Here is a 72089-nt window from a genome sequence, read left to right as displayed (position 1 = left end):
GATCCTGATCTCATTTACACCAATATACATCCAGAGTAGCTCTATAAAATTCAGTGGATCTCTTCTTGATTTACATCCTTGTATCTGAGAACAGGCTCTGGCCCAATGTCTCCCTGACCTTGAAGAGCTTAGAATCTAATGGCCCAATCCTGCAAAATGTTGAGCATCTCCTGAGAGGTGCTCAGAACCCTCAGGAATTTGCTGGGATCTGAGGGTATGGACAGAGTTTGGGAAATGGGATGTGACCAAAAGTAGTGTGAATGAACAGTGTAGTGTGGGCTACATCATAGTAGTTCCATGATCATCTTCTATTATGTTGGGAGTGTTTTAGTCATTAAAGGCTTGATCAAACATTCACTGAAGTCAATGAGTGTAGGATTGAATTCTAATTAGTTAACACTCTTAAGGGGGGAGGACTGGTGTTTGTATGCCATTTGGAAGAAGTATGCTTTTAGAGAAGGATGGAAGCTGGAGAAGGCTGGGGAACAATGTACTGGGTCAGAGAAGAGGATCCAGGATAGGAAGGCCCGTAGGCCCTAGGGATTCATATGTGAAAAGTCAAGACGAGAGTGAGCAAGAGAGACAAAAAAAGGCTTAGTCATGTGGTTTGGGCAGAGCCCAGGGGTTGAATTATGTTGCACAGCACTGAGCAGTCTGTGGATTCTCATGAAATAATAAGCCATTGTTTGGATGAGATCTGGCTGTATATATTTATATATGTATCTTCACTATTCTCTAGTTTTTATCTTGTGCTTAAAGCTGTCATTAGAATGGGAGGAACTCTGCTGTGTGAATAAGAAATGTGATTGTGGTTTCAGGCTGCCTCTGCAGCAGAAAAAAGGAAAAAATAGCTTGAATTTTGATAACTATTTGAAGGCTCTCTTTAAGTGGACAGAGTCCCCTGCTAAGCAAATCACATTGTGATTGCATTCCCAGAAACCTGAAAGATGATCATGGAGCCAAAGAAAACCTAACGGGGAAAAAAATAATCACTGGTATTATCGGAACTCCAGCTGCCAGGATCAATTAAGGAGACTTACCTCGAGAAGCAGAGAAAGCTGCAGGAGGGAAGGATCAGATTTGTAAAATGTGAAGGTTCTAAGGAACAAATACAAAGTATGCATACTATAGCAGAGTTACTCGCCAATATAGGGCCAATTTATGTTTAATCCTGAACAGATGCACAGGGGATTCCAAGAAGCCTTCCCCCTCTCAAACCCCTGCACAGGAACCAAGCACAGCATGACTGCGGAATGCAGGTACCATGCTGTGTTAGTGCCGCCAAAGGCAGTGGCCTGCCTGAAGGAGATGGAGAGAGCTGAGTTGTGGGGGGTCCATGCTCCCCTGGTCCTGAATCTATCAGCTGGTTGGGGGCAAAGTTATGGTGAGGGAGCTCAGCTATTTAAAGTGTGGTTGAGCTACTGCTGCAGCCTATGCTCTCCTGGAGCCCCGGGAGGTAGGGTTGCCACTTGCCAGGTGTCCAGTTTTCAACCGAACACCTGGTCGAAAAGGGAACCGCCACAGCCAGGTGAAAATGAGCAAGTGAGTGAGGGTGGGGAGAGCGAGCAACAGAGGGAGGGGGGAAGATGGAGTGAGCGGGGGGGGCGGCTCAGAAAAGGGGCGGGGCAAGGGTGTTTGGTTTTGTTCAGTCAGAAAGTTGGAAACCCTACCAGGAGGAGTTGTGAGTAGCTCTCACTGCAGGAACTCCCCTCCTGCAATGAAGAGCTGTGCCTTGAAAGCTCAGTCTAGCCCAGGTTGTTCTCGTAAAGGCACAGCTCTGCGCTGTGTGGGTCTGATGGGCAAGATGGGACAGGAGAGGCCAGGAAGTGAGTTGACTTAGCCAGAATTCCATCTGAGGCTCTCAGGGAGCGGCACATTGGATTCCATGCAGTTTTTGCAGGAAAGAGGATGTGGGAAGAAATGGGCCTTGTTACACTTTACAAAGTCATAACAATAATAGAGATAGTAATGAAACCATTCTAGGTCAGGGCTTAATGTGCATATATATTTCAGATGCATGCTAGGGATCTTATTAGAGCTTTAAAACCCTGTAAAAGACTTTACCTCAGCAAGTTCCATGCTCATTTAAACCCCTGGTTTATCATTATAAAGTGTATTAACTTTCCCATGTTTAATGCTTATTTCTGTCCTGAGAGAGAGCAACAAACAGTACATCACAAATGGGTTCCCTGGGAAATATGGATAAGTGGCAGCAGGGCACCATTTATACTTGCAGCTGATTGTTTTAAAAAAATTGTTCTGAAGTTCAAAAGGTGAAAGGCCAGACTTGGTAATCTTCTGCCTTTTATCATAGGGCTTCTTTTTCTTTATTCTGAACAAAATGGAATTACTGAAATCTTTTGACCGTCATTAGGCAGTTTCACCCTCTAGACGAGTCAAGCAGGAAAGTAAAAGGCAGCAATACTTACCCAGAGTCATATTTGTTTACTAGCTCCTTGGAATAGCTTCAAGAATGCTAGCCCAGTGCAGGCATCCAATGAATGCTGCCTACTACCATATAGGTGATTCACCCATCCATGACACTGAATCATATTGCTGTAACAAAATGCTTCTTCCTGCTTTTTAAAGAAATGGGTTAATGGCAGTAGTTAGTGGCAAGACACAGGCAGTTGCTGTGCACTGTTCTTTCCCCACAGATACTTTTTCCATAAAACACACGGTATTCCAGGCTCGGGCATCTTCTGATCATATGCTGCTAACCACATTCCATTTTGGAATAATAAATATTGATTTTTCTGATGTTGACAAATGCCTATTGAGGACTGGAATTAATGTTAATTTCTGTGATCTAATCCAGATGTGAATCCAAGAGAAAAGCTAGTGTATTAATGTTCAGTGCTACAGTACCGAGCCTTTTTTATTAAATTATTCTCAGATAAACTTTTTCAATTAGCTTTGACTTAATTCAATACTTAACTATTCATATTTGGGTGCCTAGAGTACAGGTCTCATATAAAAGTGGTGTGGTTTTTCAGAATGTTGAGTAGTTGCATCTCCCTTTGGCCTAATGAGCACACCTTCTATGACAATAACACAGCACAGTTCTCTATAAATCTAGCCCCAGCATCCATGGAATTTGCTTGTTACAGAAATGTGTCATGGCAGGGGGCAGAGGAAAGGTTGTAATGAAATGTAGTATATCTAGGACTCTGAGCCAGGCTGGTGTGTGCTATAGTAAAATTGCCTTTCAGGAGGTACAGCAATTCTGTGCAGAGAAATGGAGCAATTTCTGAGTTAAAAGTTTTACTTTACAGCACTTTCTCCATGTGAAATTAAGCTCTTAAAAAAAAGCAGGCATGCTGTAAAGTTAACACTTATGACTGATGCATGATTAATGATCCCCTAAAGGCACCGAGAGAGAAAATTACCTCCTTCCCTCATTTAAGGACATTATTAGAAGACTCAGTGAGTTCAAAGCTCATGAAAGAATGTTAAGAAACTGAATCAGGCTTTAAAAAAAAATCAAGATAAATTATTTGCTCAGCATTTCAAGGGCAAGTTTCCTTTAATGCACTGGCAGAAGAAAACTTCTCAACACACTGTTACACACTATTCATTTTTTTTTACTCTATCTTATCAATTATGATTTACTTGCCTATGTAACATTCTCACTGTGTACCAAATGGGCCGTAATTTTGAATAGATGGAAACTAAATCTGCATTTTAGTATTATATCTTGGGACCTTAAGTGTGAGAGCCACTATGTCCTGCTGACACTTGCAAAGATAACACAACATGCTGGAAAAATATTGTGTAAGGTAAGCACTATTTGCAATATCAATATCTTCCCCCTCCCCAGCAGTTCACAGAATAATAGAATCCATATCAGAGAGTGACTTAAATGTTTTGCAGAGAGAGGGAGAAAAGGAAAATAACTTTAAAATTGGGCTAATTATACTTCCTTTGTCTTTCCTTTGTAGGGCTTAACAGTGGATTTGCCATGAGCCCTCGGTATGGGATAGGGTCGTGTTTCACTGCTTCAGAAGCAGATCAGGAAACCAAAGAGTCTAGTCTTAATCTGCCTCTGGATCCGTATGCTCTGTGGGGTACATTGCCTATGCCGACACTATCCCTGGCACTGCATACATCCCTTGATGAGTTGTGTGGAGTGGGGTAGAGGGTCTGTTCAGTCCCCACCCCTTCCTGCCCACATGTGTGCAGTAGATGTAGCAGCCCCATCCCCCTGCCCACAAAACTATCCAAGATATAGGGTAGACAGGTTTGGTTTTAATTTTACAGTATAATCGTCAGCATGGCTTGATTTTTGCAAAACCAGCTGGTTCAGAACAGTGTCATATTTTATCAGAACCTTTAAAGTTTGGGGCATTAAGACAAATGATCCCAACTATTCTCCATCTCTGCCTCAGATCAAAAGCTCAGAACCTTTAGAATGAAACATTGTAAAGTCCCAAGAGATCTATTCTCATCTCAGTGTGCAGTAATTTACATCTTTAACTTCCATCAGCATTAACAGGAGCTGGGCACACAAAACTCCACATGCTGAGATGACAAACAATATACCCTTTTGTCTGCGGTGGACCACAATGGACTTCCAGCATGTCTCTGCCACACCATAGTGACTTGACTTTTGTAAAGATAAATCTGTGAGCTACTTTGAAGAGCTAGAATAACACATTTGCACTCACTGCAGAGTTTTCCATTTAATTATGGGTTTTTAAAAAAAATTCCTACCAGCAAAATAGCATTAGTAATTTATGTTCCATTAAATCCCTCCAAAACAACTCTTAGGCTCTGTCTTCACGGCTTTAAAAAAAAAAAAAGTATTTTTTACCATGGGATAACTAACAAGCATTAGCTATTCTGCTGAAAAACCTCAAAGTAAGTTAGGCGAGATCAATCATGGGCAGGAGAGAGAGTGCTAACCTTGCCTAGCTACCTCATGGTAGAAACTGCTAGCGCTATTTAACATGTGAAAGTTATCTATGTACAACCCCCTGCCCCTTTGTGACAATGAAGACAAAATCTTAAGTGATTCATTCATGCTCCCAGGTAGGGTGACCAGATGTCCTCCTTTTATAGGGACAGTCCCGATTTTCGGGGCTTTGTCTTATGTAGGCACCTATTATCCCCCACCTGATTTTTCACACTTACTATCTGGTCACCTACTCACAGGTTACATTTAAAGCCATTTTAAGAAAGCAGTGTCATACTTCACAAGGAACACTGTCACATGGTAACTTGTGACCCACCTCTCAAGGTACAGTGTAAACTATGATGGTATGAATCATGCATCTGAGGCTGACACTGAAGTAAGATTAAAAAAAACAACGTGTATTAGAAGTTAATTGAGGGAAATGGCTGGTTCAGGGGATTGACAGTGCAATAGTGAGATATAGAACCGTACACCTTTCACTTTTCAGTCTCTGGTTAAAACAGCTCCATAGCTGCTGCAGAGGGATGCTTCCCATTTGAGGCCTTGTCTACACCAAGGGTTTGTCTACATTTACCAATTTACCAAAAGAGCTATTCTGGAATCATTTTTCAACTTGCTCTACTTTGGAGCCAGACAACTACTTATTTGTGGGCGTGCATTTTGAGAAGTTGATAGAGAATACTTGACCTTGAAGGGAAAGGGTGAGCAGAGGAGCGAGATTTTTCTTGACTTCAGATTATAATAATATTTTCAATACCTCGTAACCCCCTGATTGCCTTTTGTGACTCCTCTGGAAGTGGCCACCCATCAGTCGAGAAACACTGAGCTAAATTGCTCCTATTTTAAAAATAACCGGGGCTTGCAGACACGGGTTTTAACTGGGATTTTGAGCCCTAATGCACTCTGATAATTCCCTATACCACCTGTCCTTAAGGCTTCAGATAAGGATACCTTTTCCAATGAGTTTTTGAAACACACACACACAGTTTTTGAGGGCCTCCATTTTGTGTGCAGAAATGTAGGCTTTGGCACCTGGGAACTGTTAATGTTTTCCATACACTTTCAGTCTGACTTATTTTAGATTTAGGGACATAGCAAATCAAGAGAGAACAAAAGTAAAGTGCATGAGAGAGCACAGTAGAGGTCTCCTCTGTAACCATGCTGCAGCAACTCTCCTTCACAAAATAGCAGCTGCCTCAAAGTTACCTCTGCAGTAGGCAGGAAGACTCCTCTCTGTCTAAAAGTGTAGCACGCAGCAGAATGACTGTATTTACTTTCAGTCACATAGCTGCGTACACCATGCAGAAGGGACGCACTTGTATATGGAGGGGCCCACTGATAATTTAGCTCAAAGTGTTTAATGTGTATCGCTAGAGTGATTGCCTTATCACCACTAAAAGCTAATCAGATCCCATCTTTGTTTCATTACAAACAGGGCCTCTTGTAGGATGACCAGATGTCCCAATTTTATAGGGACAGTCCCGATATTCTGGGCTTTGTCTTATATAGGCGCCTATTACCTCCCACCGCCTGTCACCCTAGCCTCTTATTTATATAAAAAGTAATCATTAGTTCATTTAAATGTTGTCAGTGATGGACTTCATGAGGGTTATTTTTTAGTGGCTTGCACATACTCCATGCAGCATTTGTGAAAGGGCTAACATCTCTCTCTCCTCTGTGGGTATTAAGGCTGAGAATAGCCATGTCTTTGGCCATGTCCCTAGTGAAAGGTGTGAGGGTAGACTGGCATAGAGCCATTCTGGCAGCTCCCCTTATGGCAGGAGTATTCACTAGAGGCCTTTACTGCTGCCTTTGTGCTACAACAATGATGTAAAAAGGCTGGGGCAGAATGGAGAATCAGAGCCAGAGTGTGTGTGTGGGGCGGGGAGGGGAGAGAGGCAGGTGCACATCGAAGATGAGAATGTGTTCTTTTTTTCACAAGGAGACCATATGAATAATACATTCAGTTCAGCAAGTGTTACCCACCCTCTTCCCTAGTATATGTGTGGTCCGATGTTGATTCGTATAAAAGAACTATTTGACATAATTCTCTGGGTTAAATTATAGCAGGGGTGGCCAACCTGTTGCTCTGGAGCCACATGCGGCTCTTCAAAAGTAATGATGCGGCTGCTTGTATAGGCACCGGCTCCGGGGCTGGAGCTACAGGCACCAACTTTCCAATGTGCCGAGGGGTGCTCACTGCTCAACCCCTGGCTCTGCCACAGGCCCTGCCCCCACTCCACCCCATCCTACCCCCTTCCCTGAGCCTGCTGTGGCCTCACTCCTCCCTCTCCCCCCCGAGCCTCCTGCACGCCACGAAACAGCTGATTGGGAGGTGCGGGGAGGGAGGAAGGGGAAGGCACTGATCGGCGGAGCTGCAGGTGGGCGGGAGGCACTGGGAGACGGGGGGGGGAAGCTGATGGGGGAGTGCGGGGGCTGGGGAGCTGCTGACATATTACTGTGGCTCTTTGGCAACATACATTGGTAAATTCTGGCTCCTTCTCAGGCTCAGGTTGGCCACCCCTGAATTATAGGAAAGATGCACAGAGGCAGATTAGGGGTTTGTGGATCCCTGGGCCAGAGCAAGTGGGGGCCCCTCTCCACCCCTTCCACCTGCAGTCTCCCCCTCGCGCCCCCTCCAGTGTTCCTGACGGGGAAATGCGGTCGGGGCACGGCGGCTTGCCCCACTCCACCCACCCAGTGCTCCTGCCAGGGAGGGGGGCAAGCCTCTGTGCCCCGACCCCACTCCCCAGCAGGAGTGCCAGGCAGGTGGAGCGGGTCAGGTTGCAGGAGCGCCCCTTTTTCTGGGATCCCCCAATTGGCCAGGGCCTCTGGGCACGGGGCCCATTGGCCCAGTGGCCAATCCGCCACTGAAGATGCAGAGTGTATGACTAGCATACAGTATCAGATTCTTAGTTCCCAGTGTTGTTTAATGTATTACCATTAGCTATGTATAATAGGGAATGCTTGGCACAAAAAGTTAATGCATTAGCCTTTCACCCCAGAGACCTGCTATATTCAAGACCTGAGCCACTCGTAAGTGAGAAGAGTTTGGTGTCTTCATCTTATTCTCCTCTTGACATTTATCCACCTTAGAAAATAGCGACACAATTTTACCTGCCTGACTGGTAAAGAGGGTCAGAGGACTGATCATGGGGTATTGGCAGCGCAGAGTGGACAGCAACTGTGCATGGTATGCCTGGCTCTAGTCAGTTCTGTTAGTTCCTCAATTTCCTGAGTGCTAAATTCAGATCCTTAGCTGGCATAAATCAGTGTAGCTCAATTGAAGTTAATGGTGCCAATTTGCACCAGCTGACAATTTGGCCCTACAATTTTAAGATGTAATAACATTAACATCATCATCTATTAATTAGATTTTCATTTAATTGTGCCAAAAGAACAATATTCCTCCAAGGGCTAACCATTTTGAAAGCATGTTCTCAGCAATGGAGAGGCACCTGTTTGCTGTGGCTTTTCCCATCTACTAGGAAGAAAATAAGCTAAATTGTGTAAATTTGCATCCCTTATTAGAGGTACTATTTTTCATAATCGTGCTCTAACTATTATATTATATTATATAAAGAACAAATTACATTAGGCCGGCCGGGCACTGTACTGCATTGACTCTCATTCAGGGCTTTACACAGACTGCACACACTTAATTATGTGTGTTGTGGGTGGCACTTAAATATTAACAGTCTACAAAATCCATTTGGAAGCATTTTAAAGATGAGCCTTTGAGATGTTCTTTTTCAAGCTTTTGACAGCAAAAGGAAGCCAAGATGTGGAGATGTGGAGGCGGGACTATAGGCACAAGTAGGGCCCAATACCTCCGCAGCATCGAGAATGGGAAAGTCTATAGAAATTCAGTGCAAGGAGCTCCTGCAGGAGCAGGCCTTCAGAACTAGATTAAAAATTTAAAATCACAAACATGAGCATTGTAATTTGCAGGATAGCAGTAAGTATTCAGACATCCCTAAACCAGGGATGTGCAGTATCTCTGCTTTTCGTTTATAACCTGTCAATGGTGTTTATGCACATGTAGGATTGTTACAGGGAAAAGGAAGGTTGTGGGTTGTTTTTTCTCCCAGCTTTGATATTTGCATGATTGTCAGAGCTGAGTGGATCCTAGATCTCCTCTAAAGCAGAACTCGGAGCATGTTTTTTTACAATAATGCTCCCTTGTTTTTTTGTTTTGCTTTTCACTTCTGAGGTTCTGATTCACTGACTCCACAAAGAAAACATTATTTGAAACAATTCTGCTGCTGAGCTAGCCCGAGCCATAGCTATTCATTATACACCGGTATGCCTGTAGATTTGTTTTGGAAGGAAAGAGGGAGAAGCACATACTATCTCTTCCATGTAGTGCATAATCATAAACTAACCTAGGGGAAATATCATCCAAGGTCTAACATTAACATAGAATCGTAGAATATCAGGGTTGGAAGGGACCTCAGGAGGTCATCTAGTCCAACCCCCTGCTCAAAGCGGGACCCATCCCCAGACAGATTTTTACCCCAGTTCCCTAAATGGCCCCCTCAAGGATTGAACTCACAATCCTGGGTTTAGTAGACCAATGCTCAAACTACTGAGCTATCAGTGCTATCATATTTCAGTGCCTACAATTAAAACAACTAACCTGAGAAGAAATTAAAATGATCAACTTGAAATGAGAAATACCATTACCTAAAGCTAAAAGAGATGGGGGGGGGGAAGGTGTCATTCTCCTCTTGTGTACCAATGTAAATCACGAATAACTTTATGGGAGTTACTGGTATAAATTGTAATGGAGGGGAGAATCAGGCCCATAGTATTCAATACTGCTCTGAGTCAAATCAATGAGAATTTTGTCAAAGACATCGTGGGAGCAGGATTAGGCCCACGCTGTGGGTTAAATTTTCCAAGGTTGTGTGCCACTAAATTGGGGGAGGCCCTACACCCCAGTCCATGGAGGAGCTGCAAAGCTTCTCTGCATAGCCCACACCAGCCCAGTGGCTGAAGTTACCTCTGAGCTATTACCCACCTCCTGCACCGTAAGGGAAAATATGTATAACTGTGGATTCTCCAGCTCACCCCTGTATCCTCTTTGGCCTGTCCTTGCCAGACACCCCTTCCATCCTCTCCCACTGCTATGCAGGGAGATTGTGTGCAGCAGGGCTCCATGCCAGACAGATAGTAAGTGTTCCTTGTGTGCGCCTCTCCACCAGTCATCCCTCTTTTGCAAAGTCCTGTTGCCCTTTGGGCCTTCTGAGGGGAAGTGGGTGGATTGCCCCTTACAATTAGACCACAGCCTTGGTCTGCACAGCAGTGTACAGGGCCTGCCAGTCTAGTTCTGGACACATTCTACTTCATCTATGAGGAAATCAGTCTGTTTCAGTATCCTTTGTTTATTCTAAAATGCCCAAACATCTGTGATTAGGTGAAACATCCTCCCATGAAACATCTTCCTCTGAACCATGGCATTTGGCTACTTCACACTTTAATTATTCTAGACTGACAAACACAACAGGAGGATTCCGGAGGCTACTCAGTGGAATTAACAATGAGCTCTATGAATTCATAAAAGAAACAACCAGGCTGATAAGAGCTGGGGCATTAGTCAGTTTAAATGGCATTCAGCACATGATCCTTTAACTGAGATGATGCATTGTGGCACAACGTATTCCGTTCCTGGCTTTTCGTTAACTTTCATATGACCTATTTCTTTACCTCCTGACAGGTTCATCTCTCTGAGAACCTCACAGGACAAAATAATATTTTCTTTATCTCTCTGCAAAACTGATATTTGAATCAGGCGACTCACATTCTGTGTTAAAAGCAATATGCTAAAGGAGTTAATACTGCTTCATCCCCCACCCCCCATTTCTCTTAAATTTTCTTCTATTTTTCTGTCTTCCTTTCTTAACCCTCCTTCTTTTGAAGCCTTGCGTCTCTCACAAGGGAGGAAAAGCTATGCAGTTGTCATTCTTCACAGTGCTTCCCTGTTTGGCTGATTAGAATAAGAGAGTTAACTTGCATTTGCTAATTTGGAGAAACAATAGAAAGCAAACAACACATATAACAAAGTTTTTGTAGGTCTTAAAAAGGATACAGTACCTTAAACAAATGTTTAGCACACTCCAGGCATTATAACCAACAGCTTTCAGGACCATGAAAATAAAAATATCTTGCCCTTGTCCTTGATTCCTATTTTAAATCCAGTGGGATTACGATTTGCTGTCTTTGGTAAGTAAATATTATTTTTAGATTAATTTCACAATGCTCATGCTGGTCTAATCATCCTTAAGTGAATGGGAACTCTGCCTGAGAAACCCTACGGGAAGTTCCTGTTGAAACATCTCACCTGGTTCCTATAGTTTCCAGTTAACAATGAGTGGCCACCATGTGCCTTCAGTTTTAAAGTGGAACTCCCTGAGTCCTGCATAAAAACTACTGATAGCCATAGGATTTGGAGCAGAATAATGGATTTGTCTGCTGGTTCCTGGGGCTATTGGTATCCATCTGAAAGCAGTAGAGATCAGCAGAAACCAGTATAGACCAACTTGAAGGGGTCTAATGGAGGATGGATATTTCCACTAGGAAAGGCCTGGAAAGCTGGGCCTACCCTACAGCTCTTCAAGGCAAGGATATATTCAAGGCAAGGACCTGGTTGTTTTGTTATGTAACACAACGTATACATCTATGACACTATTGTAACTAACAATAATTTAGTACATTAATATGTTCCTCTGTATTTCTTAAAGAAAAGAAGCCTATCTGACTCTTTTATTTGCCACATAGATTATACACTGTTGCCATCAATGAGGCAATGTCTCTGAGATTAGAGTTTGCAGATAGCTTTTTGATTCATTTATTGAGTCTGCAGTAGAGTCCCAAAGCTAATATGATAGGTCCTACATAAAAACTGTCATTTAAAAAAACTATACTGAAAAAATGAGGGGGTTTCCCCCCTTCAGAATAGTATTTAAAGTGACAGGACATTCCCAACAGTTTACCTCAGTTTTAAGGTAGGCCATGTTCAAATGTGAAAATGTTTCTTTGAAACGAAACAAACATTTGTTTAGTCAGGTTGACTTTAGATTGGTTTAAGGTTACAGAAAAAAATCATGTTATGCTTCCAAAATGAAAATCAAGCTGTACGCAGTAATAGTACAGTATCTGTTATACTGTTCAGATCTGTGCTTGAAGAGATAAATGTAGATGAGGCTCAGTAGAAAATCATGTATAGTGTGACAGGAACAAGGAAAGGGCCATCGGATTATGCAAAACTCATTTTATTTATTTCATAGTTCACTGGGTTTTCTTTCCTTTCACTAAACTGTACTTAAATCTGCTGTATTGCCCCCATCCTGGGAATATAGCTTACCATACCTTAAACAGCACACCTATTTAGTCACTGTAAATAGTTATCTAATGTCTCCTTAAGAGAAGAGCTGGCTGTTTACCCTTGGTTGCAATGGTTCCCATGAGCTAATGGAAAGATTAAATTGCTGTGTCAAATATTGTACTGTGTATTCCAGACCTCCCAACATGTTCCAGAAGAAGGATTAATTGTATCCTCTGTAACCTTTCCCCCATCTGCTGCCCAGGAAGCAATCAATTTAAATTCCCAAATTGAAGTAAAACAAAAAGAGTAGTGGTGTATGGTTGCTAGCCGATTTTCTTTATCCTGGCCTTCATTTTCTAGTGTTCCTCCCTCCCCCCAGTAATCTCACAGACACTGAGATCAAAGGAGTGTCCTTCATTTCCTCCCTCCATCATCTCTACTTTATTTTACTGTACCATAGACTCCGTCATAGTATCTCACAAGACTGGAATATAGCTGAGTGCTGCTGTTTTAATTTAAGCACACCCGAGCTGAGGAGGCTCTATGGATTAGTTTCTATCCTCTTCTCTACTAGTGCACAAGGTGTAGGGAAGCTCTTTCCCCCTGTACAAACAGCGGAGCAGCATCTCTCCTTAGTGGTTAAAATTGCTAGGAGAGCAATCCAGCTGCTGCACTCCCAGAGGGAGATTGTTTGTCCATAAGGGGAGTGCTACACCCATACGTATTTGGGTGCCATGGCAATTGCTGGGAGTGGATGGGTGGTGAGACAGGTATGGTAATTTCCTGCAATATCCTGGACCTTATTGAATTAAGTTTAAGTGTCTTGGGAGTTCATTGTATTAAAAATGCAAATGTGTATTATGGGATTTAACGTAATGTTTCTAGGGAGGAGACCTGACTAATTAAGCCCTTGGAAATGTTATGAACTTCAAAGGACTATTTGAAACAATGTGAAACTTTTAAAATTAATTGGATTTCCGAGGAATTCCCGGGAGGGGTATGCAAATGGGACTCTCCGGTTATGCAAGAATTCAGCCTTTTGAAGCTCTTCCCTGGGGAGGGGAACTTTCATCTGGCTGTATTTCTGTTCAGGGTCACTTCAAAGTACCAGACTGGTTAAAGGAGTGACTCACTGTGTCATGAGTGTGTGTGTGTGTTCATCCGTGTGTGTCCCGAGTGAAAGCTGTTATGATCCTGTGACCACACAAACACCTCCGGGTGGGGTTTGAAGGATTATTCATTGGCCAGAGCCCTTAGTGGAGAGGGGATGATCTCTGGTAAACTGATTAGCAGGCATGTCGGTTCTTTATTGTATTAGTCTGTTTTCTCTGTAATGTTTTCCCTTAAAGATTAAATGTGTTTGCTTGGGAGGAGCTGCGTGGTAACGTAACTGTGGGAATTACACTGTCTACTGTGTCTGAGGAGAAAAGCACAGCAGGCCTGCTTAGGCAGTCTGACTTTGCTGGTGGATTCACAGTGGAGGCAGCCAGCGGTGCTACCTGGAGTTAGCCTGGTCAGGAGGGAGAAAGATGTGGGTCTCAACCCAAGAGAGGTGACCGCTGAGGAGCCTTGGGCCTAGAGTGGGTGACCTTGCTGGACCTTAGAGGGGGATTAGAGGTGCAGTTATCCTGAATTGTGACAAGTGGGATTAAAGACTGTGCATGAAGAAACAAGCACTCCACGGAGATGCTATGGGCTTCATATCCTTTTGGCCAAAACTCCCTGTGGAGCCTCAAGCTTGGGAAGTTCCTGTGAATCTTTTGCTCCCCACAAGGGAACAAAATCCTTCCTTCTGGGAGAAATGTGTCAGAACTCCGTGAGCTGAAACTGAACAAACATTTCTACTCTCCACCCCCTTCCAGGCATTTGGTTTGAAAGGAGCTTAGGGTAATGCTAGCCATATTATTCCGTAATCATGTATGTCATTTTACTGCTTTAGGCCCCACATATCCCATTAACTAATCACTCTTACCATTTTGCCATGAGTCCAGTAGAATTAAAACAATTTTTTGATGGATTATTCTGAAAAATCCAAGGTGGGAGATGAACTACAAGCACATACGGCATCTGATTTCCCATTGTGACATTCATTTTAATTTCCCTTCTCTGTGCTATCAGTCTACCATGAGTCCTGAACAAAGGAAATTAGATACTAAAGCCACAGGACATTTCACAAGACCCAGGATCGCTATATATTTCAAAATTAGTGGCTCTTCTGGTATTACCTGCTGGTTTAGACCCACTAGTTAAGAAAATGCAATCCTTAATTGCAGATACTTACACCACTGTGAACAGCTCAACATGCACTGGAGCCCAGCAACAGTGACAAGGATTCTGCTAGTAATCTACAACTGCCTACCTTCCAAAGAGCCCCTTTGTGTCCAGTCCTTCCAGCAAATCACTCACCATCTCTTTTTAGAACAGGAGTGTTTCCTCTGGAAATCAGGGAATTGGTAAATGTTTCATTTTCGATGCTTTGCTTAACAGATCTAGACCTCTCTTGCATGTTTAAATGTACTTGATTGAGATTAAGTGAAAAGATAGTTTCTTCTCAAGTGGGCCACAAGGAGATGAGATACAAAGTGGCTGGTGAAAAAAGGGGCAGATCACAAGAGCAAATTTTGCTTGTTAGTAGTTTACCTTTTTTTAAGTGTAGCTATACATGTAATATATCCTATGTACATAGGAAGGTACAGGGTGGGTATTTGGTACAACAGAGGTGTTGTGTATAACTATCTGTTGCCCATATCTACAGCCCCGTCTGCATAATTTTGTAGAGGAAATACTACATTTGGGGAAAAGAAGGAATGTTCTTGCAGCAGGATTGGTTAAAAAAAATTATAGATGCTGCTTAGAGAGCTGGAATGTTAGACTGAGTGAAAGGGCAGGAGGGTGCTTTGCAGTTGTGAAACTTTGTGAGGAGCCAATTTCCTTTGTGTGACACAAATAGGGTGACCATATTTCCCTATGCTAAATACGGGACACCCAGTAAAATTACTCATATTCAAGCGAGTTTAACTGTGATCAGTCAGAACTATGCAGTACAAACGTTCAAATTAACATCAAGTTGCCTGAGCCCGTGTTAAAAAGAAATATTGCATAGTTGGATTCTTTTTATTTACCTTCTTATTTTTAAGGCTTTAGGGTTCACACAGGGAGAGGTCACACATACACACACACACACTCCTGTACACCTCTCTCACACGGGGTGTGTGTGTGTGTGTGTGTGTGTGTGTGTGTGACCGACCGACCCGACCCTCCCTACCCAGCGCTTTCTGCCCTCCATGCCTGGCTGGGCCTGCCTCTCCTGGTACCTGGCGCCACATCTTCCCGAGCCAACACCTGGAGGGGCCATTGTTTTAATTAACCTGTGAGGATAGGACAAGAAGCAATGGGCTTAAATTGCAGCAAGGGAGGTTTAGGTTGGACATTAGGAAAAACTGTCAGGGTGGTTAAACACTGGAACAAATTGCCTATGGGGATTGTGGATTCTATGTCATTGGAGTTTTTTAAGAACAGGTTAGACAAACACCTGTTAGGGATTGTCTAGTTTTTACCTAGTCCTGCTTTGAGTGCAGGAGACTGGACTAGATGACCTCTCAAGGTCCCTTCCAGTCGTACACATCTATGATTGAGAAGAGGAGTGAGGAAATACACGCTGTGATATATACAATATGTAGATGAACCCATCTCTTCTGCCCCAATGCAGTTGAATTACTTGCCCAGTTTCTGACAGAGCGGGGATGTAGATGAGGGCTGAGACTCACTCCAAATAAGGATCAGATGCTGCTTATGTGGTAGTGGAAGCATATATTGGCGATAGCAGTCCCCTGAATGCAGGTTTATGCCAACTGTTTTTTACTCAGGTTTTCTGCCTGCAGGTCTTGTTTGATCCTTAGCTGCTGCTGGATGTACAGGTAACAATGGCTGACAAGAGTACTTTTCATCCTTTGTAGCCAGAAAGAAGATGGCAGCCTTTTCTTTCCAATTCAGAGCTCATAACAACCATTCATGTTTTTGGCATCATAAAGCTAGCTTATTGAGTGTGCTCTACCAATCGAAAACATCTTATTCATTGTAAACCCAGAAAAATTGATGTGGAGTTATTGAGACAAACAAGGACCCCTGAATGCTATTTTTCCAGTCACTTTTGAGAATAGTCTATCCAGTGTTGTACAAATAACAGACCTTTATTATGAACTGTTTCCTTGTCCCTGGCAGATATGTTATGTTGTTTAGAATGTAACTTCTCAGCTGGTGTGAGCTCACCTCATTAAAGTTGCTTGTTATTTTAACCTTTACTTATACTGGTATTAACGTCTGTTTAAATTGTGAGATAAAATGGAAGAAGTGAAAAGGTCCACTGAGCTGTGCATTTGAAGACAGGAGAGGTACTGAAGATTTAGGCCTGGTTTGCACTTAAAATTTAGGTGAATATAGCTACTTTGGTTAGGGGTGTGAAAAATCCATATCCCTGAGTGATGTAGCTATATCAAACTAGCTCCCAGTGTAGATGGACCCAGGTTGATGGAAGAATGCTTCTATGGACCTATGCTTGGGGAAGTGGTGTTCCTACAGTGATGGAAAAACCTTCTCCGTTGGGTAGGCTGAGTTTATGCTCCTGGTTTATGTCAGCACAGCTACGGTGCCTTAGTTAAGCCTGGTCCTGGTAGTATAGACAAGGCCATAGTCTTACCATAAACCTATTATACCCAGAGCAGTGCAATTAAGTTCCAGTGCCTAAATAACTACTAGATCACCACCCATGACCATCTGCCTTCCCATAATTATCAACAGAAGCTGCAGCTACCACCATCTTTGGTAGACTGCTAGATGTTCATGCTCATGTCTTTAAAACCACCTTTGAAAACCAAATGTTCATCTTCAGAGCAGTCCTGCAAATTTCTGTACTTCATCCCTATATCTCATGCATTCCTGCCTCTCTAGCCATTCAGCTATTGCTCCTCATCATCAGCTTGCCCCTGTTGCCAGGTGCAAAGAGCATTGCTATTCAATGTTCTGTATCTTCTTAATTGCATCTTGCACTTTCAGCTTTTCTGCCTCAGATGTCTTAAGTATTAATCACTTCATAGTCACTTGTGCTAATCTGAATGCCTCTATCGTCTTATCTCTCTGTCATCAACATAGCAACATGCAATGATTAAGTATCTGAACGCAGGCAGGTCTGCCGCTTTTTTTTTACTATGTCAGAATCTTTCTCCAAAGTGCACCACCCCAGTCTCAATCTTTTGAACATTTCTTCTATACAGCTGTCCTTCCTTGTACTAAGTTGCCCCAGAAGGACATATTTGTCAACATTTTTCATGGAATTACCAACAACCTCTAAAGTAATGTGTATCAACCCTCTATAAGGCCTTCTCATATCTTGTTAATCTTATTTTCATGTTCCTGTCTCTCCTGAAACAGCTACCATCTCCTGCCCTATTCAGTTAAATATCTGTTAGCAAAAATTCAGTTTGTGTTTTTTATTTATGACACATGGTTTCTAAGCGAGCCACGTGGCAAAAAGAGCAACTTGGGCTGTTACCGGCAGCTCTGAGTGGAGTGGCAGCTTGCTGGATGGGTCTGCTCTAACTTTTATGTAGTTATTGAAGAGGTTAGAATTGTGGGATCAGAAATGTGAGTGAGACTGGAATGAGCATAGCATACTGCTGTAGTACCCTTTGGAGAAACAGACTTGCAGACTGCATTAAAAAGATCAGAAAGACTCCTGGAAGTTATCAAGATCATGAGTCTGCAGAATAATAAATTGGCTAGTTTGCATGTGTACCATTCCCATGTATATACTGGACAGAATGAGAACTGTTTAACTATGTCTTAGACCTTTTGCTACCATCAGATACCAGATTCTTTTTTAGCTCAGGTGGCAGGAGGCTGTGTTTTTAGAGCAGGAAGATCTAAGCTTTATCTCCACTGTCACCATGAAGTTCTAAATGCTCATGGTATGCAGCACATTAATAACTGTGAACTCTTAGGTAACCATGGTCTTGTTATAATATTAACACTAACACATGCAGGCATAGGTTCACATGCCTTCAGATGATTGGTGAAGGTTCTTCACATTGAAAAGGAATTTTGACCTGCCTCCAACTTTTGCTTAGTTACTTGGTACTTTTCAACATGACTTATGTGGAACTTCACAGATGTCTTCTACCTGACACCTTATGTATTCAGTGTCCCTATTGGTATGTTCCAGGTCAACTATAGCATTGTTTTGACAGAGCCTATCCTGTGGATTTAGGCTGAAGCATCAAACCTACGACAAAGCTATTCCTGTGGCTGACATAAGGGGGCATGTCTTCATTTTGCCCTTTTTTTCCCTTGAAACGCTAGTGGTCAACCAGTTCTAATGGTATGTCTAAAAAGTGCTTGGTGTCTGGGATATATCATAAGAACACAAGAATGGCCATATTGGGTCAGACCAAAGGTCCATCCAGCCCAGTATCCTGTCTGCCAACAGTGGCCAATGCCAGGTGCCCCAGAAGGAGTGAACCTAACAGGTAATGATCAAGTGATCTCTCTCCTGCCATCCATCGCCACCCTCTGACAAACAGAGGCTAGGGACACCATTCCTTACCCATTGTAGCTAATAGCCATTAATGGACTTAACCTCCATGAATTTATCTAGTTCTCTTTTAAACCCTGTTATAGTCCTAGCCTTCACAACCTCCTCAGGCAAGGAGTTCCACAGGTATCATAACCAAATTGTGATGTCTAAATACTGGGTGACCAAATGGCTTAAGGAAATGGAATCTGGAGCTTTTCCTCTCTCAGTCAAACAGATTCAATGAGAGTAGGTCAGCAGTGCCTGAAAGCGATCTTCTAACTGTTCAGTCACCTCTAGATATAGAGGAACAAAGGAATTGCCATACTGGATCAGACCCATGTCCATGTAGTCCAGAATCCTGTCTTTGACAGTTGTCAGTGCCCGATGCGTCAGAGGAAGTTACATGAAACCTTGCATTAGGCAGATGTGCCTCCCTATGTTAGGTCTAATCCTAATCTCTATTAGTTAGACATTGTCTTAAACCCTGAAGCATGAGGTTTTATCTCTCTCTAGAATGACTATTATAACTCTGGGTATTCTTGTTACCCATAGATATGTTCAATCACTTTTTGACTCTCACTATATTTTTGGCCTCAACAGTATCCTGTGACCAGGAGTCCACAATCTAATGCCCTTGTGTGAAAAAGTGAACTCCCTCTAATTTTGCAATATGTTTTTTTGAGATAGGGTGAGCAATAGAGCTTCATGGAATTTTTTTTTTTGACGGAATGTTTTTTTGTCAAAAAATACCATTTTGTCATAATCTAAATGTTTTGTGGAAACTGGTTTCAATAAAATTTTTTCTCATTTCCGTGCTGTAAGAGTCAGAGCCCAGAATACCCAATAGAGATAGAGATCTCAGAATAGCCAATGGGCTGATGGTTAGAGTGTTCCTCTGAGATGTGGAAGACCCAGCATTTAGTCCCTGCTCTGAATCACCCACATCCCAGGTGGATGCCCTAATCACCAGGCTATTAGCTATTCTCGGGTGTCGTGTTTCTCTTAAATTTCAAAAGGTCTAATTTTCATCTGACATTGAGGTTTCAAAATTTGTTTTTATTCTAATGTTTTATCAAGCTTAATGGTTATTTTTCTGGCCACTCCTAGTGAGGAGTACTGTATACAGTATTCCAGATGTTGTCACCTCATTGAGTAATATAACGGCATTATAAGAAGTTCTGTACTAATCTCCATCCCTTTCCTTAGGCATCTGAACATTTTGTTTGTTTGTTTTTACCACAGCTGCACATTGCAGATAGTTCAAGGAAGAGTTTGGCTCCGTGAGGTCCTTGTCCCTTCCCTGAGTTGACACAGTTAATGTAGATCCTTGTAAAGTGTGTGAGTAGTTTATCTTTTTCACGCCAATGTGCTTTACTTTGCCATTATGTTGTCCCTCATGATACCCAGGTTTGAAGAATTTGGCCTTAGTTTTTCTCATACACAAATATGAGAACAGAGGGTTTTAGCCACCAGTGAAGAAAAGTACAGAAACCAGAAACTGCATAGAGATTGAAACTCCCCATCCCTCTTCTCAGAAAATGTGCATAAACAGATTTTAAAATACAATATTAAATACCACTACTTTGCTCTTTTGAAATGCTAGTAGGAGCAGAATTCTGTGATATGTGGTAATGTGACATGTAGACACACTGTATACCTGGAAGGTATGAGGCTGGATTTTTTACATGCTCAGCACCCACCACTAGGGCTAGCACCAAACATGTGCCCAATGTGTTAGAGCTCTTCATATAGTCTTGCCACTTTTAAAAGGGGGCTGTGCCTGTTTGAAAATCTGACCTCAGCTGTGGGGGCCAAGACCTTCTGAAAATTCCAGCCATAGAGCTGTGAAAACAATCTTGTTCTCTTAAATTCCACGTCTTTAGGCAAAGACATTATGGGACATCATATCCAATAAACCAATTTATAGAAGCTTAGTTCTGCTTTCAAAAAACACTGATTTCAACATCAAAGCTGTCTTGTGCCTGCCTACATTCCTATACAAGTATCAGATGCTGTGGAAAAATCAGTTTGGACAATAAAAAATAGTTCTCCTCAGCAGAACAAATTGGTTTGGTCCAAACATATGAGAGATGCTATAGCAACCCTCATATATCCCATATTACTGGCTGTCCTTTGCAGGAATCATGTGATTCATGCCACCATCCCATCTAACCCAAGAGTTCTAACCCTTTGTCATTTTGTAAGACATTAACATAAGCCTATTAAAATGCAAAAGTGTTACATTAACATTGGGTAAATGGCCTTGTGTAGCGCCTTTAAGGCAGGTGGTAAACTATTCAATACTATGTTTGCAGTGTAGTTGTAGCTGTGTTGGTCCCAGGATATTAGACAGACAAGGTGGGTGAGGTAATGTCTTTTACTGGACCAACTTCTGTTTGTGAAAGAGACAAGTTTTTGAGCTACACTGAGCTCTTCTTCAGAACAGAAGTTGGATCAGTAAAAGATGTTACCTCAGCCACACTGTCTATTCAATACTATGATAGAATAGCCCACCTAGCACACCAAGCCTCTGATTAGCACTGGAATATGTTTTGAGAGGTCATCAAGATCAACACATGGCTTTAAAGGCACCTTTTCTTTTTTTTAGTGAAAAGGTAGAAAAATCAAAGAGATCACATTCCTAGAGCTCATAATAGAGCATAGTCAATACCAGGTCCAGATGGCATGGCCTAGAGGCAAAAGCATGTGCCATGCAGTCCTGCTTACAGCAACAATTAGCACAGGGGTAGGCAACCTATGGCACGCGTGCCGAGCTGATTTTCAATGGCACTCACACTGCCCGGGTCCTGGCCACCGGTCCGGGGGGCTCTGCATTTTAATTTAATTTTAAATGAAGCTTCTTAAACATTTTAAAAACCTTATTTACTTTACATACAACAATAGTTTAGTTATATATTATAGACTTATAGAAAGAGACCTTCTAAAAATGTTAAAATGTATGACTGGCACGCGGAACCTTAAATTAGAGTGAATAAATGAAGACTCGGCACGCCACTTCTGAAAGGTTGCCGACCCCTGAATTAGCAAAACGGAATTTCCAGTAAGAGATTCCAGCATAAGGCCCTATACCTGAGTGTCCGACATTATTTGTCAGTCACTGGATTAATAAACAAAGGTGGCTCCAGAGGAGCTCCTAGAAGTGAAGTGACAAATAAACACAATCTCCAGAATACCTAGTAATCACTAATGCATACCGAGTTGCCTCTTAGTGACTTCATAAAAAAACACCTTGGGAGTTGTGCAGTCATTTTATATCTTCTACAATAAACTGCCATCAGGTAACACTGCTCAGCCTGGTAATTAGAAACATCACCTACTGGACCTGCTGTGCTGACCGGCTCATCTGAACAGGAGGTACATTAGCATTAATTTTGCCTACATACCAACCAGACTGATTGTCCTAGCATGGAAACAAGCGTTGCACACACAACAGTGCTTAATGAGTGATTTCCCAGTACACGTCATGTCTAGACACTTCTTGTTGCAATGGACACAAAAATTATAATCCTTTCCTGCTGTTGGAGATTCTGTGGGAGCAGGCAAATGAGCATCATGTCTAAAGTCCTCCTTAGCATACGTATCCATGCCCACCTGAACTTTAAACAGAGACAAAGGGCGGCCCATCAAATATTTCTGTAATGTGCCCATCACCATGGTTTCTGAATATCTTACAAAATGTAAATACACTATGTGAGTAGTCTACACAGAGAACTGATTTTCCCCTTTCCAGGCCCCTGCCTGGAAGCAGATAGGGTTCTTTAGATAAAAACTGTACACCTTATTTCCAGTCTTAATTTCTCTATCTTCATCTTTCAGTCATTGGATCATGTTAATCCTTTCTCTGCTAGACTGAAGAGCTCATTATTGAATATTTGTTCCCCAGGTAGGGACTTATATACTGCAATCAAGTCACATTTTTCCTTCTCTTTGTTAAACTAAGCAGACTGAACTCCCTGGAGTCTATTGCTCTAAGGCATTCTTTCCAAGCCTTTAATCATTCTCAGGGCTCTTTTCTAAACCCTCTCCAATTTATCAATATCTTTCTTGAACTGTAAACTCCAGAACTGCACACAGTATTCCAGCAGCAGTTGCACCAGTGCCAAATAAAGAAGTAAAATAGTGTCTCTAATCCTACTCAAGATTCCTCTGTTTATGTATCCAAAGATTGCATTAGCCCTTTCGGCCACACTTTTGCACTAGGAGCTCATGTTCAACTGATTACCCACCATGAATCCCAAATCTTTTTTGGGGTCATTGTTTTCTAAGATAAAGTCCCCCATCCATAAGTATGGCTACATTCTCTGACCATGGAGGTATATGTTTATATTTAGCTGTATTAAAACACATAGTTTGCTTGTGGCCATTTTACTAATCTATCTAGATTGTTCTGTATTAGTCATGTGTCCTTTTCATTATTACCACTCCAGTTTTTGTGTCATCTGCAAACATTATCTGTGATGATTTTGTTTTCTCCTGGAGCACAGATAAAAATGTTAAATAGCATAGGGCCAAGAACAGATACCTGCAGGAACCCCACTAGAAACACACCCACTCAGGGATGAATCCCTGAGACCTGTGTCTCCTACATCTTTCCATTCCTTTGGACCAGCTGGATACCTTGAGAGGTATCTTACAGTTTCCACGTTGAGGACCTAGTATTGGTTGAAAACTTCTAGGTGAGTGGAATTCCTCCTGGTCTTTTTCCCTCTGGTGACCACAGCCTGCCCATCCTTGTCCATCTCTAGCTGTGAAACATGCTGCCGTGACCTCTTGCCTCTCATGGTTATGCCTTGCCTGGCCACCTCAGTGACTTCCTCTCTCTCCTACTCCTTTGTGGCCATCTCCTGTCTTCCTTGAACCTTGGACTGATTGTTTTCCAAACCCGGTTGACTAAGAACTCCTCAGCTTCCCTGATTCTCATTAACATCTCTACGTGCCCTTCCAATCCAAAAATCTTTTCCTCCAACATAGCCACCAACTTGCACTTCATGCACAGGAAATCCCTTCTTACACAGGGGAATGCTTAAACTATCTCTTGCTTTAGAATGTCATCCACCCTTCTTGGTGCATCTTGCCTGCTCTGCAGGTCAGTGCATGTGGAGGAGGCCATGCTACTGCTTCCTTCCTGTCCTCTCCTCTCCCACCCTCAGTCACCTTTGGGAGGATGTGTACCCTGGTGGGTGAAGAGAAGGAGCAAGTCCTAGTTTTAATTGTTAAATTCTCAGTGGGCTGTACGGATGGTGAGGGCGTCTTATGGAAGGATTGAGGTCATTGTCCGATGTAGTTGACAATGGGTTTCTTGCTTGGTGTTTTTGTCAAGTGGTCCTTTTGTGCTCTCCACTAATTTGAAGGCTATGGAGTTGGGCGAGACTTTTGAGGTATGATATTCCGTTGGATTACTGGCTCCGAGATGTCATAGTTAGGCCCAGGCATGGTAATTAGAGTATGTGAAGTTCAGACCTTCAACACACTCAATTCACTGCTGGCGTCTGGCTGAGTCTAGAGACTCTAATAGGGGCTTTGCAACCTGTGGTCTGCCTGCCTAGTTGTACTGCCGGTGCAGATCGTGGATCTCTTTTGTCCAGTAGGGCATGTATTCTTCCCAGAAGCCCCGGGGATACTTTTCTTGGCAGCGGCGGTAAGGAGGCCAACGAGCTGGTTATAACATTATGTTGTTGCAGGGATTCAGATCACCATTACCATGACCCCACTTCAACCTATCTTGGAGTGGAGCTGGATCACACGCTAACCTTCCATCACCATCTGAAGAAGGGAGCTGCCAAGACGAAGACAAAAGTCTACCTGGTCCAGAAACTGGCAAGCACAAGCTGGGGAGCAGCAGTGTTATGGACATCAGTGATGGCCCTTGTCAGGGTCGGCTTTAGGAAGTGCGGGGCCCAATTCGAACAGTTTCGACGGGGCCCCGGCAGGGATGACTAAAAAAAAACACGTAAAAAAACACGTGGGGCTTGTACTCACCGGGCGGCGCTCCTAGTCTTCGGCGGTGGGTCCTTCACTCGCTCCGGGTCTTTGGCGGCACTGAAGGACCTGCTGCTGAAATGCTGCCAAAGACCCGGAGTGAGTGAAGGACCCGCCGCCGAAGTGCCGCCGAAGACCCGGAGCGCCGCCGGGTGAGTAAAAATTAAAAAGGAGCCTCTAGCCAGGGAAGGGATTCTCGGCCACTTGCCCCCACCCTGGCAGTCCTGCCACTGGGCACGGGGCCCTCTTAGGTGCGGGGCCCGATTCGGGGGAATTGGTGGAATTGGCCTAAAGCCGGCCCTGGCCCTTGTGTACTCCATAGCTGAGTACTGTGCACTGGTATGGACCAGAAGTAGCCATGCTCAACTTGTTGATGTTCAACTGAACGCTGCAATGTGGTGCATCAATGGAACCCTCAAGTGGACCCCAACACCTTGGCTGCCAGTACTGTCTCACATTGCTTCCCCCATCCATTCGCCACAATGCCACAACCCTTCAGGAATTCCAGAGGATCATGGAAAATTAACGTCTTTCCATCCATCAGGACCTTAACAACTTCCCTCACCACCGCCTGAAGTCGCGTAAGCCCTTTTGGACCCATGCGTTTAGCCTTCAACAATGCAACTTCAACCCTGATGAAGCTTGGAAAGCCAAATGGAGTTCACAAGAAGTCACAAATAAACACTTTGCGAAAGACCCGATGCAGAAGACCCCTGGCTTCAATCTCCCACGAAGTTCATGGGCAACCCTAAATCACATCCGCACAAACCATGGCAAATGCAGATGCTTGCTGCATAAATGGAAAATTAAAGACTCTCCAGTGTGCGACTGTGGTCACCAGAACAGACCATGGGACATATAACAACTCAATGCCCGATTCACAAATACGAAGGAGGCATCACAGCAATATGCTTCGCTACTCCAGACGCAATTATCTGGCTTAACCATCTGAATGTAAAATTATAGTTGTTGCTCTATATCTACATCAGCCACACAAAGAAGAAGAATGGGCTGTGTAGTGTATAGGAACCGGATAACATCCTTTTAAATAGTTTAGTAGCCACCTCATAGGCCTCCCTGTCTTCTATTACAGAAGCAACCAGAACCACTTAAAAACATGGTTATTTGCTGTGCTAATTTGATTTCCCCATATTTTTAATGTATAGTGTAAAGAGCTAGTGTAACCCATGTGCCTAATAGGGAGATATCTCTTTAAGAGACTCATTGTGGGTCATTGTTGCTAGGCAGATTTAGCACTCCACATCAAGAAGCTTCTGGAATTGGATGTGGTAGTTTTGGGTATGCTCCAATAGGTTCCCTATTGCTGAGGTCAGACGCCATGAGGGCAAGCAGTCAGGGCAGCTGCTTTACTAAGGCCATGTGTCCTGTGTGAGTTGGGAGAAGCTGAGCCCAGGAGCAGAAAGCAGGCTGTTGTCCCCACCTCTGAAGCATTTTGCAGCAGGATTTTCTTTAAATTTATACACTTGTGACTTAACTGAGTGGTTGGCTAATCAGTTAGCTGACTGGCTAGCAGTGATTTCAGCAGAGGAAGAGTCTGCATGAATTCCAACTGAAGATTCCTGCAAGCAAGTGGAGGGAAGATGTTGTTTTAGACTCAGCAAACTGTCTAGATTTGGTGATCAAAGACTCTAACTGAGACTTAGGTGAACAAAACCTAAGCTTTTGGGAACTCTCAGTTTCTTCTCACTGTTTTTCTGGTGGGGACTCAACTGTTCAGATTTTAATTTGTTTTCTTTATTTATGTTTATGTATAACTGTGAAGATAATGTCTGTGGATTATAAAATAGCCATGTCATGCTGTAAAAATTAGATTATTATTTGTTTCTTTATCATAAAATTTTATAAAGTTATTTAATTAAATTCATTTCTTTAGTTCCTTTTGGGACTTGAATGTGGGGAGGTTGACCCAATGCAATCTTTGCTGAAAATCCTTAGAGACTGAACTCTGGGTCTCCAGCTACTTTTCTATGGGAGTTGGGGGTTTTTTTAGGCACTGGAGAAGGGCAATGAAGTGAACTGTAGCCTACACAAAGGTTACACTAGGACACAACAGGCTGGGACTGAGCTATATGTCAAAGACGACTTATTATTCTGTGACCCAAACTTCCTGAGAAAGCTTCAGTATTCAGGGGGCTGGTCCACACTACCCGCCTAATTCGGCGGGTAGAGATCGATCTTCTGGGATCGATTTATCGCGTCTCATCTGGACGCGATAGATCGATCCCAGAAGCGCTCCCCTGTCGACTGCGGAACTCCTGCTCGCCGAGAGGAGGAAGCGCTGTCGACGGGGGAGCCTGCCTGCGCCGCGTGGACCCGAAGTAGGTACTTTTAGTTCGATATAAGAAACGTCGACTTCAGCTACGCTATTCTCGTAGCTGAAGTTGCGTTTCCTATATCGATCCCCCGCCCCAGTGTGGACCAGCCCAGGGACAATGAAACTGTCAATGAATAGGGGAAGCCTAATGCAAGCAGGAGACAGAGCTTTCTCACTGGCTGGCCCACAACTGTGGAACTTCTAGCCAGAAGAGCTGAGGATGACAATGAATGAATGTTTATCTATAGAACAAATTCCAAAACTTATTATTTTGACATATCCTTCCCATAATGAACCAATTCACCTACTCCATCACAACCATTTTCATGCCCCCATTCCACCTGTTCTCAGAGGGCTATTGTGACACCCTGTACCACATATTCATCACTTTTATATGATTATGATATATTTAGTACAATGTATGCCTTGTGTGGTATTATTTGAAAACTCATAACTTGCTGAACATTATTATCCTGGTAAAATATTTGTGGCAACTTTGTATGTAAAGTTATGAGACCCTACTGTATAACAATGATTTTACTGTATCATGTTACAAAGTTAGAAAAGCAGGCTGTAATGAGTTTTTCAGAGACAAAGACACACTTGCACGCTAGTAGGCTGCTACAGAGGCATTACCTGTTTAATCAGAGATTAACCAGTAGGGGAGTTGTAAACAAAGTATTTACAATTCACCCAAAGGACCGCTGGCAGAGCATGTATGCAATGGAACAGCTGACTCCATGTCCCAGCAAAGATTTTTCCAGTACAAAGGTCAGAGTATAAGAAGGAGAGACAGTGACCTACTCCTCACCTCTCCGCCCCCATCTCTACTCATAGATGTGAGATCGCTTGGAAGACAATAGGAGCATCATTGGACTGGGGGGACTGGTCCTAACTGAAAGGCTTTCCAGTTAGTATGGACTGCTGAAAGCTTTTGGGTGAGAGAAACCTATTTGCTTTCAAATCTTATTTAGCTTGGTAAGTTTAGGAAGTAGTTTTGTGGTTTTATCCTTTTATTTTCTGTGTAACCAATTCTGACTTTTATGCCTTTATCACTTATAATCACTTAGAATCTATCTTTCTCTAGTTCATAAACTTGTTATATTCCTTTACCTAATCCAGGGTGTATTTGGATTAAAGTGCTTGGGAACTCGACTTGAGACAACGAGGCTGGTGCATATAAACATTACCCTTTGTTGGAATGTTGGACTAATATGAGCTTATACTGCCCAGGGCTCTACTGAGCAGTATAAGATGCCCATTCCTGGGTGCAAGGCTTGGGTTGGGGAATTTGCTAGTGTTGCCCTGTATATAGTTCATGAGTGGCTGGGAGAGCATTCGTGTAACTTTGCTAGGAGTGACTTTCCATGCTAATGGCTGTGTGTGAGCAGAGCCTGGAGAGGCTGCTTGTTACTAGCAAAGCAGGGTAAAAATCACCCTGGGGCTGGAGAATTAAAGGGAGACAGCGGTTCAACAGTCCAGATTGTACCCTGGGGGATGTCACAGCTATACTGGGACAGACTGTTCAAAAAAAGCTCAGAACCCAAGGTGCTGTTCTCTTCTGATAATCTTGCCATAAGTATCACAATGGGAGCCAAGCAATTTGCTGCTCAAGTTGTACCTTCCTCTGAAAATGCTCTGCTGGCACGAACCCACTTGCACCTGTTACTGCAGTGGCAAGTGCCTGATATTGTGGGCACAAACCCTTTGAAAATGTGGCCCTCTGAAGGCCAGTCCAAAAGGTACACAGATAGTTTCTAATTGTGCTCCTGAGGCAATGGGACAAGATAACTGGGTTTTTGTGGACTACATTACGGAAGTGATCATAAAAACAGATGAGTTTATTAAGACATAGTGAATCCCTGATGACATCTAAGTCTAATTAAGCCAGGGTACTCAGCTTAATGATTTTGTTGTAGAAGAGGTAACTCTTTTGGAATTGAATACATTTAAGGCAGCTCTTTTGGCAGAGGATATTGTACTTAGGGGTGCTATTTCCAGGACCTATAACAAACACTTTCATTTAAGAGACTATACTACCTTAAACCATTCTGAAATCCCTCCAGCTGTTTAATGTTGCTATCTTGAAAGTTTCTGATGGAGCAAGATAAGCTAACGAAGACAAGGGGTCTTCATAATGGCCAGGGGAGTCTGTTTGTAGCTTGGAATAAATATGCAATTCAAACAGCAATCATCCTGACCAGTGAGAATGGGCAACACTCATAAGAGTTCCATGCTTAAAAATAAGTAAATAACAGAAACCTTTCTCTTAGTCTCTATGAGAATGCATGAAGCTCAGGGTGGTAGAAGTGCTCTAAGGTTATTGCATTAGGATGACAGCTTTTATATACTTCTTTTTTTGATGTAGTCCATGCATTTTAAAATCTAAAATATTGCAGCTGGTATCTTCCACTAAAGTCTGACGCTTTGCTTTTGGATTCAGAGTTGATTTTCTCACCTCTCTCATCGGGGTGTAGTGTTCCTCTTTGCATGCAGCTGCAAAATGATGAGCCATATTTGAGGTTTATTTGATGTACTTTCTCTGAACAGAGCCTAGTATCCAAGGGATATATTGTTTTGTCAATTAAACATTGCTCCTCTGACTTAACTGACACCACAAAAACAACCTTCCTTACACACTTTCCTTCAGCACTGCAGTGATTGGTCACTTGCTGCTCAGAAACTCATGTATAGATAATATCTTACTACCCAATTCTTCACCACAATCTATTCAGGTAAGTCTGTAGTCAGCGGTGGCAAGAAAAAAACCTTCAAATTCTCAATGGGTCAAATTCAGAATTAGTGTAAGTGGGGGAATGGTCCCGCTATTGTGGAGAACTTTCCTGGCTTCTGCACCACCCCGGTGAAATGGGCTAGCAGAAGGATCTGAGTCCTCGCTCCCACTTCCTTTACCCAGAGGCCTCCCTGCCCTTGAGGACTCTCCTTCCACTCTCCTGTCTGGCAGAGTCCTCGTAACCCTGACAAGGCTGGGCCCAGGATTCTTGGGGGGCTCGACCCCCAACCCTGCTGTGGTCAACTAGGACAGGGGCTAAGGTGTCCCCACTCCGGGGTGCTCTCTCTGCACTGGACACTTCCCTGACCCACTGATCATTTCATACAATTTAAAGCAAATACAAGTTATTTAATCAATAATTAATTTTAAAAAGAATAAGGAAAAATGGGAAAGGTTGAAGGAAAACACATCACCCCGCTCTGTGGCAGGAAACATTACAAACAGTGTCTCTGGAACATCAGGGCAGTTCACAGTCTGTTCCTTGTAGGTCCCAGGCCGCCTTCTCAGGCCCTGGTTGTGCTGCAGAGACGCTGCCGGTTGGACACTTGCTCTGGCGGTGGCCACACACCTCCGGGCTTTGGGTGATGGGACCCTTCTTCCCAAGGTCAGCCCCCCATCGGGATAAGATCCCCCTCCCAGTCTGGCCTGCAAGGACCCTTGGTTGGGGGTGTCTTTCTGCGCTGGGCCCTTTGCCCAGAATCCCCCCTTGGCTGGCCCCAGTTGCTCACTGCACCCTGCTTCAGACTGCTCCAGCTCCAGCCCCAGCTCCACTGTTCTAGCTCCGGATCCACTCTGCCTCAGCACCAGCTCCCAAACTCTGTCTCAGCTCCTGCTCCACTCTGCCTCAGCACGGCTGCTGCTGCTGCTCTGCCTCCAGCTCCCTGGGCTGCTTCTCTGGCTCTGTAGCTGCAGCCCTGCTCCCAGCACAGGCTCTGCTCTGTGGGCTGCTTCCGTGACTCTGCTCCCAGCTCTGACCTGCTTCCTGGGCTGCTTCTCTGGCCCCTCTGGCTGGCACAGCTCTGCTCCTCAGCTCAGCTCGGGCCCCTGCTCTCTCCTTAGCTCGGCCCCACTCTGTCTGACCCAGGCAATTCCAGCTCACATGGTGGACTGGACCCCCCTGGCCTCCTGACTCCCTGATTAGCCTGCCTGCCCTGTCAATCAGGCTGACCTGGAGCATTGGCCTCTCCCCATTCTTTTAGTGCTGGGAGCTAGCCAACCAAAACACCCCTACTGAATGTTAGTAAGGGGACAACCTCTTACATTAGCATAAAAGGGTGCAGCTTCAATGACTGTCCGATGTCATTCAGTATCATTTAAATCAGTCCAAACTATTTAGGATGGGTGCACATGAAAATATTTAATAGAAACCTGGGGCGGGTGGCATGATAGAAACCATATTAGAAAATGTTTACTTTCATTAACTGGAAATACAAAGTGCTAGATGTCAGCACTTGAAAGTAGCCTGGTGAAGGGAGGATGCTGGAGCTCCTTCCCCCAATTCGGACTGGTAGGACAGAGGTAAGGGAAGCCACAAAGCTCCTTGGTTGGAATGTCCTATATACAGCAGCTACTTGTATGAGCCTGGTGTGCCTTCCAGCGGGTAGCACCACTTTGCAGGTGTATGGCTCATGGAAGGTTCTTCCTTGAGTCCCTTCCTAGAAAGGTGTTGGCAGCAGGAGCCCAGCGAATTTTAAAAGTCAGATTTTCGGAACTGCAGATGTACAACTACATGGACAAATGCATGCATAGTTGTGCTCTTAACTGGTATTTTCAGTTTTGTTGTTTTTATTTTGGTTTCACAGTGTATATTTTCAGATTAAACTACAAATGTGTATGCATTTTTACCTCCAGAAATGTCTGAGCACAGTTCTGGAAATCTGACCCTTAACGGTGAAAGAGAGGTAAATATGTGAAGCAGACAGCTGATAATGCAACCTCCTGGGCCCTACTTTTAAAAAATAAATACAAAATTAATAACTGCCTTTGCTTTATCCAAGTCCTATTTACTACATTTGCTGTATATCTGTATATCCATCACTTTATCAGTTTCCAGTGCAACAGGAGAAAGGTGGCATCTTTCTATCACATTCTTTGCTTCATTATAAGATTGCATTGGATATGCCAGATCACAGATGAAATCTTAAACTCCACAAGCAGACTTTGTGGAATCATATATACAACAATAACATAATCAAGATTCTATGAACAGCAAGCAAGTACCTTATCCGACACAACCTTTTTTTCTAAACCATCAGGGCATCTCTAAGTGGACCAGGCACAAGGGAGCGAATATTTAATTGCAGTGCATGATATTTACATATTCTATTACCTATAAATGTCACACACCGACAGAGTTATTGGAAAGGGGCATAATCACATTTCAAAAGTTTGGCCTGTCTTAGAAGAGAGACGTAACCATAACTATGTCAGAAAGAAATAGTCAAACTTATTAACTCAGAGGGTCATATTGGCGGCTTGCCAAGAGCCCAACGACTGCACCTGATTTGCATAATTTTAGAATATAATTTTTTTCTCGTATTAGTGTCTTGTTTGCTAGATGAATAGAAATTGCCTGTTCAACAGCATCAAAAACCTGAAGTTGATCAGTTTTGCCCTCATCCTGCAGCTAAAGTGCAGGGATAGCCCTGGGCTGTATTTTAGAAACCCATAACTAAATTTCCTCTGCCCCCTGCAGCATGATGGTCACAGTATTATCTGGCTCTATTGCTATCAATCATAACCGGAACGTTTTTCCAGGTCAGGATGGATTGTGTGGCAAAGTTTTTTCAGACATTCAGTAAGTGTGTGCAAGGTTCTTTTAGTCATTTCAATGCCAGTTCTTGAAAACACAATGAAGAGAAGAAAGGCATGGCAAATCTCTGAGCTACTCAGTGACACGGGATGGAATGGCTGTGTTATTTCATTATTTGTTTCACAGACCACATCCACTGGAAACCTGTCCACAACCATTTTCCTTATGGGTGTCTCAGTGTTTGAAGCCCTTATTAAGTCAGAGGTTCTATTCCACCCTCTCAAATGATTTTTCTGTATTATAGACCAGTGGTTCTCAAAGCCGGTCTGCCGCTTGTTCAGGGAAAGCCCCGGGTGGGCTGGGCCGGTTTGTTTACCTGCCGCGTCCGCAGGTTCGGCTGATCGCGGCTCCCACTGGCCGCGGTTCACCGCTCTGGGCCAATGGGGGCTGCGGGAAGGGTGGCCAGCACATCCCTTGGCCCGCGCTGCTTCCCGCAGCCCCCATTGGCCTGGAGCGGCGAACCGCGGCCAGTGGGAGCTGCGATCGGCCAAACCTGCAGGCACGGCAGGTAAACAAACCAGCCCGGCCCACCAGGGGCTTTCCCTGAACAAGCGGTGGACCGGCTTTGAGAACCACTGTTATAGACTACTAAGAGTATGTCTACACTACCCACCCGATCAGTGGGCAGCGATCGATCCAGCGGGGATCGATTTAGCGCGTCTAGTGTAGACGCGCTAAATCGACCCCCGAGCGCTCTCCCATCGACTCCTGTACTCCAGCTTGGCGAGAGGTGCAGGCAGAGTCGACGGGGGAGCGGCAGCAGTCGACTCACCACAGTGAAGACACCACGGCAAGTCGATCTAAGTACGTCAACTTCAGCTACGTTATTCACGTAGCTGAAGTTGCATAACTTAGAGATCGATTCCCCCACCCCTAGTGTAGACTAGGCCTAAGGCTGTATCTAGGGGCACAGCTTTCATTAACAATGGACACAGCCCTTCTAACTTTGAATATGTTGCAGGACTGGTGCAGGAATATTTTTGTCTGGATCCCAGACCGGGTGGAGCACCATCTCCAATGAATGCCACAAGTTTTGCTACTGCTTGCAATCTGCATTGTGAAGAGAATGAAGCTAATCAAACTTACAAATGGTGCAATCCATTTCCTCTTTGAGACACAATCTTTGAGCGAAGAGGGCAGTAGAAAACCCTCCTTTAAGGCCTAAGGAAACATCTTTTTCAAAGACGCTGACAGAATCTCTTAAAAACAAATTACCCCTTTTTGGAAACCTATCGGTCCAGCTGCCTCCCAAGTATTTTCTATGTGGTTGCACCATTGCCTACAAATTACAGATTGTGACATCCCCCCACTCCCACTTTAAATGCAGAAGAGAAAGAGAGAGAGAGAAGTTACTGGGGAGATGCATCATTTTGTTTCTTTCTGCCCTGGGAAACTGGTACGATAGATTCCATTGTCTTACATACCAAACCCTGAGGAGGACACTAAGGCCCATATCCTCAAATTTCAATGGGAACTAGCCCCCTAAATACCTTTCAGGATCTGGGCCTACATGACTTGTGTTACTTATTGCAGTATGCTGAGGAAATTTGAAAACTCATCACCTGCTTTTCATCAACATATTTATATCATTTTGGGCACATGCTTATAGCAACTGTTATGAACCACATTAAATATGACTCTTTATCTTCCTCTGATATCAGCCCCATCTGCTTGACCTCATCTCATCCATATTCATGTTGCCTTTAAATGCTCCTCAATAGCCTTAGGTAGAAGGCACAGATAAAAGAATCCTCCATGATCACAGAATGCATGATAAGGTATTGCATAGTTAATTGTTGTTTGTTAAGGACTCTCCAGAAAGGAAAAGCCGTGAATTGTACATTACTGAGTAGAGAAAGAGCAGATGTAAAAACTTGAAGAGAAGCTGATTCCCCTTGCTGTCTGCTTTTACTACTGCATTTTTTAAGAAGCAGCATTAATTTCACATTCAAGGACTGGTGTCTTTTTTGAGTATAAAGCATCTGTGTTACCCATGGATGTAGCAAGACTTATATAGTGTAATGAAACGATATAATCATTATAATACTTAATTGTATAGCACTTCTGCTCTTCAAAGTGTAACCCCCTGGCGCCCCTGAGGGTACAAACTCAGGAGGTATGGGTTACGCTTTACCTCTTGAGGGCCCAGGTCATCCTGCTAGTGTGGGTCTCCCTGCTGTACTCACGACTCCTCCCACTAGTTATCTGGATTATTCAAAATGATACTCCAATGGCAGTGCTTCCTGGGAAATAATGGGTAATCCACCCTACCAGGGCATACTGTGCTCATGTCATAACTAAGTATACAGTTCTCAAATTACCAAATAACTCCAATAAACTATATAGAAACAACAGAAATTATAAACACAAAAATTATAAAGAACAAGTTATACTAAATAAATATATATGAATGTGGCTAGGTTGTTTTAAGTGTGTGTGTGTATATATATATATATATATATATGTATATATATAGGAGGCGGGGTACCAGAAACTTTTTTTCTCTCTCTCTTTTTTGGTCACCTAACACAACCACAGCAAAGTCTCCCTGACTCTAATAGTTAACTCAGCCCTCTAACATGTCAGTCCCCAGTCGAGGTCCCTGTTGGTGGTGCACTTGTGAATGCTGCAGGCACTGTGGTCCAGTGTCTGTCTTGTCTGAGGGATCTGATGATCCATGGAGCAGTCTGGGTCTCAGAAGTAGCTTTTCAGCTCCAAGGGAACCCTCCTCATGCTGGGGTAACAAGCTTAGATATAAGCTTTCCACTTTTCCTCCTGGTTGAGGTAACGGTCAGTGATCAGGCTGCAGGCTGAGGCAGCTGAAGTAGCTGGCTGAACTGTCCGTTGGGCAGTCACTTCCTTCTCCCAGGTGTTTGGACTCTGGGGTAAAGAACCCAACAGATCTCCCCTCTTTGGGGACATCTGGGGCTGCTACTTTCGTTCCCTCTCTCCAGTCTCTTTTCTTACAGGAGGGCTGCCTGGCAACAGGGCAGCGGCTCTGTTGGGATGCAATCTTTGGCCCTGGCAGGGCCCACATAAGTTTCACAGCCCCACTTATGGTAAGAGGTGTTGGGGAGGTTACAAAAGCAATTTAATACTATTTATTAATGCTCACCATAATGTTCTGAGGAAGAGAGGGAGTTACAAACAGGGAAAATGAGGCAGAGTGATTTGCCCAAAGATACAAAGGAAGTCACTTTCAGAGCTGGAACTAGAACTCAAGAATTCCTTGCCACTACACCTATTTTCAGACCAATAGAAAAGCAATGCCTTCCTCTGATACCCTGTAGATGTTGTGGATTGCAGGCTAGCCATGATGGTTTCAAAGAGCAAGAGGGAAGGATGAAATGAGGGCACATAGATGCAGGCTTCCATATTTTAGAAGGGATTGCTATTTGCCCATATCAAGCAAAGCATATAAGTACATGCTTAACTTTAAGCTTGCGAGTAGTCCCATTGACATGGTTTTTGTAAGTCCTTGAATTAAGTTTAAACTAAGTTCTATCATATAGGCATGCAGCTTGTACTTTAAAATATGTATGTTTCTCTTGTGAAAGGTCAACTGGTCATGTGACAGTGGGGCCTTTCCATTAATTTTTACTAGTTATTGAATATTAGAATATGCTGCACATGCTGCTCTGGAATATCAGTTTAAACTTACACTCACATCTAACCATACTTCACAAACACATTATCATTGCATTCTAGTGCTGTATAGCCGCTCTCTGACAGAAGTTGTGGGTCAAATCCCACGTCTGCATTTAGGCTCATAACAATGCTGACAAGAAACTTTCACCACTTGAAGTGCTATCCTGTGAAAGAGATGATAAATCATGGTCTCTGGAAGTGGCAGATACAAGTTAAGGACCAAATTCTGCTATGACTTGTCCTTGGCCTGTACAACACCATTGAAATCATACTCTGACCCTAATGCTCTCCAGCCATTCGTGTGATGTCCCCAGTCTTGGGCCCAGGCCTGAGAGTCCCCAGGTAGCTGCCACATCCTGGCCACCATCCAATGGCTACTGAAACCAGGTGAGCTAAGAAGCTACTAGGGTTATAGCCCTTGCCAAGACATCACCCCAGTAGCTGTGATTGCAGGATTGCCCAGCTCCATGATTGGTCCAACTACACCATTTAAGCCAGGAAGAGGGAGTGTGTTTGAGCAACAAGGTAGTTTCATGCTGTGGTTCCTCTGGACTCTGCTTGTTCCTGCCCCCTGCACCCAATCCTGCTCTGCTCTGGCCTTAACCCTGCCTTTGCTCCTGTTCCCACCTGTGCCTGCTCCATGCTTAATCTTTGCCTCTCCTCCTGTTTTTATGCCTTGCATCCAATCCTCAGTGACCAGGCCTGGCTCTGACCCCAGCCTCTGACTTCTGATCCTGACTCTGGCTTGACCCCTGGCTCTGGCATTTGGCATCTGATCTCTGCTCTGACCTTCAGCTTTGATTCCTGGTTCTGATTCTGGCCTGGTAACTGGCTCTGGTAACTGGCAGTTGACTCTGGTGCTGACCCTTGGCTTTGTTTCCCAACCTGGATGCCTGCTCTGCCCACTTCACCTGACTCCTGCTCTATTAGGCCAGATCACCTACATTCCAGTGCATAACAATTCCCTTGCCTGTGCTATTATCCTATATTATGTCTTTGATCTTGTCTAACTCTTCAGGATGTAGAACATGTTTCACTCCAAGTCTGATCTTGCTGCAGTTGAAGTCAATGGAACAACTCCTGGTGACTACAGTCGGAGCAAGATTGGGCCCTATATTTGTAAAGTGACACGTAAGTTACCAGACCAATACAGATGACTGATAATAAACAGTGATATAATTAAAAATAGCGATACTTTTCAAAAATGAAAAGGGGATAATTTTGGTGCTCTGGCTAAGATAACTGCGCTCCATAAAAACAATTCTAATATCTTGGGCAGTGGCTGTGAGAGCTTCTGCGAGTGTATAATGGTAACTGTCAAGTATCAGAGGGGTAGCCGTGTTAGTCTGGATCTGTAAAAGCAGCAAAGAGTCCTGTGGCACCTTATAGACTAACAGACTTATTGGAGCATGAGCTTTCGTGGGTGCATCCGACAAAGTGGGTATTCACCCACGAAAGCTCATGCTCCAATGGTAGCTGTGTTTTCCTGTGCAGTCATTGCATTATTATGGTCAGATTCTAGAATTCCATAACTCCTTGCCACTAGTCTGTTACACTGCAGTAAATACAGAGGAACCGAACTGCCAAAAGTGGAGTTACTCTGGATTTGCACTGGTGCAGATAAGGTCAGAATCTGGCAGGGCTGCCTCAGGTGCCAGACTGTGGGGGGGGAGGGGGCACCACTAGGACCCAGAGTGTAGAAAACTGTGTCTGCTGCTGGTGCATATGTATTCTCTCTGCTCTAGATGCACAGAGATGGTGGAGTGCTGTGCTGGAGGAAGGAGGGCACAAGAGACATAACAGGCAGGCAGGAGAAAAGGTGAGAGGGAATAACAGAAAGCAGCAGGCGCTTCAGGGAGAGAGAGGAGGAGGAGCCTCTTATGTACATCTCTAGCACCTCCAGGAGCCTGGACTGATTAACACCAGCTTCTCGGGAGCTTCCTGTTTCCTGCTGCTTCCCTGAACCCACTTGAGGAGAACAGGCAGTCAACTGAAGTAGTAGGAGCCAGTTAGGCCCTTAAGACGCTGATATCTTCCCTCACTCAAGGCCTGCTACCAGCCTGCTTATTTGTCCCCTTCAATTGAGTGTTGAGAGCCACTATAGCTGGCACAGAACTGCAGTCATGAGTGAAAGAAGAAAACGCCCCTCTGGGGCAGCATTCAGAAAAAGCAAGAAAGCAAAGGAAGCTTTTCTATCTAAGCAGGAAGGAGCTCTCCTGAGATACATAGACACAAATGTTCACGGTGAGCCTTCTGGCCCAAGTGAGGATGTGAGTGGTGAGGAAATGCCTGATCTTCCAGTTAGTCAGAGTGCAGGTGACCTGGCAGCTACTGCACATCCATATCTCCATCTGAAATGGATGTAACCATGCACATTCCTGAAGAAAAGTGTAGATCAGAGAAGAGTGTGGTGGAGGCATAAGAAACAGCTGCTGCTGAGTTTAGTTCCTTAAGTCTAGATGATCCAGGACTGTGGACCCACTTGAGCAGTAGCCTGAGGGACTTCCTTGTAGTGCATGGGCCACAGCAAGTGAAGTGAAAAACTTCATGTTCCCCAAAGACAATGAAAATAGAAGTTTCCACCCATCTCATTATGGTGTGAAATTCTCTAATGGTGACAAACTGGAGAGTATGGTGTGAAATTCTCTAATGGTGACAAACTGGAGAGGCCATGGCTTATGTACTCAAAAACCCAGAATGCTGCATACTGTTTTTGCTGCAAACTCTTCCAGTCTAATGTTCCAGCCACATTGGGTTCAACGGGAACAAAGGACTGGAAAAATCTGGCTAGAAATCTGGCATGCCATGAGAAGGTAGCAAATCACCAGAGAGCATTCCACAGGTGGAAAGAACTTGAGATGAGACTAAGGTTAAAGGCCACCATAGATGCTCAGCATCAAGAGAAGATTGCACCAAAGTCTCTTTACTGGCAAAATGTTCTGAAAAGGCTCATTGCCATTGTGAGAAGGCTTGCTACCCAAAACCTAGCACTGCATGGCACTTCAGATCAGCTGTATGTGCCAAACAATGGAAACTTCCTTAAAATTGTGGAGCTGAATTTGATGCTGTACTCCAGGAGCATCTAAGAAGAGTCACCACCCAAGAAATGTACACACACCACTACCTTGGAAAAACAATTCAAAATGAGATCATACAGTTACTGGCAACAAAAGTCAAACAGAAGATTGTGGCAGATCTGAAGTCAGCAAGATATTACTCTGTTATTCTGGACTGCACACCTGACATCAGCCATATGGAACAAATGACTTTAATGGTGCGTTTTGTAACAACAGAATAAGTGAAAATGTCCCTGCAATGGTGACTGTCAGAGAGCATTTTCTAGAATTTATTGACATTGATGATACTACAGGAGCTGGTATGACAAATGTGCTTCTTAAAAAGCTGGAAGATATGGGAATTGCAATAGCTGACATGCGAGGTCAGGGCTACGATAATGGTGCCAACATGAGAGGAAAGAACAGAGGAGTGCAAACACGGATGCGAGAGTTAAACGCTTGAGCTTTTTTTGTCCCATGCAGTTCTCATTCATTGAACTTGGTGGTCAGTGATGTAGCATCAGCTTCTAGTGAGGCTGCTGAATTTTTTAATGTAATTCAAAGCATCTGTATTTTTCTCTGCATCAACTCATTGATGGCAAATTTAGAAGCAACATCTGGGAACATCCTCTCTGACACTGAAACCACTGAGTGCTACACGATGGGAAAGTCGAGTGGAGGCGATAAAGCCTATCAAATTGGGAAGATAGATGATGCCATAGTTGCCATTATGGAGGATAATACTATGACAGGAAATGTTCATGGGAGAACAGGGGCAGAGGGAAATGGAATCACCGGAAACATACATAACTTCAAATTTCTGTGTGGCTTGGTGTTGTGGCATGACATACTGTTTGAAATAAATGTTGTAAGCAAGAGACTCCAAGGTGTTGACCTTGATATATCTGGAGCAATGGAACAACTGGACAAAGCAAAGTCACACCTACAGTCTTACCGGTCAGATGAGGGATTTCAAAACATTCTGAAGAGTGCACAGAAGTTGGCAGAGGAACTTCACACTGAAGCTATTTTCCCACCCATTCAAGAATACAAGAGTCACCGAAGAAGAAGACATTTTGATTACGAGGCACGGGATAATCCCATAAGAGACCCCAAACAACAATTCAAAGTAGAATTCTTTAACCAGGTGCTAGATTGTGCAATACAGTCAGTTGAAGAATGTTTCATGCAGCTAAAGGAACACAGCAGTATATTGGGGATGTTGTATGATATTCCAAAACTCCTCACTATACCTGAAGAAGACCTACACCAGCAATGCAGGGCACTAGAGGCAGGGTTGACGCATGATGACATGCGCGATATTGATGCGAGTGATTTAGGTGATGAACTGAAAGCCCTTTCAAGATACATTTCAGCAGGATCAATTCCAAAGGCTGTTCTGAAATATATGTGCACAAATAAGATGACCAACCTCTTTCCAAATGCTTTTGTTGCTCTGCGCTTACATCTAACACTTCCTGTAACAGTTACCAGTGGAGAAGGCAGCTTCTCAAAGCTAAAGTTAATAAAAACACATCTACGCTCCACAATGACACAGGAGAGGCTGGTCGGCCTTGCAACCATCTCAATAGAGCATGAGCTGGCCCAGACTGTGGACCTTCAGTAGGAAGCAGTTCAAATCTTTGCAACCAAGAAGGCACGGAAACGACCACTTTGATTATTCAAACAGATAAAAATGCCAGTGTTTACTATGCAGACAAGAAAAGTTACATTTGCTGTGCAGGCATTTGAAAGTTAAGTGTTACTTAAAATTTTTGAACAAGGCATTTTAAGTTGTTAGTTCTCCTTTATTGGGTAAGTAGCAGAGCAGTACCATAAGAGGATTGGAACAGGAAGAAGGCAGAATTGAGACCTTTCAAAGTTTTGTCCCAAGCGAGGGAGCATGGGGTCGGCATTTGAGCTCCCCACCGCAGGTGCCAAAATATTTGAGGTCTCTCCATTTATCATGAGTTTTCTAGGAGGGCTAGCTTAGTGGTTTGAGCATTGGCCTGCTAAACCCAGGGTTGTGAGTTCACTCCTTGAGGGGGCCACTTAGGGATCTGGGGCAAAAATCTGTCTGGGGATTGGTCCTGCTTTGAGTAGGGGGTTGAACTAGATGATCTCCTGAGGTTCCTTCCAACCCTGACGTTCTATGATATAGAGCCCATCACCTTAGTACCCAAGTGTACAGGCCTTGAATGTGCTACAGCTGAGCACTTTGATAAACATGGCATTTATTTAACTACAATCAATAAAAAGAAATATACTCTGCATAAAAGTCCAGAGGGCAGTGGCAGCTTCCCATCTACTGACCTTGCAAAATTGTTTGTTTTAAACTATACATAAAATAGCATATAAGAGAAAAAATGTCCTATTTTTTCCTTTGAGCTAGCATAGTTGCTGGATTCCACATTAGCAGGCTCCAGCCAAGGCAGCATCAGTTATGTGCTGTACTGTGCTGTACCTCTAGGAAGCATTTTGCATTGTAAAACAATGCTTGAACTTGTCTGTTGATTGTGCCTAATGCTGGTGCTTAGTCATTCAAAATAAGTGCTGCCTCTTGTGACAAGCTGCAAAGTGGAAAGGAATGGTTTAATCACGCTGCCATGCCTCTCAGCAAGGATGCCATAATGAAACATTGACTTTATCCCACTTTCGGTGTAAATAAAACTCATCAGACTGCATTACTTATTTTTTTCTGAATTGCTCCCAAAATAACATTCTTCTCCTCCTCCTCCTCCCCCAAAAGCACAAGAACTCTTGTGACTGGGCAGCCCCTCTGCTTCGCTCTGGAACTGACAGAAAAAACAAATGTCTGCTCTAAGGACAGGTCTGCACTAGGAGCACTACCTCAGCGCAGCTCTGCTGCTGTAGCGTGTCTGGTGAAGATGCTCTATGCCGACAGGAGAGCGCTCTCCCCTCAGCATAATGGCTCCACCTCTGCGAGAGGCGGCAGCTATGTTGGTGGGAGAGCATCTCACGCTGACATAGCACCGGTGTGGACAGCGCTTATGTCACTGTAACTTGCGTTGATCGGGGGCGTCTTTTTAACTCAGCAACTGCTCCCTTTCTGACTGACAAGATTCCATCTTCATGATCACTCTCCTTCCCTCTTTCTGCAAAGCTTGCTGTCCCTTGCCTCTGCCCCATCCATCCACTCTCACCTGCCATGGCCTTCAAACTATCAACATCTCTCGCTTCTCTGCAGATCTGAGCCCCCTCATTCCCACTTGCTCCTCCTTGGCTGCCAGAGATTCCCAGGTTGATTCTCTCAGCTCCACTTTCTCCTCCACCCTTATTCATCACACTGTCCATCTCACTAGCCTCCAAACTCAGCTCATGCCTTGCTCCTGCTTCCTCTGCTCTTGCTTCCATGCCCCTGAATGCTTGCAGAAAAGGGAACTGAGGGGCCATGCAGACTTTCTGCACTAAACATCTTTGTCTTTTCAAATCTTACTCATGCTACAGTCCTCCTATTCCCAGCAAGACCCAGGCCAGCTACCCATAATGACTCTTTGTGACCTTCAATTCCCTCCTCAAGTCTTCTCGCTCACAATTCTCTTTCCTAATCTGTCGTGGTGTTTACTGACTTCAAGTGGAAGGTTGAAATGATCTAGTATGAGCTTCTAGCAATTTACATTCTTCCTTCCATGGTTCTCTCCCTTCCCAATAGCCTTTGCTCCCAGTCTCTGATTCCACTTGGCCCTCGACCACCATGTCCTCTCAGCTACTAAGCGGCTGTGCACTTACCCTCCCCAGAGAGGCCAGCATGATTAAACCATTCCCTTCCGCTCCCTCTTCTCTCTCTACTGGGCACCTGGCATTGGCCGCTGTCGGTAGACAGGATACTGGGCTAGATGGACCTTTGGTCTGACCCGGTACGGCTGTTCTTATGTTATGTACTGCCTCCTTCCATTCAGCTCACAAGCGTGCTCTAGCAATCCCTATCCTTAAATAAATAAAATAAAAACAACAGCCAAAAAACCTCAAGCCCAGTGACTCCCCAGTGACTATCCTATCTTCCTTTCCTCTCTAAGTTCCTTTAATGGGCCACAGCTGCTGTAACCTCCTTCCCTCTGGCTTCCTAGATGCCCACATTATTCCCCACAAGTCCATCAAAAATGCAGCTGCCAAAAATGTTCTTCCTTGACTGCCAATCAGATCATGTCACTCCTCTCATTAAATCCACAGTATATGAAGATTAAATGTCTCAGCCTAACATGTCATCCAGCCTATATCATTGATCCTGTGTCCTGACAGCAATGCAACCCCACTGACCTATTCACTTCCTTCTCCCACTCCCATTGCTTGACCTTCTTACACGCTGCCTCGTGACTACCCAACCCCAGTGCACCTCCGTCTCCTCATTCAAATTCCTCCTCGGCACTCACTGCCTCAGGGCCCTCAAACACTAGGCCATATCAGTCCTCTGCCCTCCCCACCCTGTTATTAGCTACAGGGGAGTGAAAGATGGAGGAGAAAGTGGATGTTTAAAGGAAAATGGATAACAAATTTTACCTTGCCACCTTCTCTGGGTCTCCACAGAGTCTTTCAGTTTGTATGCTCCTTAGGGTAGGGTGTGTGTTTATAGGTCTTGTGCAGCGCCAAACACATTGTTAGTGTTTAACAAATGATTAATGGTAATAAAAGTAAAAGGCTCTGTTCCCTCCACTTGGTTAATGGGAATTGCTGATATACGGTGGCTGTGTAATCAGGCTCCCATCTCAGCAGTCTGTTGTCAGAGTGTCTCTCCCCTGTGAGCAGCAGTGAATGACTATGTATTAATAATGAGCTACGAGATGCTTGAGATTTTCATCTCCTAATTAATGAGAAAAAGCCAAAGGAAATGAATGTAAGTGATTCTTGTCTGAAGTGTGACGAAGATGGCAGTCTGGTGCACTCTCTATTCTTTTTGCTTAGCCTTGTGCTGTGTAGGATACATGGTTAGTGGGGTAAGGGGGGGGGATAGAGAGGTAGGTGACATGGGAGACTTAGTGCCAATCCCTGGGAGATGCTGATAATGTTACTGAGAGCTCGGTGCTCAGTAGGTGCCTGAACCTGCACCTTTGATGTTAGTGGGAGTTTCACCATTGGCTTCAATGGAAGCAGGCCTTGTGCTCTGCACCTCTCAGGATTTGGTCCTCAGGTTCTGAACCTGCGAGGCACTTGGCACCCTCAGCAGTTGTTGAAGTCCATGGGAATGGGGAAGCTTAGCACCATGCAGGACTGAGCCTCCAATGAACAATTCCATCTCCGCTAGTTTTGGTAAGATGGTTGCAAAAGGCTCTGTTCGAGTGAAATGAGCGTGTTGCTTCTCAGAAACAAATCATTCCAAGTAGAGGTAGGCCAGAATTTTAAATCCTCACTCCTCCTTTCAATTTCAGGGCACAGTGGGAGTTGCCGTAAGGTCAGATCCAAAGGCAGAAGGTGCTTATTTTCCACCTTTGGATTTTAACACAAGATTACAGGACAAGATAGCAGAAGTATCATATAATAGCTGATTGCATGAGATTTCCATCATTCTTCCTCATGAGAACATCTTGCAAGATTAAGACACTATCAAACTGAAACCTTAGTGTGAACATCTCTAGTTCCAATACAGTGATCTCTAGTGGGCTTTCATCAATCACAGCTCACTCTGCCATCTCTTTGGGCAATCGCTTATTTTCCCTGCATTCCTGAAGGACACTGGGAGTTATTCATAATACAGGAAGGGAGAACGACCCGTCTGAAATGGCCAACAGAGATTGGCCTGATTCTTCATTGTCCTGCACCTCATGTAGCCATTTACACCAGTTTAAAGTAGGTGCAAAGCACTGACATTCTGTTCTTCTAGTTCTTTTAGGGTTCAGTTTGTTAATGCCGTCTGCAGTGCTCACGTGTTGTCTGAGCTCACAGCACCGGACAGGGTCTGATATCTGAAAGTGATTTCCGTTAGCTTTGATCATGTACCATGGTATCTCACTCCAATGAGAGGGGCAAAAACAAATTAGGAAATAATGTCTAATGGTAAAACCTATTACACTATCAAAGGGAGAGCGAGAGCCTTTTTTCTGCTGCAGCTCTTTTCAAAAACCAAAAGATGATGCGTTGTTACTTAGGCTGGTGAGTGAATTTTCTACAATCTCTCACATTTGAGCCCCCCCTGAGATGCTGAACATGTGCTTTTACTGATAGATATTAGCATGCTTTGCTTCCCACTCACAGGGCCTAATGGGGATAGTTGCATAACACTGCAGGCAAACTGGAGAGAGTGAGAGAGAGCAGTACTTGGATAGCACAGGCTGTTTACAACCCTACAACGGGCAGAGGTAAAGCAAAATTAGTTATTGGGAAAGAGTTTTAAGATGATCAGGGTACTGGAATGGAACTGATAATAAAAGTTGCCTATCTGTATCATGTGAGCTGATTAGCTCAGTCAGAGTATACTGTGTTACAATTAGCATCTGCAGCTTCTTCATCTGTAAACTGGCAAAGACAATGGTCTCCCTGCGAGGCTTAACTGGAAGACTCATTCCTCTTCTGTCCTGTTTATAACTTAGTTGGTTATTAAAGGGTCTGATCCTGTGAGAGAGCTGAGCCTTTCCTGCAACGTGCTGAAGCCACTGAAAGTTGAGGGTACTCAGCACCTGATAGAGTAGAGCTACTGTTATAGTGTTCTCTGCTGAGGGTGGCATTCTGCAGTGCAAGGAAATCCTTTCCTGATAACTAGAGCTGGTTGGGAATTTTTCATCAAAATGTGTGTTTGTTTTTGACAGAAGATGCCAGTTCATTGAAACTGAAACTTTTCATGGAAATGTAACTGCTTTGATGGGAAAGTTTCTTTCTCAGTTCCAGGATGGAATTGGGGGTGGAAACATCAACCTATCCCAGAATAGCCATTAGCCTGGGGGCTTGGGCAGCTCATCTGGTATGTGGAAGACGGAGGTTCAAGTGCCAGCTCTGCCTGATTCAGAGCAGGGGCTTGAGCCTGGGTCTGCCCTATCCCAGGTGAGTTCCCCGACACACACAGTCATTCTCATTTTCTCTCTCTGGCCCACTGAATGGGATGTGGGAGACAGGTTCAAGTCCATGCTCTGAATCAGGCAGAGCAGTGACTTGAACCTTTGTCTTTGGGTCTCCCACATCCCAGGCGAATGGTCTAACTACGAGGCTATTGGCTATTCAGGCAAGTGTGTTTGGGGGCGGGGCAGGGAATACCTCTTTCTGGCTATTATGGAAAATGTGTGTGTGTCTCATTTTTTTGTGAAAATTTTCAAAACGTTTTGTTCCAATGCAGAACAAAAACAGATCTCTAAACCTTGACATTTTTTTTGTGAAATGGAATTCTTGTTTTCTGGCTAGCCCTATTGATAACCAACTTAAGATCATGTTATTGCGCAGGATTCAATCACTACTGAAGCAATAAAATGTGTATTAAATGCACACTGTTAATGCAGTTCTAAGGTTACCAATTTAAACACACCCAAGTCAGGAAATGAAAACATTAAAGGGCCTATAGTAATAGTAATGTGCCCATATAGCATAAGCAGTGCTGATCACATTTAGAGATATGTCTAACTAATAATCGAAAATAGAATGAATGGTGGTGAATTACTCAGACCTTTCTCACATGTATACATTTAAATTTATAATCTTAATATTGCTTTTACATAATGTTTTTGCATTTAATTTCTTCTTCTAAAAAATGAAAACCTGAATGTAACTCTGACTCTACTGTATGTCTTACTGCCACGGAAAGCATTCATAAAGCTGAGGGATACCCAAATTTTCCCCAATTGAAGGCTGCACTAACAACTTGCCAGGATTCCAAAAAAACAAAACAAAAAAACAAACCCACTCCCCAGTGAATATGCAGCCACCTTTATCTTTCCGTCTGTGGGATGGCTTAGGGGACTGCAGGTCCCAGCATGCTGTGTTCCATTTTGAATGCTTAGAGTGTGCATTCTAGGATCGGTAGCATTCAGGGACAGCATCTCCATATCAGAGCTGAGGGTAGCCATGGGCAACATTGTAGATCTCATCGAGCGTCTCCTTAACAAAGTGAACAACTAAGGGCTAGATGCTTTCACGTGGAAGGGGATGACTGAGGACAAGATTCTGTACTGACTTTTTATTCTTCAGACATTTAGCCTAATTTTTTCCCTTCCTTAGTTTGCTTCCTTGTTCCAGCATCTACTGAGACTAACAAATTCCCGTCATGTATTTATATTTATACCTTTAAGGTACAATACACTGCAGTTATGGCCCCTTGAGTTTTCTCTTCTCTAGATTATGTAAATATTGCGCCCGTAGTCATCCCTCAGATTGTGTAGTTTATTTTCCAATTCTGGTATGCTCTTTGTTAGACATTACTTTGTGTCTGGTTTTTCTATAGCCTTCCCACATACTATCCCATGGGCAATGGTGTCAGGGCTTATGTCATAGTTATCGCCTTAATTGTATATGTGACCATCCCAATATATATGGTACATTGGATATAGCACTTTTTAAAAAAAAATTGGCAATGGCATCACATTGAATGCTTGCATAGAGTTGCCTAGCATTAGCCCTGAATAAGATACATTTAAATACGTTTAATCTTTTGGAAACTCTCTGGTGAATTTGTTAAAAATTCTTCACTTCTCCCACCCTCTGTCTGTCTTTTCTATTTAGACAGTAAGTCATGTCACTTACTATGTGTTTATGCAGCATCCAGCACAATGGAATCCTAGTCATTGTTGGGGTCTGTCGTAGGGTGTACAGAACTCACGCTATTCCAACCACTAAAGGGATAAGAGAGAGATGAGCTACCACCTCAGCTGGGGCTGATTGCTGGCCCTGCAGAAGCTGAGGAGATGAAAAGGCTTCCAAGAAGACTGAGGAACACCTGAGAGCAGCAGTCTTCAGCAATGGGCTGGCAGGAAGCCCCTGAAGGACAAAGTGATCTGAGCCTAAGTTCCCTCTAAGCTGCACGGCTGAGCAGTCGTGCAGCAGGGCTATCAAGGGCCGCGCTAATGGGGAGAGGCGCCTCTCCCTGGGCTGCTGCGGCGAGAAAGGGTGAGGGGGAGTCCTATCTCCCTGCCGCAGCCCCGGGGCAGCCTGCACTCCAACCCCCTCATCCCCGGCCCCACCCCAGAGCCCACACCCCCAGCCAGAGCCCTCACCCCCCCAAACCCCAACCCTCAGCCCCCTCCCACACTCCGAACCACTCGGCCCCACCCCCTCCACACATCACTTCCATATTGGCGCACATAACAAAATTCATTCCATACATGGATGTAAAAAATTAGAGGGAACATTGAGCCCCAAGAGGCTGGAGACTGTTGACTTTTCGCTAGGGTTACCGGCCTCCAGACTCTGTACCACTCCAAGAGGGGAGAGGCTATTGATGATCCAGCTGAGGGTTGGAGTCTTAGCAAGGAACTCCTGGACACAGGGCTAAAAACGGTGATTTGCTGAATAAAGGGAACAGTAAAGCAGACTCTCCCTGATACCCTGTGCAACTGTGAGGGGGCTTCAGAGACAGAACACAGTCCTAGGCAGAATCTGCAGGTGCTTCTTTAATACAAATATATAATAATAAGTGAAGGTAGTGACGGCTGAAAATCAAAGCCAGGTGAAAAACATTAGAGTGCTGGAGAGATGGGTGAAAGGCCAAAATCTCGTCCATTTTGCTTTGTGGGTAACTCCTTTTTTACAGCTGTACATTGCCAACCTGCTGTTGCTATAACAGAGTGAGAACTGAAGGTGCTAATGATCTGAACTGGTGCTGATTTCCCTGAGCCATATGTGAGAGCAGCAATGCAGGTCCATCAATCTGCTGCAGTAGCTATAAAAGCTCCTTTTAATTATTTAATCCATTCACCCAATGAGATCTCAGAATTATTAAACTTTTGCCCAGATACCTTCTCAGAATATTTTTTCCAGACCAAGTTTTCTGTGCAATTGGCATTTCTCACACATACACACACGTTCCCTAATTTCTCCATCCACTTGTACATTTCCCTTTCTTCCTCTTTCTTCTATAACCTCTTGCAAATCACAAGTCCCCCACAAATATCAAGTGCAGTTTCCTCAAGGCTGTACACAGATGCCTCTTAATGCCCTAACTGATATCTACCCTGACCTTAAATGCTCCCGGATTTATAGGGATGTCCCTTAATTTTTCAAAGTTATCTATGCGGTGATACAAACTAGGTTTAATGAAACAGAATAATATCACACATTTGAGCTATCTGTTCATTTTTCTTTTAGAATTACACTTTTAAAAGCTATTTTTGTCAGTTTTGGAGTATTCCCAGCTCTGATTCTCCTCCATTTGGACTTTTCCCTCCCGTAAACATACCATGTCAAGGAAAGGATATACAAATCTTAGGGCTATGGAAGTGGAGGACCAGGGCTATAATCTCAAGTCTTTATGAAAATCCACCAGTCGCACACGGTCCTTTTTAATCACTCCTTCCTCTCACCAATCATGTGAAACATTCATAAGAACATAAGAACGGCCATACTGGGTCAGACCAAAGGTCCATCAAGCCCAGTATCCTGTCCTCTGACAGTGGCCAATGGTAGGTGCCCCAAAGGGAATGAACAGACAGGTTATCATCAAGTGATCCATGCCCTGCCACCCAATCCCAGCTTCCAGTAAACAGAGGCTAGGGACACCATTCCTGCCCATCCTGGCTAATAGCCATTGATGGACCTATCTTCCATGAATCTATCTAGCTCCCTTTTTAACCCTGTTATAGTATTGGCCTTCACAACACCCTCTGGCAAGGAGTTCCAGAGGTTGACAGTGCATTGCGTGAAATAACACTTTCTTGTGTTTGTTTTAAACCTGCTATTAATTTCATTTGGTGGCCCCTTGTTCTTGTATTATGAGAAGGAGTAAATAACACTTCCTTATTTACTTTCTCTATACCACTCATGATTTTATAGACCTCTATCATATCCCCCCTTAGTCGCCTCTTTTCCAAGCTGAAAAGTCCCAGGCTTATTAATCTCTCCTCATACGGAAGCCGTTCTATACCCTTAATCATTTTTGTTGCCCTTTTCTGAATCTTTTCCAATTCCAATATATCTTTTTTGAAATGGGGTGACCACATCGGCATGCAGTATTCAAGGTGTGGGTGTACCATGGATTTATATAGAGGCAATATGATATATTCAGACTAACAGGTGAATTTCCTTGTCCTTCCAGCTGAACCATGTTCAGACCCCACATCCCATACGCAATCAGGTGATCTCCCAGCCCATAATGCATTGTGGATGGAAGCACCAGACTCCTTTGGATCTGTGATCACAAGTGGGAAAGACTCATGAAACCAAACCTCTATAAGGCGTATTAGCTCCAGGACGCTTTCAGTCCCAACCTCTCTGAAGGATTGCACTTCATCATATTGATCTCACATCCTCTGAATAGCCATACTAGACTTTTGATCTCTGCTCCCAAAATGGGAAACTTGTGACCATTGGGATAGTCACTATAGAATTTTGCATCTTTCTTTCTTTCTTTTTTATTTTTCTAGTGCACTGGGCTCTCGTACTTTTAGAGAAAGCTGAGAGATAGAGAGATCCTTCTAGCACCCAGCCTTGGAAGTGTGTATATACTTCCATAATACATTTTTCAAAAGAACATTTAGACATGTACCAAGTTGATCCAACTCTACATTGTTCAATAAAGACCAAAGGAGGTGCATGCTAATTAAGATTTAACCCCTTATCTATTAAAGTCTTTTGTACCCAAGGCAAAAATATACTCACAAATACGTGTTTCTCACACATGAACAGAACAAAGTGACAAGACATACACTGACATATAATGAGGCTGTTATTTCATTGAGGGACACAATAAAGTCATTGGAGCACTGCAGGCGTTAATGCTGGCACATGAGCTCCGCAACTTCCATGTGACACAAGGGGTTTGGTTACTATCACCAGTGTCAGGTCTGTATTGGGTAAGGTGGGAAAGCAATTGGACCCCCTCTCTGGGCTCTACTTCTCCTGGCCATGGGGCTGGCGCAGGGCAGCTGCATGCTCTGCTCCTGCCAGCTGCCTCTACCCTTGCGATGCTGTGTGTGCTGAGGTCTGGAGTACCAAAGAATCGCAGCACCTCTCACTCCCCAGTGCCCACACAGCGCAGCAGAGGACGGTGGTTGGCAGGAGTGGGGGCATACAGACACTACCACCATACAGACACCAACTCCACGGCCAGGAGGCAGAGAGCCGACCCCCAGGGCAAGAGGTGGCGGGGGCAGCTCACTTTCAGGGGCAAGGGTCGGGTTGGAAAATTACTTGAACTGCTCAGGCTCACGTTAGGTGGGCTTGGGTCTGGATCAAGCCTAAAGATTAGGCCCGAGCAGACCTCTACTGCCGGGGAAGAGGCGACCCCTCTGCTCCTTCCCAGAGTGAGTGTTGCAAAGAGGGATGGGAGCAGCAGAGCAGCTGTTCTGTTACTCACAGGAGGGAAGAAGGGAGGGAGCAGAGCTGCCATGAGCTTCTGGGCTCTTCCTGCTACCCCCACACCTCCTGTGAGAATGGTGTCCGTGCCTAAGGGGAGGGTGGGGACCTCTGCCTGCCTCCTGCAGCAGCCTCGATAGTCTGCTCTTCACCAGGAAGCAGAGCAAGTGGGGAAAGCATCCAATCAGAGGGGCTTTCCCCAGGTGGTATTAAAATGTGCACCCCTCAGTGACCTGGCTCACTGCTTAGATATGTTATTTTCCAGGTCTGCAGTCCCTTGCAACCTGGTGCAGTTCAAGCACTGTGTTAGCAGCACTGGAAATACCATAGGGCCATCGTTACTTTCTTCAGACGAAGAGGAAAAACTCCTGTGTATCTGTAGTCTGAAATGTGGAATAAAGAGTGCCACCCACATAGGGCTTTCCAGAACTAGTGACTGCCAAAGCTGCGTGTTGCAGAGATGGCAAAACTCTTCTGAAGGGAGAGCCAAATTCCCCTTGTTTGTGCTGTTACAGACTTCTGCAGGTCCTCCCTGGGGAAGGTTGCTTCTAAGATGCATTACTTCTGGGACTTGAACTCCTTCTGGATTCAGTGAAATTGAGGCCTGGACTCCCATTTCTGGAAAGAAAAGGGTAGTGTTAAAAGACACTTAATTTAGCAATCCATATTCTCAAGGTAACTCTAGAATTTTATGGTTTACTTAGCATTACAGGGATGCTGTGGGTACTCTCTTGAAAATAGTCCTCTCTAAAGCCATCTATGTAGCTGAACCAGTACTTCCACGAATAAACTGTTTCATTTTTAGTTGCCTATTATATATCCCATGTACAGAGATGCTGTGTCATATGATTGAGCAGTTGGAGGCAAGAAAAGACAGTTTGGGATTTTTCTGCTGAAATCTGCTAATAGTTCTGCCTGTTTACAAACAGACGGGCTTGACAAGACTGATTGACACATCACAAAATAAATATCACAACTTGGATAATGTTTAGGTCCTTATCCAGTTCCCATCAATTGTTCCAGTTACTATGATTACATTACAGTAATGCTCATGAAGAGCTATACTTAGAAATATGGGGTGAAATTGAGCAAAAGAAAACCTGGGATCAATATCAGGACAAATTCCCAGCCATGAGGCCTATTAAACTGTGTAGAAGAGTAGTTGGCAGCCTTATTACTTGTGTTATTTGAAATGACCGGAGAGAGCACGTGAGCACTGTTGTAGGGAATAATCTTCTGCTGGCAGCTGGGAAAGACTATGTGATGTAACTTCTATGTCCTAAATCCTCCGACTTCCTTCTTCAGCGAGCTTGGGTAGCCAGGCTTGAGGCAAGTGGGCTTTGTGAGAAATGGCAGAGGACCCTCCCTCCCCAAGTCACTGAATGGCAGTGGAAATGCTTCATGGCTACTAGAAGCCACAGAAGCTTCCGCTACTTCTGCCTCCTTGCAGTGCAAGAGACAAGGCCCAGTGGATCCATTGGCTCCATTTCTGCTCTTTCACTCATCAACTTGTGGCCTCTTCTCCCTCAAACCATACTGCACAGACTAGACATGGGGGTATGCAAGCCCTATGCAGGCTTCAGAAATCCAGACCTGGTACATGCAGTGGTGTTTCATCAGTTGCGTGGTTCTGCTGAGTGTGAACGGTCCATAGCTGCAGAAGAAGGGGCGGGACTTGTTCCTGTGATTCATTGCTTTGCCCAGTTCCATTTTAAATGACTCGAGCAGTGAGGCTTCCACTGCTTCCCTTAGGAGATTATTTTGCAGTGTAACAGACGGCTAGGACGTTTTGCCTGATATTATCTGGCTTAAATTTTCTTTTGCTCAACTTCATCCCATTAATCCTAGTTATAACAATTCCTTTGTCTCTTTGGATTTTACATCCTCTAAATACTTTTTGATGGTTATTGTAGTCTCCACTTAGTTGTAATGTGTCATTATTTAGTTCTTTCTTCTTGCAAACTATATGTTGCTATTAAATTGGGTGTAATTGTATGTTTGCACTTTGAAAATAATAAAATTATATTTAATATAGTTAACTGGGAATTGATTGAAAAATAGAACAACACTCCTAAAGGTAGGACAGGAACCTCATGCTTGCCATAAACTACAGGCCTAGTTCTCCTTACATTTACACTGGTCTTACATTAGTGTAATTCCAGTGACTGTGGAGTTAATTCAGATTTACAATGGTGTAGGCAAGAGGAGAATAAAACCCTGATCCTTCACACACTTACACGTGTGCTTAAGGTCAAGCAGATGAATAATTCCACTGCATGTTCTTTGGGTGCGTGTTCTTTCAAATTTGAATGTATAGCATGGTACCTTCAGGGGCGGCTCTATGTTTTTTGCCACCCCAAGCACAGCAGGCAGGCGGCTTTCGGCGACGCGCCTGCGGGCGATCCGCAGGTCACGCAGATTCGGTGGCATGCCTGCGGGAGGTCCACCGGTGCCGTGCCATCGGCGTCCCCGCCGCCAAATTGCCGCAGAAGCCGCGGGACCGGCGGACCTCCCGCAGGCATGCTGCCAAAAGCTGCCTGCCTGCCACCCTCACAGCGATCGGCAGCCCGCCCCCTGCAGCTTGCTGCCCCAGACATGCGCTTGCTGCTCTGGTGCCTGGAGCCGCCCCTGGGTACCTTGAACTGATGAGCTTGATTACTTCATGGCTACTACCCAGATTGTAAATTGTAGCTGTTATTAGACAGCAGTGGTAACTGTGTTGATTGTTTTTTTTTTTATTTCCTCCTTTCCCTCCAATGTATGCATTTGGTATGGAAAAAATTAACAAGAAAATTACACACACACAAAAATTAGTCCTGCTTGGACATATAGTTGAAATTGGGGGGAAGGAAATTCACAGCTTGAGAAAATGGCTTTCTCTGCTATATGACTACTTGAGCCATCCCTGCCTTCAAAACATCACCGTACATTTTCATCACTTCTGCATGCTTTCCCTGCCCCCACCTTTCCCCGCCCCAGTTTTTTATGGCCAAAGAGCTGTGTGTTTGTTGTGCTAACTTTCAATTAAATAATGGCAAAAACTTGACTTCCCTTTTGCCATGGCATGGGTGCTAGTGAAGGTAGAATGTCTTTGGCAATTTCTCTATGGCAGGGCTACCCCCAGAATTTTCCCATCCAAGGACCCGAGTGGGGTCCTGTCTAGGGTGACCAGATGTCCTGATAAAATCGGGACTGTCCCGATATTTAAGCGTTTGTCCCGCGTCCTGATCAATGTACAGTCCGGACGCCATTTGTCCCAATATTCAGGTAAGGAGGTAAGTGGGAGGGAGGTGCTGACCCCGTGGGTGCTCCGGGTCTGGGGCACCCATGGGGAAAAATTGCAGCCAAGCTCCCCCCTCCTCGCCTCCTTCTCCCCCGCCCCAGCGCGCTGCGTCCTCGCTCCCCCCCCCTTCCAGCACTCCTGCCACCTAACAGCTGTTTGGCGGTGCTTAGCGCTTTCCAGGAGGGAGGGGGGAGGAGCAGGTACGCGGCGCGCTCAGGGGAGGAGGCGGAGAAGAGGCAGGGCAGGGGCGGGGACTTGGGGGAAGGGGGTAGAATGGGGGCAGGGCGAGGGCGGTGCAGGGGCAGGAAGAGGTGGGGGGTGGGCGAGCACCCACCCGGCAGAGGGGAAGTCGGCGCCGTAGGGGTGAGTGGCGGGCGGGTGAGCGAGCGGGTGGGGAGGCGAGTGGTAGGTGGGGGACTGAGGAGGGAAGCAGCAAGCCAGCGGCAGGCCGGGGGATGAGGAAGGGCGCGGTGCGGGGGCCGAGTGGGGAGGGGGGGGGCCTGGGGCAGAGGGGGGGGAGGAGCGGGGATGGACTGTGGGCGGGGCTGATGGCACCCCAGTGTGTCCTGATATTTTAGTGTGGTGATCTGGTCACCCTAGTCCTGTCTCTAACACTAAGCTTCTTAGTTCAAAAGAGGGCATTGATATTTGGGATTTGTAGTCCACACAGAAGGCAACTCTGATTTAAAACTGAAAGAGGCTGCAGGCTGCATTGTAGAACTGTGAGCTGCCTTTGGCCAGACCTGCACCCTGACCAATCATGCTGTGTGCCTTAGATTCGAGGCCATACGATGGACACTTGCAATAAATAGTATACTATCGCTCTGTAGCACACCATATTGAAAGATCTTATTCATGTTGATTGTCTTCAATGTTTTTGCAGGTTCCATTTTATTATGATTATTATTTAACACTAATATTGCTTTAGTGCCTAGAGACCAACACTAGAAGGTTTTCCTTCTATTCTTTCATTTAGTCCTTTGCAAATAGAGTTGGTCAAAATGTATTTATTTTTTAATTTCAAAGATGATTTTGGTCTGTTGGTTTTCAAAGTTAAATTTTAGTTTTTCAAAATCTTCTGTGAATGTTTTTTCATTTTTGAAGTTTATCATTTCTGAAACATGAATCTTTTACATTTTGAAATATTCTTCAAAAATGAAAAAATTCAATTTTTAAAATTGCCACCATGTGACTAGGCTCCCAAATCAAAATGGGCAGTGTGTGTGTGTGGGGGGGGAAATAATCCCAAACAAAAACAATAAACAAAACTTTAAAATATTTTTCCGTCAAAATTTTAAAAAATATATATTTTTTTTGAAAAACATCCATATTTCATTTCCCCCGCCCCCAAAAATGAACATATGCAATCAATGGGATTTAATCATATACTTAAAGTTAAACATGTGTAAGTGCTGACCTGAGTCAGGGCCTTTGTTTGCAATTAATGAGTACAAATACTAATCTTGTCTCTGTGGTTTTAGTTTGTCAGAGGCATATAATAAGAAAAATGAACAAGAACTGGCAAGAGCCAGCAGGATTTGTGGTCAGGGCTACAGGACAGTACATCTACCAAGGATTGGTATAGAAGGGTACAGCTTGCTCAGGAGGGACAGGCAGGGAAAAAAGGGAGGAGGTGTTGCCTTATATATTAAAAATGTATACACTTGGACTGAGGTTGAGATGGAAATAGAGACAGATGTGTTGGAAGTCTCTGGGTAAGGCTAAAAGGGGTAATAAAGAACAGTGATGTCATGGTAGGGGTCTACTAGAGGTAGATGAGGCTTTTTTTAAACAACTAACAAAATCATCCAAAGCATAGGACTTGGTGGTCCTGGGGGACTTCAACTACCCAGACATCTGTTGGGAAAATAAAACAGCAGGGCACAGATTATCTACAAGATTTTGGAATGTATTGGTGACAATTTTTTATTTCAGAAGGTGAAGAAAGCTACTAGGGGAGAGGCTGTTCTAGACTTGATTTTGACAAATAGGGAGGAACTGGCTGAGAATTTGAAAGTGGAAGGTAGCTTAGGTGAAAGTGATCATGAAATGGTAGAGCTCATGATTCTAAGGCAGGGGTAGGCAACCTATGGCATGTGTGTCAAAGACGGCACACAAGCTGATTTTCAGTGGCACTCACACTGCCCAGGTCTTGGTCACCGGTCCTGGGGCCTCTGCATTTTAATTTAATTTTAAATGAAGCTTCCTAAACATTTTAAAAACCTTATTTACTTTACATACAACAATAGTTTAGTTATATATTATAGACTTATACAAAGAGACCGTCTAAAAACGTTAAAATGTATTACTGGCACGCGAAACCTGAAATTAGAGTGATTAAATGAAGACTCGGCACACCACTTCTGAAAGGCTGCTGACCCCTGTTCTAAAGAATGGTAGGAGGGAAACAGCACAATAAAGATAATGGATTTCAAGAAGGCAGACTTTCACAAACTATGGGAGTTGGTAGGTACAATCCCATGGGAAGCAAGTCTAAGGGGAAAAACAACTGAAGACAGTTGGCAGTTTTTCAAAGAGACATTATTAAGAGCACAAGAGCAAACTCTACGAATGCATAGGAAAGATAGGAAGTATGGCAAGAGACCAGCTTGGCTTAACCAGGAAATCTTCAATGGTCTGAAACTCAAAAAAGTGTCCTACAAAAAGTGGAAACTAGGTAAAATTACAAAGGATGAATATAAAGAAATAACACAAGCATGTAGGGATAAAATTAGAAAGACCAAGGCAAAAAAACAAGACTAAACTAGCTAGGGACATAAAGGGTAACAAGAAAAGATTCTACAAATACATTAGAAGCAAGAGGAAGACCAAGGACAGGATAAGCCCATTACTCAATGAGGGGGAAAACCAATAACAGAAAATGTGGAAATGGCAGAAATGCTAAATGACTTTTTTGTTTCAGTTTTCACCAAAAAGGTTTGTTGCGATTGAACATCTAACATAGTGAATCCCAGTGAACATGATGTAGGATCAGAGGCTAAAACAGGGAAAGAACATGTTAAAAATTACTTAGACAAATTAGATGTCTTCAAGTCACCAGGGCTTGATGAAATAATTCCTAGAATACTCAAGGAGCTGACTCAGGAGATATCTGAGCCATTAGCGATTATCTTTGAAAAGTCATGGAAGAAGGGAGAGATTCCGGACGACTGGAAAATGTCACTATATTTGCCCATCTATAAAGAGGGAAATAAGGACAACCTGGGAAATTACAGACCAGTCAGCTTAACTTCAGTACCCGGAAAGATAATGGAGCAAATAATTAAGCAATCAATTTGCAAACACCTAAAAGATAATAAGGTGATAAGTAACAGCATGGATTTGTCAAGAACAAATTGTGTCAAACCAACCTAATAGCTTTCTTTGACAGTGTAACATGTGTTATATCTTGACTTTAGTAAGGCTTTTGATACTGTGTCACATGACCTCATAAACAAACTAGGGAAATAAAAGGTCCTCAATGGAGCTACTATAAGGTGAGTGCATAACTGGTTGGAAAACCATTCCCAGAAATTAGTTTTAAGAGGTTCACAGTCAAGCTGGAAGGGCACATTGAGTGGGGTCCCATAGGGATCTGTTCTGGTTCTGTTCAATATCTTCATCAATGATTTAGATAATGGCATAGAGAGTACACTTATAACATTTATGGACAATACCAAGCTGGAAGGGGTTGCAAGTGCTTTGGAGGATAGGATTAAAATTCAAAATGATCTGGACAAACTGGAGAAACAGCCTGAAGTAAATAGGATGAAATTCAATAAGGAAAAATGCAAAGTACTCCACTTAAGAAGGAACAATCAGTTGCACACATACAAAATGGGAAATGACTACCTAGGAAGGAGTATTGCAGAAAGGGATCTGGGGGCATAGTGGATCACAAACTAAATATGAGTCAACAGTGTAACACTATTGCAAAAAAAGCAAACATCATTCTGGGATGTATTAGCAGGAGTGTTGTAAGCCAGACACGAGAAGTCATTTTTCCGCTCTACTCTGCGCTGTTTAGGCCTCAACTGGAGTATTGTGTCAGTTCTGGTTGCCACATTTCAGGAAAGATGTGGACAAATCTTTCAAAGATGTGGCAAAGTCCAGAGAAGAGCAAGAAAAATGATTAAAGGTCTAGAAAACATGACCTATGAGGGAAGATTGAAAAAATTGGGTTTGTTTAGTCTGGAAAAGAGAAGACTGAGGGGTGACAGGATAACAGTTTTCAAGTACATAAAAGGTTGTTATAAGGAGAAGGAAGACAAATTGTTCTCCTTAACCTCTGAGGATAGGACAAGAAGCAATGGGCTTAAATTGCAGTAAGGGCGGTTTAAGTTGGACATTAGGAAAAACTTCCTGTCAGGGTAGTTAAGCACTGGAATAAATTGGCTAGGGAGGTTCTGGAATCTCCATCATTGGATATTTTTAAGAGCAGGTTAGACAAACACCTGTCAGGGATGGTCTAGATAGTACTTAGTCCTGCCATGAGTGCAGGGAACTGGACTAGATGACCTCTCAAGGTCCCTGCCAGTCCTACGATTCTATTAGTGATTTCCAAACTCCTATTTGGAAGACTTCTTTCCATCCCAGTCATTGGATATCTTCCTCCTTGCTCTCATCTTCCTTCCACTCCAGAAGCCTTGTTCTATCTGCAAATCGAAGGTATGCACTGAACCACTGTGTCCTGTGAGTCACTGCTGCGCTCAGGCCTTCTCAAGCCATTGAGCATGGATCCCAAGAATCTTGCCTTCAGCCGCGTGTGGCTGCATATGTCCTTTTTGTTACATTTTATTTAATCAAACGCTGTGGATAAAGAACGATTCTCTTTGGTCACTATTTATTACTATTTCACCTTCCTTGAAATGAGAACTCACTAGAAGCACCTAGATAAGGGAAAAGTTCTCTAGTTTTATTGGAGCTGGCCCAGCCAGGCTGTGCAATGTACCTGAGAGCAGCATTTGGCCCAAGGTCTGTAAATAGCTCTGTATTATTGGCTGAAATGCTAGTTTGTAACATGGCACAACAAATGCTCTGCAGTGAACCACAGCTGAGAGTCTATTCCCTGCAGCACGAGCAGTACACTGCAGGGACTACTATTCCTGTTATATGCTGTGCTGGACGCATAGGAGTGTCATAAGGTTTTGCTGTGTCAGGGCATCAGCCTTCTCTACTTTGAAAGGACCTAAAAATAGGTGCATTTCATCAGTACCAGCTCTTCAGACCGAAAGAGGCAGAAGCTAATTTGATATTTTTTTCTATTCTACTGAGACTTTCCAAAGCCATTAACCTTCTTGTTTTTTTCCTTTAGTTGTTGCTGTGTTCTGTATTTACAGCATTGCTTTCGTTAGTGTTACAATTTCTTAGTTTCTGTATCCTGTGTCTGAATTTATATGAAATGTCTCTCTGTCCTTCCCAATTTCCTGGGTGAGGGCCTCATCCTGCCCCCTTTGAAGTCAAAGGAAATATTCTTATTTATTTCAATGGTGCAGGATGAGCCCTTAATATGAATGGTCCTACAAACCCCCTCTCATCCATTCCTGAGCCTTGAAATATGAAATATCACTTTAGTCTCAGGAGGAATTTTGATAACACTGATACTAATAATATTTACCAAACTTTTTACATACGGTGTGTGTGTGTGTTTATAAACACTGTCATTCTGAAAAGCTATGCACACACAAACTGTAGGACTACGCATAATATGCATCCACCTGCATGACTGTTAGGCCACTCCTAAGCAAGTGTACAGATACGGTCGTTCTTCATATCTGTCCTCCTAAATGTAGGATTAATTTTCCCTGATGAGGGACAAAGGTGGAGAAGGGAGAAATGCCTGCACCTTCAAGCATAGTCTTGACTTGGGAAAGATGAGTCTGATAAATCAAGATACCATCCTGTGTAACTGCACTGGTGAGTGCATTACAAGTTCCCCTCTGTGTCCGGTCTGCAGGGGATTTGAGGCCTAGCTCCTCAGAGGTTATTTAGGCACCTAACTACTAATGATTTCAATGGGAGTTAGGCACCTATATACCCTTTGAGGTTCTGGGCTTCAGTCTATTGCAGCCTCAGCATGAGAGCTTTGGCTCTTTCACTCCAGCTGGAGGATATCATATCTTTAGTTCTGGAGGTCTGTGAATCAATGTCCAGTGTGTTGGCCAATATGGTGGCCATCACACTTGCACCATCTGTCACTTTCAATATTTGTGTGATCATGAGTAAAGCATAGGATGACGGGACTCTTTATTGCCAGAGATTAAACTGAGAGAAATATGTAGAGTAAGATGAGCCCATTAGTCTTTTCTCCTGCAGAAAGTAGGCTGAAACAGTTCTGAAACATTCTTAGCAGAATAATGTATCTGAAGAGCTTATTGCAAGGTATTATTCAAAACCTCGTTTGCTGATACACAGAATGAAAAGAAAGTGAGAAGAAAAACCAACAAAGTGGGCTGTCTTTGTGTTGAAGTGGAAAAGATATACAGGAATGGGGCAGGGGGTAAAAATAACACCATTTATTTTACAACCTGTAGAAACAGCTACAGCTAGGTAGAGAGAACTAGCTTGAAGGGTGAGTACTCTTGTTGGAAACCTAGACTTGTGCTGCTCTGTCTTTGGCCATGGTCCAGAAGTGTACATGGTCTGGCTAAAATTATATAATGCACATTATTATTTATTATAGGTGACACATGTACTGTCAGAAGATGAGATCTATGACCTGAGAAGCTTACACTCTAAGTTAGGCAATGTTTAATGGTAAGGCACGAACTAAGGAGCAGATAGCTTTCCACTGCTAATCTCTAACTCAGCGCTAGCTGAAAGAAGCAAATGTTGAACAGGAACCTGAAGATGGCACGAAGAAAGACAGGCAGAAAACTGTCTAGTGGGAGGAGGCAAAGGAAGGACTGTGGAATGGGGAGAGAGTAGAAAGGATGAGAGGGAAGGGGAAGGAATGAGAGTTGAGATTAAGCAGAGCTGTGCACTGCCTTGGTGAAATCAGACCGTGAGCTTGACATGGAAGATGTCAGGAAGCCACTAAAGGGATTCAATGGTTGGAGGATGTGAGCTGCAGAATTTAAGCAGCAGGATTTTCTGTTCCACTGGATGTTTTCTTATGAGACAGTGTTTTCAAAGCACACAGACTGGAAGGGGCAGGAAGAGGAAAAAAGTAGTTGGTGTATATTCACCCAGCCCCAACAGAAACCAGGCTGTGGTTTCACCGATGGAAGGACTGCCTGGAAGAGGGTGCGGGGAATGGCTCAGCGGCGCAAACTACCTGCAAACCCCCACTCCACAAAGGCCGGGGCCCTAGAACTGGGTGGTGCTGCCCACAAAGTGGATGAGGTCAGCTTGGCATGGGTAGGGTCAAGCTGCTCAGTAGGGGATTTGATTCAGCATGTCTCTTATGGAGATCCAGAAGGGTCCCTGTGTAGGTGCACGGGAGGGCAGTAGTGCTGAATCCCCCCTGCGCACAGCTGCTACCTAGTGCACAGAGAGGAGTTGTATAATGTTTGCCCTCTGCACTAGGGGAGGTGTATCTGGCCTATTTGTTTCAAAATTAGCAGGACAACAGAATCTGCTTAGTAACACTGGGCCAAAATTTGTCTGTGTTGAACTGAGTTAAATGTAATTACTCCTGGGGAGGATTTGGCCCATTAGGCGGTTCTCTGAGAGATCGTGTCACAATTAAGCAGACTTCCTACTTGTGCACATCCTGAGGTACATGAAATGCACCATCCCTGAAAAGAGCATACTACACGGTCTATAAGGGACAAGGAAAAAACCATCTGTCTTTGATTGGGGGGTGTGGGGAGGTGCAGTTAGAGAAGCCTTGCTTCACCTACCCCCTACACTGTATTGTACTGCAATCTATGGTTACAAACCCCTCAGGTGATTTTCTTGTTGGATACAATCTCATAAAAACACTTTGAACAAGTCCCAAATATTGTGCACAGGTGATCATTTGTCTATTCACATTTAGTTTCCTTTGCAGGTGAACCGAAGAAGTAGGGCCAGGTTTGTATGTGGCATCAGGGAAACCTTTCGGTGTACACTTCATGGATGGACAGTACAAACGGGTAGAACAAAACACACAGAACTTGTGCAGAGGCTTTGAGATGGCAACACTGACACTCCATGTACACTGAGTTTACTGATTAATTAAACAGGAGCTTTACTTCTAAATTGGCTGCAGCTGGAGGACATAAGGCATGTTGAGAAAAGGGAAGCAGTTACCACAGAGGCAGGGCTTGAAACAAGCCAGGATGGAAATGGTAGGCTGACTTGCTCCCTACTGTATTGTTTGCAGGGCATGTGGGAAATTTTTGGTTTGCTCTTTTGGAAGTTCATCAGCAGGACACAGTGTGACCATCTGCTGGTGCTCCCAGAACTGTGAGTTACAGTATTACCCCTCTCAGCTGCAGCAAGTGAAAGTTTTGCTACTGCTAAGCTGTGTGACAGCTCCCAGATGCACCCGCTAGTCTGCCTTCCCAGCAAACCCTTCAGGACTCTGCTAGTCCAAACCTTGCCTTGAAGGTAACAAAGAGTGAACCTCAACTTCCACATTCCCCAGAAACATCTCCCTGCAGTGTCCAGCCCCCTTACTAGACATTCACAGCAGTTAAGTTGGTTGCTCCTTTAAAGAGACATGCACTGCAACCTGTTAGCTTAACTGGGGTAAATACCCCTTCCCTTCAGTTAGTTCACTGAAGTGGTTTATAATAAAACCAATTTATTTAACAGAAGGCCATAGGATTAAGTGATGGCAAGTATAAGGAGTAAAGATAGAAAGGGTTGCAAGCATCTGAAGAAGTGGGATTTTTTACTCACGAAAGCTTATGCCCAAATAAATCTGTTAGTCTTTAAAGTGCCACCAGACTCCTTGTTATTTATAACTACGATCACACACTTCTGCACAGGACTAATCTGGGATAGAGTGGTGCCCGCCCGTGCTATTTGCTTTACAAGCCCTTTACTTATGACCAAATAGGTCCTAAGAGACAGGTGGCAGGTAGCAAGCCATTGGTGGACATCACTGGCTTAGGGAGGCTTGGGGTTTATTCTAGAGAGTGCAAGTCACAGGGCCTTTAAAGGGCACGGTCTTATGTGGAATCAGATGGCCAAACTCCAAGCCTTGACAGATGTGTTGATAAGATAGTTCATCTAATAACTGATATGAGGAGCACTAGGCAGAGAGAGAGAGATGTATTTGACTGACAATTATATAGGAGAAGGGAGTCAGTAGCAGCAGCTAGTGACGCAATATATTTATCTTCTTCAAGAACAATGCCTTCTAAAGCCCAGATATTTTTTTTGTTTCATTTTCTGCTCTTCTTCTCTTTCCTCTCTCTTAGCCTGGAGAACCAGCTGTTGATACTTCATCTGGGAAACTGACACCTAAAACCTTCCTCCTCACAAAGGAATCCAACTCTATCTGAATAATTTTGAATTGGCAGTAGCAATTTGTAAAATCGTGCCCCACTAGTGAATCATAACTCATTTTGGGGATCTATTGTATTTTCTACAAACCTTCTCTTGCTGGGAACAGACAGGAACTCTGGGAGACAGAGAGAGGTAATTTACACCCTTTTCCTCAGTGCTCACAGCTGCCAAAAGAAATACTGCTGCTCCTGGAAAGGAAGTATGGACATATTCAAAATACCCACATACATTCCTGCTGCAACCCCTGCTCATGATGAAAGCCCTTCCAGTCTGGGTAGGTCAAAAGTTTGGTGTGTGGAAAGCCTTTAGAGAGAATCTCTTCCTTCCAGGGCCTTTGGCGCTCGCCACTCACAAGTTCAAATCCAACTGAGTTGACAGTCACCATCTGAAGTTGATTTGCTGTTTTAGGTTAAATGAATTTGGTGGGTCCCATCCATTTCTCAATGGACAGCTATTCCCAAATCACCAGCACTACCGGCACAGAAGGTGACAGTCTCAGCAGAGAGTCCAAGGAGGGGATAGGTCCTTCATATGGTCCCTCCAGGGTTTCCTTGAGGTACATTGACTGTTGCCTATATGGTACCTATTCTATGGATAAATGGAAGGCATTTGTTTCCTCTGCTGTCATTCCTAGTACCTGTCATCAGAACTAAATTCACTTGTGTTTTCAGGTATGTTTCGGAAACTGTTTACATCTTTCACCGCATTCATGAACATATTAGAACAGGTATTAATTCTTTGGGTAGAGTGTTGGATCTTTCATTCATTCATTTGTTTTCCATTCGATCTGACATGGTGATATAGCATCCTTCTAATGTAGTAACTGTTGTTTAAATGGTTCACCCTAAGCATTGATTTGTTTGGCTATGAATAAGGAATGGAGAATCTGGCCCTGAGTAAATGTTACATTGTAAGGAAATAGGAATATGTAAATAAAGCATGTGGCTGTACTGTTGTTTTACAATGTACTTTCACAAAAAGTTCAGAATGTCTTTTAGTCTCGGATTACTGCATGAATGACCAGCATTATTTGAACAGTTTTGGATTTAAGAGTTTTAAAAATCAGGATAAAACCATCCATCCACCAACATAATCCTATTTACAGAATTAAGAACCTACTGCATTGCAGGAGAACAAATTTCAGCTGACAAAATCTTCAAACATAAGGAAATGGCTTTAATCTTTTGTGCATTAGAAAGGGAAGAGAGAAGATTATGGCAACCAAATTATAACACTTGCATTTTGAATCATTTAAACCGCTTTAGGCATGTGGCTGTATTTTTCAGGAGTTTGTTTGTTTGTTTTCTTTTTTTGTACACACTGGAATAAAACTTTAAAGCAGTTACAGTAAAACAGCCCTAATTAAACTATCAGGATGGTTTTGTTAAAGGTTAGTGGCATAGTTTGGCTCATGTTAAAGGCCTCAATTACCATATGGGGACCAGTGATTTTGGGACTCCCAACTTGAGACACCTTAATGAGGCTTGATTTTCAGAGGTGATCAGCTCAAGTTGCACACCAAAATTACTAGTTCCGTTCAATAATGCGTAGACCATCATGTCTAATAATAATCAAGAAGATGCACTGCATCTATTGTGTGCTTCATTCTCTTATTGGTAAATAAGACCACAACAAAATTAGAAGATTTAGAAATGTTTTAAAAATTAATGACTAAGCATAGGATAATTTCACTATGTTTGAATTTGTCAATTACTATTAGAGTACTAAACATGAGCATGAAAATGTTACTGAAGACCAAATCTGGGTCATTTGCTCAGAACTTTTTTGGAACTAAAGAGTTCCACAGCTAAAAATTTCCCTCTACTTTACTACCCCTTCTCCTCTTCAACTCTCTGTTACTTATATGCCTCCATCACCATAATATCCATGTGCCTTGCAATATTTATCCTTGCAGCACCCTGTGAGGGAGGGAAATGCTATTATTGCTATTCTACAGAGGGGTAGGGTGATTAAGTGATTTGCTCAAGTTCACACAGGAAGCCTGTAGTGGAGCAAGGAACGGAACCCAAGTCTCTAGAGTCCTACGGTAGTGCCCTAACCACTGGACCACCCTAGCCTTCCCTATTAGGGAAATCTTGGGGAAGCCACTGATCTAGGGAATCAAGCGGTTTTAGGGCTCTGGAAGGAGAAGCAGAAAGTATCTGTGCCAGTCAGAGAGGCACAAATGGGATTCCCCCAACTCCCAGTGATGGGCATAAGTCACAGGGGCAGTGCCTCAGCTGACATATGCTCGGTTGAGTTATGGCAGTTTTAAACCAGCTAAGGATCTGGCCCAGCGAGTTCAGATTAAGATCTGACCGTTCAAATCTGGTGGGGAAGTTTGCGTTCTGAGTCAACTCAAGACGTTTGGGTTTAAATCCAAATTTGAGCTTCTCAAAAGTTTGGAGGTGGGTGTTTGGATCTGTCATTCCACTTCAAACCCATCTGCAGGGGTTTTGGTCTCACAGTTACATGGGTTGGTTGGCGGGGAGCATAATCCAAATCCTAATCTAATCTATCCAGGTTTCTGTAATGACACCCATCACCAGAGTGCCTGAGCACCTTCCAAAGACTTAAATTCCAAAAACAAAGCTGGAAGGTAAGTCCTTCACTATGGAATAACTGTTAAGATAGGTCAATATGCAGGCCAAACAACCTTCATGAAGTACTTCTTAAATTCGGAATTTGGTTGTATTAGTATGTTAAAGTATTCTTTAGGCCTGCACAGGATCTCCAGGTGTTCTGACCAGTTCTAACTAGAACCATTAGCCCTTACCTCCAGCTGGCAGAATTGGTATAAGTATCTGAATAGAAAGGAAAAATACGGGGTGGGAAGAAAGTAAGTTTCCCTGTTTGTGTTAAAAGTGAAATCGTTTAAGCATGAGAAATGCCCTCAGATCCCTTCCCCTAGCCTTTTTCCTTTCCTCTGAGATTAATAAATAAAACAAAGGCTACAGAGGAACATTTGTATTTTCCAGGTTGATTTTTATTTTGTTTTATCCAGGGAGGCAGATGCACATAGTCTGACAGGAGGCATTAAGCTCAATGAACTTTTTTCACTTCACAGACTTCTCCCCCTTGAAGTGAGAGACTTTAAAAGGGGGCAGGGAGAGGGAGTGAGCCTTTTATGACAATCCTAGCAAACACTTGTGCTCATGGCACTTCCTGTGTTTCACATCAAAGGAAAGAGTCACCCTTCATTAAAGGTAAAAGGCAGATTATTACAGGATCTAATGTATCTTTTGATTCCAGCAGATAACACACTTATATGACCATGCTTAGCTGCTGTGCAGCTCCCCAGGGCAAAGAAAGAGAGACCACAGCGCGGTTAATAGTAATGCAGAAATCCCAATCAGTTGGAAAGTCTGTCAAGCAAACATCCAAAAATTCAGAAGCTCTTTAGATTGGAAGTTGCACAAGAAGAGGCTCCCCTGGGAGATTTGGAACTTCCCAGTTTTCATCTGAGGCAAAACCAGAAAGCTCAGGAACAATGTAAACAAACAAAAATTCTAAGCAAACTTTTTTGAAATACAAAGAAGGTCCAGGCTCATCCAGTTAGTTTAAAATGAACCTTATTTATTTCAGACCAGTGTTCTCCTTTGTAATGATAACAAAGAGTTTTGATGGGAGCAGAAAGGGAAAGTTTACTCCTGTGAAAGAACTCCCGTTTAGGTCCTGATCCTACCAACTGAAGTCAGTTAGGAAGACTGGGTTTGTAACAGGTGTGAAGGGAAAATAATGGACTGTTTCCAAGCTTCAAGCACCTTCTTGAAGAGGTATCGTCTGATTAAAAAGGAAGATTACTGCTGGGGAAGTTGGTCTGTTACTTAATCCAGATTCAGATGGCCCTATTCTGTCCTCAGTCATAGGTATTGAACCCCAGAGCCTTCAGTGTTGAGGCATATGTGTGTAAGTGTGTGTAGCATGAAAGACAGGAAGGTCTCATAATTGAGGCATTGGACTGGGACTCAGGAGATCTGGGTTCATTTCCCAGATCTGACACAGACGTCCTGTTTGATCTTGGGCAAGTTACCTAATTCCTCGGTGTGTCGGTTCCCTATCTTTAAAAGGGGGATAATACTACTTCCCTATCTTATAGGAGTGATGTAGGCTAACTTCAGTGTTTGTGTATTGCTCAAAAACTGTGGAGGTTGGTCTGTAAAAAAGCCTATAAAATGAATATATCACAACCAAGTCACAGTAAGGCTAGGTAAATAGCAGAATGCCTTCAAGTCTTGTATGTCTTATGTAAAGAATGGAAGGCTGAGGAGTATGCTATTAATTTAAATTTGAATTATCACAACCAAAATTGCATTGGAGAGTGTCTCTTTGCCACAGATCAAAATAATGTTCCCATGGGAACCAAGCTGTAATCTCTATTATAGGGCATAGTGCTGATTCTAGGGTGAAAATGTTTGCTCTTGAAGTCTACTGGATGCTGAAGATGAGGCAAGAAAATACATTTTATTTATGACCCCAGGGGGGCACTCAAAATTCTGCCAGAGTGTAGGGCCTGCAAAAATATTTTGTATACAGTTTGCATTTTTGTAATGGAAAAACCTAGGGTCTCTCTAAATAAGTCCAAGATACCAAGTCCTTTCATGTTTCAGGTCAGGCAGGGTTACTTTTAGAGATTTATTTGGAAACTAAAGCCTTTTTAAAAAAAAAATCAGCTTATAAGTCTAGTGAATTGACCGTACTGCTCTACTGAGGTCTTTTTTTCTACTTTAATGATTTTTTTTTCATGTTTAACAGGCTCTCCACATTTTAGTTCATGCACCATTAATGTAATCAAATCATTACACTGATTTTAAAAATCCACTCCAAGGAGCCAATAGGCTGTGACAACTACTAACTGAAGTTTCAAGGTTGTTGTAAAAATCATAGAAATGTGGGTCTGGCAGGGATCTCAAGAGATCATCAAATCCAGCCTCCTGTGTTAAGGCAGGACCAAGTATATCTTCAACAATCCCTGACAGGTGTTTGTGTAACCTGTTCTTAAAAATCTCCAATGACGGAGATTCCACAACCTCCCTTGGAAGCTTAGTCCAGTGCTTAACTATCCTTATAGTTAAAAAACTGTTCCTAATATCTAACCCAAAACTCCCTTGCTGCAAATTAAGCTCATTACTTCTTGTCCTAACTTCAATGGACATGGAGAACAACTGATTATTGTGATCTTTATAACAGCCCTTAACATATTTGAAGACTATCAGGATCCCCCCTTGGTCTTCTTTTCTCAAGTCTAAACATGCACAATTTTTTTTTTTAACTTTTCCTCATAAATTCAGATTTTCCTGAACCTTTTGTCACTTTTGTTGCTCTCCTCTGGACTCTCTCCAACTTGTCCACATATTTTTTTAAGTGTGGTGCCCAGAACTGGACACAGTGCTCCAGCTGAGGCCTCACCAATGCCAAGTAGAACGGGACAATTACCTCCTGTGTCTTACATACAACACTCCTGTTAATACAACCCCAAATGTATTAACCTTTTTTTCCACAACTGTATCACATTTTTAACTACTTCAGTTTTGTGATCCCCTATAACCCTCAGGCTCTTTACAGCAGCACTACTGCCTAGCTGGTTATTCCACATTTTGTAGTAGTGCATTTGATCCCATTCTCCCCCCCCCCCCCCCGTGAAGACCTTTGCAATTGTTTTTATTGAATTTCATCTTCTTGATTTCAGATCATTTCTCCAATTTGTCAAGGTTGTTTTGAATTCTAATCCTGCTCTCCAGAGTGCTTGCAAGCCCTTGCAGCATGGTGTCATCTGCAAATTTTATAAGCATACCTCTCCATTCCATTATCCAAGTCATTAATGAAAATATTGAATAGTACTGGAGGCAGAACTGACCCCCTGTGGCCCCACTAGATACTTCCTCCCAGTTTGACAGTGAGCCATTGATAACTACTCTTTGAGTATGGATTTTCAAATAGTTACACACCCACCTTATAGTAAATTTGTCTAGACCACATTTCCCTAGTTTGCTTATGAGAATGTTATGTTGGACTGTATCAAAAGCCTTGTTAAAAGCAAGATATATTACCTATGCAGCTTCTCCCCTATCCATTAGGCCAGTAATCCTATCAAAGAAGGAAATTAGGGTGGTTTGGTATGATTTGTTCTTGACAAATCCATGCTGGCTATGCCTTATACCCGATCATCCTCTAGGTGCTTACAAATTGGTGGTTTAATATTTTGTTGCAGTATCTTTCCAGGTAGCGAAGCTAGGCTGAGTGGTCTATAATTCCCTGGGTTCTCTTTGTCCCCCTTTTTAAAGATAGGTACTATATTTGCCCTTCTCCAATCCTCTGGAACCTCACCCATCCTCCATGAGTTCTCAAGATAATTGCTAATGGTTCCAAGATTGCTTCAGCTTGTTCCTTAAGTACCCTAGGGAATTTCATCAGACCCCTCCAACTTCCTTCCCCTTTGTTATTAATATTAATTGTGATAAGTATCTGGTCACAATTTACCTTTTTAGTGAAGACTGAAGCAAAATAGGCATTAAACATCTCAGCTTTCTTGATGTAGTCTGTTTTTGGCTCTCCTTTCCCACTGAACAGTGGATTTACACTTTCCATCATTTTTCTCTTGCTTGTAATGTATTTACAGACCTCCTCTTATTGCCTTTTATGTCCCTTGCTAGGTGTAACTTGTTAGCGTTTCTGATTTTGTCCCTAGATGCTTGTGCTATTCTTTTGTTCTCATCCTTAGCAATTTGTCCATGTTTCCAATTTTTGTAGGATTCCTTTTTGATTTTCAGGTCATTAAAGACTACCTGGTGGAGTCCTATTGTCTCTTACTATTCTTCCTATTTTTCCTTCACTTTGGGATAGTTTCCTGTTTCACCTTTAATGGCATCACTTTTAAGAAACTGCCAACTCTTCTGTCTCCTTTTCCCTTTGATTTTCTTCCCTCAGGACCTTACCTACCAGTTCTCTGTTTGTTAAAGTCTGCTTTTTTAAAGCCCATTATCCTTATTCATTCTTTCTTTCTTTCTTATGATAGAATCTATCATTTCATGATCACTTTCACCAAAATTGCCTTCCACTTTCAGATTCGCAACCAATTCCTCCCTGTTAGTCAGAATTAAGTCTAAAATGGCTGTCCCTCTCTGATTACTTCCTCCCCATTCTGATACAAAAAGTTGTTTTCAATACATTCTAAGAATTGATTGGACATTTTGTGTTTTGACATATTACTTTTCCAACAGATGTCTTGGTAGTTAAAGTCCCCTATTACTACCAGGTCTTGTGTTTTGGATATTTCATTACATTGCCAGGGTTCAATGGGTCCTGCTAGTCATCCTGTGATCTTGCCTTCTTTGAAGCATCTTCAGATGCCAGCTATCCCTGCTATCCAGTTGGAATTCTCTTCTTTCTCCTGTTATTGCCCCTATTTTGACCTGATCCTGTGTATCCCTGTGTCCCTGTTCATCTGCCCACCCAGGAGGACCTATGGC

This window comes from Terrapene carolina, unplaced genomic scaffold, assembly GCF_002925995.2.
Source record: "Terrapene carolina triunguis isolate 2854851 unplaced genomic scaffold, T_m_triunguis-2.0 Scaffold58, whole genome shotgun sequence".
In the NCBI taxonomy this organism is placed as follows: domain Eukaryota; kingdom Metazoa; phylum Chordata; order Testudines; family Emydidae; genus Terrapene; species Terrapene triunguis.
Note: the sequence above shows the minus strand (reverse complement) of the source record.